Consider the following 71,362-nt stretch of genomic DNA (forward strand, 5'->3'; position numbering starts at 1 on the left):
CTTGTAAGTAACAGATTGTTGTTGTTCTGTTGTTTCAGTTGCATACAACTCTGTGAGCCCATTTGGGATTTTCTTGGAAAGGATACTGGAGTGATTTGCTATTGCCTTCTCTAGCTCATGAGGCAGAAAAGGTTAAGTGACTTGTCAAAGATCACGTAGCTAGTAAATGTCTGAGGCCAAATTTGAACTAAGGAAGATGAGTTTTCCTTACTCCAGGCCTAGTCTTCTATCCACTGTGCCACCTAATTGCAACAGATTGTAGGGTTTTTCTTTCTTATCCAATCTGTTACTCTTTTTCCTTTTATTGGATTAATTAATCCATTCACATTCAAAGTTATGAGTTAGGTTTATATTTCCTCCATATGTCTCTAATATTGATTTTCTTTCAAGTTATGATTTTTTCCATCTTTTGCTATAAACATTGGTACTATGTTCCTTTAATTACTTTACCTTAATCTTTTTTTTTAAGGTGATCCTATTCCCACTGGTTCTCTTCACCTCATCCATGGTCTTTTTCTCTCATTTGTTATCACTTTCCATTTTGGATTTTGCTTATTAGTTTCTTTTACTTTTATGAATTTACCTGGTTATATAGAGATAATATTTGCAAAGCACTTAATATAGTGCCTGGCACATCCCAAGTACTTAATAAAATGTTTATTCCCTTGTTCCATACTATGAGTATCTAATTCCATTTCAATAGTGAGCTAGAACTATCTGATAAGATTGAGTTAGTGTTGCCCTATAGCATTTTGGCATAGAAAGCCAGAGTTGAATTGATATGGAATTCTGTCTTACACTGTAATTAAAGTGGGGGAAGGGTAATTCGTATGTGGATAAAGATAATGCCAGGTTGAACATCTGTTTATGATAGTTATTTGGCACAATGAACTCCCCAACTACAAACAGATCTTGGTTTTCAAGTCAGAAGTCAACAGGTCAAGTGAACTAACATTTATTAAGTATTTACTATGTGCTAGGCACTGTGCTAAGCACTAGGGGTACAAGAAAGGGCAAAATCAATCAGTGGAGAAGATGACATGCAAACTACTGTGTATATATATATATATATATATATATATATATATGATATGTACAAGATAAATTGGAAGTAATCTCAGAGGGAAAGCACTAGAGGCATGGAGGCAGATAAAAGGGTGGAAGGCCTTGTAGAAAGTAGGATTTGGGTTGAATCTTTAAAGAAACAAGGGGAGCTAAGTGGTAGAGATGAGTGGTCAGAGCATTCTAAAACTGGGGAACAACCAATGAAAGTTAGATTTAGGAGATGGTGGAGTGTTTTGTGTGAGGAAGAGCCAGAAATCTAGATAAGCTGGATTTGTGGAGGGTAGTAAAGTTCAAGAGGATCAGAAAGTTAGAAAGGGGTCAGATTGTGAATGACAAACAAAATCTAAAGCCAAAGAGATTATATTTTATAGGTGATAGGAAATCAATGGAATTTGTAGAATAGTGGAATGACATGGTCAGATTTGTGCTTAAGGAAAATCACTTTGGCAGATGAGTGGAGGATAGACTAGAGTGGGGAGAGAACTGACCCAGGGAGACCCACCAGAGGATTGTTGAAATAGTAGAGGCATGAGGTGATGAGGTCCTCCCACTTCCAACAGGAGGTAAGCTCAGGCCTTTCTTCTTTCCCTCCTGCAATGGCATTAGCTTTCCCTACAAGCAGACAAAGCTCTTGATTGATCCTGGCTTCCCTGATTCAGCTTCCTGGCCACCTAAGTTCCATGTGGAGGCTAGGCCCCTTGGACTTTGTGGATTCCTGAAGACCATACAAGTTACCATGTTCTTCACTATGTTCTGCCTTGATGACTGACTAGATGGAGTGTTTGAGGAATAATAAAGAGGCCAGTATTAATGGATCATGGAGTATGTAGAGGGGAGTAAGGTATGAGAGAGTATGTTGTATTTTATTGAGTAGTAGAATGATATGGGTCAGACCTGCTGCTCTTTAGGAAGATCACTTTGACAGCTGAGTAGAGGATGTATTGGAAGCTACATGAGGTAAGGGACCAGTTGAGGTATTACACTATTTCAGTGTGAGAGGCACTGAAGGTCTGTACTAAGTGGCTATGTGACTGAGGGGCTGGGGATATATACAACAGACGTGAAAGAAGAAATCACAAGATTTCATAATAGATTAGATCCAAGTGAGAAGTTAAGGATGGCATAGAGGTGGTAGGCTGTAGCAGCAAGCACCCCAAGCATCCCCAGAGTGGCTGCCAACACAGGTGCTTGGATCTGCTTTGTTAAAGGAAAGCAACTCAAAATGGGTTAACAAGCTTACTTTAATCAGTCAAATATATATCATTTACCTAGTTCAGGGGAAAAAGGTCAGCACCCCAAACTTCAGAGTATACAGACAGAATTATAAAGACAGAGAAACAGATCAAGTAGACAGATTTCCACACTGTCCAACCATTACATCCATACCAAATCAACATCTGGGTTTTTCAAAGCTGGGGGGCTCTCAACAACAGCTTCCCAGAGCCTCATCTAATCAAATCACAGAACACTTCTCAAAGTGAGCCCCAAAACAAAGCCTCACATCAGGGATTTTATAGCCTGCTCCTGGCTCAGAGAATGTAATAACCTTCTGGACCCACTGGCCAATCAAAAAGTATCTACTGAAAAACAAGCCTCCCACCCCAGGCTCCAGGTGCACTTTAGCATAGGGGCAGGGAAGATCTTAAAAATTTACATTCCCATTACACAGGCCTGTGTGACTAGGATGATGACAGGTTCATTGGAAGTAATGGTGAAATTAAAAAGAGGAAAGTGTTTTTTAAAGTTTAAAATTTTATTTTTTCCCAATTTCATATAAAAACAATTTTAACCTTCATTTTTTTTTTTACAATTTTGAGTTTCAAATTCCCTTTCACCTTCCTCATCACTGAGAAGGCAAGCAATTTGATAAAGGTTATTATACATGTGCAATCATGAAAAATACATTTCCATATTAGTCACGTTGTAAAAGAAAACAAAGACCAAAAACAACCCAAGAAAAATAAAGTAAAAAACAAACTAACCCCAATATGTTTCCATATGTGTTCAGATTCCATCAGTTATTTCTCTAGAGATGGAGAGCATTTTTCATCATAAGTCCTTCAGGATTGTCTTGGATCTTTGTATGCTGGGAATAGCTAAGCTGTCTACAGATGATCATTGTACAGTATTGCTTTTACTGTGTATAATGTTCTTCTGGTACTGAGCACTTCACTTTGCATCAGTTCATATAAATCTTTCCAGGTTTTTTTGAAATCATCCTGCTCATCATTTCTTATAGTACAATATTATTCTGTCACAATCACATACCACAACCTATTCAGCCATTCCCCAATCGATGGGCAAAGAGGGGAGATCTTAATAATAATAATAATAACACTTTAAGGTTTGCAGAGAGCTTTACAAGTATTATCTTATTTTATCCTCACAACAACCCTGTGAGCAAGGTACTATTATTATCTCCATTTTACAGATGAGGAAACTGAGGCAGAAAGCACCCAGGGTCACACAGCTAGTAAGTGACTAGATGCAAACCCAGGTCTTCCTGACTCCAGGTCTGTAGCAGCAAGCACCCCGGCTTCCCCAGGGTGTCTGCCAACACAGGTTCTTGGATCTGCTTTGTTAAAGGAAAGCAACTCAAAATGGGTTAACAAGCTTACTTTAATCAGTCAGACATATATCGTTTACCTTGTTCAGGGGAAAAGGTCAGCACCCTGAACTTCAAAGTATACAGGCAGAATTATCAAGACAGAAACAGATCAAGTAGACAGATTTCCAAACTGTCCAACCATTACATCCATACCCAGTCAACATCTGGGTTTCCACATCTGGGTTTTTCAAAGCCGGGGGGGGTGGGCCTGGACAACGGCTTCCCAGAATACAGATTAAATCACAGAACACTTCTCAGAGTGAGCCCCCAAAACAAAGCCCCACATCAGGGCCTACACAGCCCTGTCCTGGCTCAGAGAATGTAACAACCTTATTGACCCACTGGCCAATCAAAAAGTATCTACTGAAAAACAAGCCTCCCACCACAGGCTTCTGGTGCACTTTAACCTAGGGGCAGGGAAGATCTTCCAAATTTGCATTCCCATTACAAGGTCTAGTACTCTATTCACTTTGCCAGCCTAGCTGAGAGGAAGATAATGAGTTTTGGGGAGTTTGAGATTCCTATAGAAGTTTCAATTTGAGATGTTGGTGATGCATTTAGTGAGTATGACTTAGATGAAAACAACAAAGGAGACCAAGAAAGAGTGGTCAGACAGGAGGAAAATCAGGAAAGAGAAATGCCTTGAAAACCTCGAGAGCTTAGAGTGTTCAGGAAGACAGGGTGACCAACAGTGTCAAGTATGTCTGGGAGGTCAAGGGGGATGAGAATTAAGAAAGGGCCCTTAGGCACTGTTAGTTGGATTTCGAACTGGTCTGGCCATTCTGAAAAACAATTTGGAACTATGCCCCTAAAGTTAGCAAACTGTGCCCTTTGAATAACAATATCCTTAATAGGTCATTACTCCAAAAAAATCAGAGAATAAGTAAAGGAACCCATATGTACAAAAATAATTATAGCCGGTATTTTTGTGGTAGTAATGAACTGGAAACTAAGAAGTTGCCCATTAATTGGGGAATGACCGAACAAATTAAAGTATATTAATGTAACAGAATGCTGTTATAATGTAACAAATGATATAGGGAATGGTTTTCAGAGAAACCTGAGATGACATGTATGAACTAATTCAGAGTGAAGTGAGTACAACCAAAGAAACAATTTATATAGTAACAACATGGTAAAGACAAATTACTTTGAAAGAATTAAGTATTCAGAACTTAAGTATTCCAGGGGACTCATAATGAAGTATGCTACTCCCTGAATGAAAGGGGATAGACTCAGAATGTAAATATAGACATATATTTTTGGAAAGAGCCAAGACAGGAATTTGTTTTACTTGATTATGCATATTTATTACAAGGATTTTATTTTTCTTTCCTTTCCTATGGGTGGTGGAAGGAGGAAAGGTAGATTTTTGTTAATTGTAAAATAATTAATTAAAAAAAGAAGAAAAACAGCAAAATGGCCATTAGATTTATCAATTAAAGAATCACTGGTAACTTTGAAGAGGGCAGTTTCGGTTGAATAACAAAGTGAGGAACAAGATTGTAGAGGGTTTAGAAGCGAGTGAGAGGAGAGGAAGTGGAGGCACCTAATGTAAATGACTTTTTCTAGGAATTCAACCACACAAAGGAGGAAGGATATAGGAGGGATAGGTGTCAGAGACAGATAAAGTGAGGGTTTTTTTGGTTGTTATTTATTTGTTTTTAAAGATGGGAGAGATAAGGATGTGCTTGTAGAGAAGAAGAAAAGAATCAGTGAATAGGGTGAGATGGAAGATAACAAGGAGAATGGAGGTGGGTGGGTGTGATGGTGGGGAAATGTGCTAGAGAAGACTGGAGGGATCAAGGATGCTTGTAGAGGGGTTTGCTTTGGCAAGGAGAAGGGCTCTCTCTTCAGGTAAAATAGGAATGAAGGATGAAATAATGGGGAAAGATGTCAGTGCTTTGAGATTTGATTCTAATTGAGATTCTAATTGAATGATCTCAATTTTGGGGTGTGTGTGAAATATTACCTAAGAGGGTGGAAGGAGGTGATGTGTGGGAGACTTAATGAGGGATGAAGAGGTTTGGAACAGCTGCTCTGGTGAGTGGGATAGTGAATTGATTAGGGAGGTATCGCCTTGGCACAGTGAAGTATATCTGATGAATTTGGCAAAAGCAAGGAAAGAAGCTGTGCTATTGGGGATAGGAATCAACCAGCCACAGCAGGGAAATAAAGTTGTGCTAGAAAATATAGGCCCCACTGAGATCATGGCTCTAACACAAAAGAATGGAAGGGGGAGTCAGAATGAGAGCAGGGAATATATTCCAGTAGTGAGAGAGGTTCAGATGTACCCTACTACAAGCTACGAGGGAGGAGGGTGAGTGGGCTTTCATCACTAAGGGACAGGCAAGTTTGCAGAAGTTTAAATGACAGTAGCTTAATGGACCATTAGAACTATAGTTATTGAAGCTTCATTGATCTAATGTAGCCAATTTAGAGGGCCTCTCTGCAGCAGAGTTCCATGACTTAGTGTAATGGGAATGCAAATTTAAAGATCTTCCCTGCCCCTAGGCTAAAGTGCACCTGGAGCCTGGGGTGGGAGGCTTGTTTTTCAGTAGATACTTCTTGATTGGCCAGTGAGTCAATAAGGTTGTTACATTCTCTGAGCCAGAAGAAGGCTATATAAGCCCTGATGTGTAGCTTTGTTTTGGGGCTCACTTTGAGAAGTGTTCTGTGATTTGATATGGATTCTGGGAAGCCGTTGTCCTGAGCCCCCCGGCTTTGAAAAAACCCAAATGTTGAAACCCAGATGTTGACTGGGTATGGATGTAATGGTTGGACAGTTTGAAATCTGTCTACTTGATCTGTTTCTGTCTTGATAATTCTGCCTGTATACTTTGAAGTTCAGGGTGCTGACCTTTTTCCCCTGAATGAGGTAAACGATATATGTCTGACTGATTAAAGTAAGCTTGTTAACCCATTTTGAGTTGCTTTCCTTTAACAAAGCAGATCTAAGAACTTGTGTGAGCAGCAACCCTGAGGACGCTTGGGGTGCTTGCTGCTACACTTAGGCACATTATAGAGGACTTACTTTCACAAAGTCAATTAAATAAATTTAATAGGGATCATTCTTTTTTAAGTGGTTAAGGTGGGGAGCTTGACACACTTGGCCCCATAAAGATGAAGATGAATTCCCATCATAATTGGTTCCCCAGGGTGAAGGTAAGGAGTAATCTGTAAAGGAGGAGTTAAAATTTGTCAAAGAAGTGGATTTTGAAGAATGAATTTGTGCCATAATCTATGACTAGCCTGACTTGGGAGCAATTAGCTCTTACCTTCTGGGCAAAGCATCAGTCAAATGACATCAGGATTTAGGGATTAGTTTCCCTTTACATATTACCATACAGGCATAAGTAGGTTACCCGGCTAAATTTACATAAGATATCAGTTTGGCAGTAGCCATTGGGGTAAATTCAGCTATTGGTACAAATAAGCACTCTAGGGTTGGGGGGAAAGAGACACTGATCTCTCCTCCCAAATGTAGCAAGGTGGACAGTGATGAATTCTCCTTTCAGGGAGAATTGGATGTGGCTCCTGAAATGAGGGATTAAAAAAAGATAATAGATTGCCATTTTATGGGAGTACCGATAAAACTGTGACATGGCATTCAGCACCAGGGCAGTAAGGGCTTCCCAGGGGGCCTAGGCTTGAGCCTAAGGCATCTGTTAAAGTTTCCACCCATCTTAGATATGAGTATGCTGGAAACCAGCAGTCAGGCTACAAGTGTGCCAGGGGAACCCAATGGATTCATGAGGCAGCCCAGTTCCTATGGGGGGTTTAGAAGGCATATGACTGTAGGTAGGGGCATCATGAGCTCTTAGGTACTTCGCGAATATTTGTGTTATGGTGGAGAGGAGTCAGATAGAAATCTTGAAGTTGCCTGAACCATCTTGTGTAGTAAATGCCCAACAATATCTATACTTGCAGAAGTGAAAGAGCTTTTTTTCCTAGTGATGGAGATGAGGGAGGTCAGAATACATTGCTATCCCAACTCCCCTCACAATTAGCCACCCTTTGTAGTTGCTGAGGAAGGGAGATGACACCTGATGGCTTGCAATGTACTACTGGAAACTAAACAAAGCTGTCAGCTGCTTTTGATTCCATCAAGGTGCTGGACCAGGTAGAACTGATATTGTCTGAATACAGATGGAAGCATGCTTCCTTCCTTCCTTCCTTCCTTCCTTCCTTCCTTCCTTCCTTCCTTCCTTCCTTCCTTCCTTCCTTCCTTCCTTCCTTCCTCTCTCTCTCTTTCTTTCTTTCTTCTTTCCTTCTTTTTTCTTTCTCTTCCTTCCTTCCTTTCTTTCTTCCATTCCTTTCTTCCTTCCTTCCATTCCTTCCTTCCTTCCTTCCTTCCTTCCTTCCTTCCTTCCTTCCTTCCTTCCTTCCTTTCTCTCTTTCTTTCTTGTCTTTTTGTAAAAAATGACTAGTACGGAAATGTTTTACATGATTGCACATGTATAATCTATATCTGATTGCTTACCAACTCAAGGAGGGGGAAGGGAAGGAGGGGGAGGGGGAGATAGAATTTGGAACTCAAAACTTAAACCCCACATGTTAAAAAATTCTTTTTTACATGTAATTGGGGAAAAAATAAGATATTATATATTTTAAAAAAAGTAAACCCCAAGTGGAGTCCTGAAGAGTCAAATATGACAGAAACTACTGAACAGCCACAACAACAAGAGGGGCAAGGAGTCCATTGTCCAACAGGAAGTTGAAGCCATGATGTTGGGGACTGAAACATGTGATCCCCTTAAGGATGAGGCAGCTACTTCTGTCCAAAGGGGATCTTTATGTCAATCAGACCACCCATCTATCCTTCGTAATCTTTGATCTGCTCCCAGCTAGCAAATTAACCCATTTCCCCCTTCCTCCAGCAAGAAACTGTTGTTTAATGCAACAGTTTCCTCATCGTGCCTCTGAAATTCCAGTGGTTTATCAGATTCAGCTAGTCTCCTGAAAGACTTACCTGATAAGATATAGCCCTGGTCGATTCTTTCAGAGTTTTCTTTGTTCCTTCCCCTTTGGGGAAATCACCTGGGTGTCATGGTCTGCCCATTCAAGGGGCTCCATATACCTTGGAGAAACAGCTCAGATTTCCCTAAATCGACAAGTTTCTTTTACCCCAGGATTGTTCAAATAGCTCTTTCCCCAAAAGGACATGAAGAATCATGAGTGAAATTGTTGGGAAGTGCCTTGCTTTCTAATGATATGGGGAAGGTGTATTAACATGACAATTATAAATTTGCTTGGAAGAAAGATCTTTTGGCTGACTTAATGGTAATCTTGAGTTCCTGAATGAAGGCAAAGGAACCCCATAGAAGAGGGCAGACTCTTAACAGAGGTCTCTAAAGGGACAAAGATTTGGTATTATCCTCATGATGTGGTTTCCATGGAGGATGAAGCCCTGGTGGGTACAGATCCTGGCAATGTGACAGGTTATATTTAGGAGGTTAATGACCTTTTACCTTTCGTTGTTCGCTCATCTGACTTCATGATCCTGTGGATCTGACTTCATGATCCTGTGGATCATAATATGCCATTCGAATGTAATATCTTTTAGCATTTTAATACTGTCCGTGGATTTTTTTTAAGGCAAAGATACTGGAGTGGTTTGCCATTTCCTTCTCCCATGGATGACCTTTTGCCAGAACTCTTCACTTTGACCTGTCTGTCTTGGGTAACCCTTCATGGTATAGCTCATAGTTTCATTGAACTATGTAAGCCCCTCTGCCATGATTAAGCAGTGAACCCAGAGGAGGACCTTTTACCTACCTTTAATACAAATGACCTTGACCTTGTTGAGGTTTGATGACTGCAGAAAGTGTCATCTGAGCTGTGGCCCTGTTGTTCCTGATGCTTTTCAATGCCTGCTTTTCATCATTAGCAACCCCACTGTGAATGCAAAGATGTGGCACTGCCTACTACATGGACCAGATTGTCAAGATTCAGGTCTTTGTCTTTCCAAAATGGGGAGGGAAAGTTGAGGGTTTTCAGTCTTCCTTCTCTTCCATATTCTGTTACTCTTTCATGGAGTTGTTAAATTATCACTGTAGTTGTTTTATTTTTGCTATTTTTCTGGTTTAGTTTTTCTCTTCATCCTCCAATGCTGCTTATACTAGACTTCCATCCCTGAGATTATGCTTTTCAAATAATCACCCTAAAGTTCTGTAAGTGGTAGAAAGTTCCTTTTTTTTTTTTGCTTTTTGGAGGGCAATTGGGGTTGTTACTTGCCCAGAGGTCACATGGCTAGTAATTGTGTCAAGTGTCTGAGGTCGGATTTGAACTCAGGTCCTCCTGACTCCAGGGCCGGTGCTCTATTCACTGAGCCACCTAGCCGCCCCTAGAAAATCCCTTAAAGCAGATGTATCAAACAGCAGCCCCCAGTACTCTCAAATTTGGCAGAACCAGACTAAAAGGTAATTGGGAAACATTTAACAAAATGAATAAAAATACAAAAAACAAAAATAATATCTAATATATGGTTTTCTAAGTCAATATGCAGCACATTGGAATCCTCATGTTGAGTTTAGTTGGCAACTATCTCTATTTGAGTTTGACATGACTGCTTTAAAGGACCTTGCCACCAAGACCTGGGGTGTGATAGCAACAATATCTGCCAGAGTCCCCTGATATGAGATCTTGACCTTTCATCCTCATGACAGCATCAGCCTGGTTGTTTAGTTTGGCACAGGGGATATCATATCTTTAATCAGTGCTAACACACCCCACAAACAGCTGTATGCTGTAGGAGGCATCAGTAAAATTCCTTCAGTGGTTTTGAACCCAAAAAGGCCAGGCTAATTTTTCCCTAAAAGGCAAAAAAACTGTCACTGAGATTCGATTGGCCCAGGGGAGGAAGGGCCAAGTCTTTGACTCAGTATCCTGGTCATTAAAGGTATAAGAGAGGCCACTCCATGAGGAATTCATATCCATCAGACTTAAGCTGTCCAAGTCACCACACCCAATGGGCTGACTAGCTGATGAGGGAAATGACTACTATCTGAGCCAAGGATTATGTTGTTTGTTGAATGTCATTTCCATGCTATATATAATTAAACCTCCTTTTTGATAATGGTGTGAAGGACTATGAGTGTCTCATTTCATTCTTCTTGAACCTCCAACTATCAGACAGACCTGAGACATATCCCACCCCTCCTGCCCCTAGAAGCACCAAGTAGAAACCTCTGGTTCTTAAACCCAATCCTGATGCCTGGTCCTCTTCAAGAAGAAGGACAAAGCAAACAACAGCAACAGCAAGGGGTCACCTCACCCAAAGGGACCGGGGATTGTATGCCCAGATCTACTGGAAGCAGGGCTATGCTGGAACCAGCTCAAACTGACTGCAGAGCTGATTGTTAAATTTAAGCATGAGCATTTACACCTCCGACATCAATAAATGCTTACAAATCAGGGCTTGATTTATCGTTTGGTTGATTATTTAAACTTAAGAAAATGATGAAGAAAATATTAATATTGTAGATTAAATTTTGAAGTATATAACATCTATAACATTCTCTCCCACCCTCAGTCAGTTCTTAAACATTTACCAGCACACCTCTGAGAGGATGGGCTCTTGTTCAGCAGATGGAAGTATAATGGTCGTGGGTTATAGATACCTCTGACCTTGGAATCCCGTGCCCTGTTCTGGACTGGCTCACTGCTCCTGCAGTGGCCGCCCTAAACCCTACAGCCAGGCCAGACATGTGCTACCCCACTCTGCCTGGCTTGCTTCCACTGGTGAGAGATGGACAGGGAACAGGCTATGGTTGGGGTGGGGGTGGACGAGGGGATGGCTTTCATATAGCACTACACTTACAAGAAATCTGAAGCGAGTGAACAGAGCACCAGCCCTGGAGTCAGGAGCACCTGAGTTCAAATATGCCCTCAGACACTTAATACTTACTGGCTGTGTGACTTTGGGTGAGTCACTTAACACCAATTGCCATGCCTTTCCCCCTCCAAAAAAAAAAAAAAGAAAGAAAAAGAAATCTGAAGACGCTTTGGACTTGGGAGTCAGAAGACCAAGTTGGAGGCCAGCAACATATTTACTAGCTGTTTGACTATAAATAAGGCACTTTTTCTCTCTGAGATTCCTTTTCTTCATTTTTAGGTCTGTCTGTTGAGCATAATAATATACACACTGCCTACTCCAAAGCATTGCTGTGAAGGAAGTGCTTTGTAAACTTTAAAGCCCTGTATAATTAATTATTAACTATTACTACATCCTCATTGTAACTATTATTATTTTTATTGACAAATGAGGCAATTAGGTTGCACAGTGAATAGAGAGCTGGTTCTGGAATCAGGAAAATTTGAATTTGAATCCAGTCTCAGACACTTACTAGCTGTGTGGCCCTGGGCAAGTCACTTAACTTCTCCATGCCTGAGTTTCTTCTTGTATAATGGGAATAATAATAGTGCCTACCTCCCAGGGTTTTTGTGAGGATCAAATGAGAGAATATTTGTTAAAACAAACAAACAAACAACTCCTGGCACATAGTAGGTGCTTAATAGTCTCCTCCTCCTCCTCCACTTTCTTCTTCCTGTTATTAGATGAGGAAACTAACACTCAGGAGTGACTTGTCTAAGGTAATAAGTGCAATTAGCGTTAGAATAGGAGGAAAGCCCAGAGTCTCTTGCCCCCCCCCCCCCCCACCACGTGCTATTTCCCATCCTTCCCAAAAGGGGCGGAGCAGTGAGGATTAGCGACGCCCTGGGACTTTTGGAGGGATTAAGTGATTTGTGGGTTTGAGGTGCTGGAATTTAGATGGTTCATATCCTATGGTGGAGTGGAAGAGGGGAAGGATTTCTCTGACTTTTTGCATGGAAGTCATCGGAGATCTGGGAACCCCCCGAAGTTTCATCCAGGACTCTTGAATCCCTGGCTGGGCTAGGGTTAAATGTCTTTTAATTTTTTTTTCTCATTTTTTACCTCCCCCGCTTCACCCCGCCTCCTCCTCCGGCTCTTCCTGTCCTAGCAGCGATTGCGACACCCTACTTGCTCCCTCCCTCTTCTCCAACTTTCTCGGCTCCCGCTGCCTACTCAGGGTCGGACCCCGGTTCCAGCTGGGGCTCAGGGTCTGGGGCCAGCTGCAGCTTCAGGGTTGTCGGCATCTTGCGCTTAGGTCTTCATCCCCAAGAGTCTGGCTCAGGTCTCTGACCTCGGAATCCCGTGCCCTGTTCAGGACTGGCCCGCTGCCCCCGCGGCGGCCTCCCTGAGCCCTAATGGGGGAGTGAGAAGCTACAGCCAGGCCGGACATGGGCCACCCCACCCTGCCTGGCTTGGTGCCACTGGTGAGAGATGGACAGGGAACGGGCAGTGGTCGGGGGGTGGACGAGGGGATGGCTTTCATATAGCAACCCAGGGCACCAGAGTTCCCAGGGGGTCAGACCCCAGATCTTTCCATTTCCCCTACCCAACCTCTCCCTATCAATGAAAAGAACCCCAGGTATAGGTCCTCTGGCAGGTCTCCGTATTTGTCCCCTGGAGGCAGAGACCAGAAGGTTTGGGGATTTAGGGAGAGTGAGACTGGCTATATGGGAAGAGAAGGACAGAGTCTTCAAAGAAAGACAGGTCCGAAGACATTGAAGGAATTTATAACTACAGGTATCAGGAGGGGGCCAGGGGGCCAGGTTTTCATTAGGGGCTGAGGGAACTTGCCTACTGAGGAAGAGAAAGGTATAGTGGTAATGGGAGGGCCAGCTCTGAGGAGTCAGAGTATTTTGAACTTTGTTCTGCCTGCCAAGAACCCTGGTGAGAGTGAATGAAGAGAGATCTGTGGAGAAAGGAAAAGTTAGGGATGAAGGTATGATGAGGGGGTTGCTAAAGCATACTGAGCAAGGGGAACAGAGTCCTGGGGTAGGACCTGAAGGGTGGTGATCATTTTGGGAGGCTAACAGGGGTTGTTTTTTGAAAGAGTCAGGGAAATGTATTTCTGGGCTAAGTATTCCTGTGACTTGTCCCAGGCTCCTTTTGTCCATTCTTTTACTTGGGGGTCACCCCCAACTTTCACAGGACTCTAAACCTTTAGCATGGGAGGGTTCTTGGATTATAGTCATCTCCCTGAAATGACAAGGTGAAGTGTACCCCTCTACACTCTACCTCTTCCAACCCCCAAACTGCTACAGTTCAGTTTCTCATCCTACAGCCCGATTTGAGGAAGTTGGAAAATTGTCTTCGTCATTAGAAATGCCCCTTCCTCTCCTCTCAGTCCTACTGGCTTTAGGCCTCTCTCTACATCTCTCGACTCTTCTCTCACTACCTAGGCCTCTCTGAAGTCTTCGTCAAGGACTTGGACTCACTCTAATTCCATGGGCTCTCAGCTGTCTCTATGGCTTCCCTATCTTCCTGAATTCTTTTTCCTTTTCTGCTTTTCAGCCTCTCTCCATTTTCCCTTTCTTCTCTTTCTTGTTCTTCCTTAGCCTCTCAATCACTTCTCCATTTTTTCTCTTCTGTTTCTTCAGCCTCTCTCAGTTTGTCTTCTCTCCCTCTTTCCCTGACTCCTGCCTCTTGTCTTGGACCATATCCTTTGTTATTTTCACCATCACTTCTCTTTTCTTTCTTTTCGTATAACCCTACATTCCTTTCCCTTTCTTCTCTCTTTGTAATTTGACTTCTCCAGTCTTCTCTCCTTTCTGAGCTTGCTGGAGTCTGGGCACTGGAATCAGGAGAGACTAGCTGAGTGCGGTGACTTGATAGGTTGGGCACATAAAAGGTGGGTTAGGGTCCTGGCTCTGCTACTACAAATCACCTGTATGATTTGGGCCTAGTCACCTAACCTCTGTAGGCCTCAGTTTCTTCACCTGTAAGATGAGAGTAGTACCCGATAATCTTTAAGGGCCCTTTCAGCTCCTAAATGTTGTGGGGGCAAAAGAGAGAAATCAGTAAGAAGGAGTTAGGCATCAGAAGCTTTGAGTTGGGAGACACTGATTGGGAGAGAAGAGGAAAAAGTGAAGGTAAGGAAAATGATGTAAACCATATAGAAAGAAGTGAACAAGCTTTCATAAGGATATAGTGGAGTTAGTGACCTTGAATTTGATTAAGAAATGGAAAGTGAGAGATTGGGGAGGAAGTGAGGGCCTGAAATACAAATCTAGGCAAAGGAGATCAGAATTGATCTGACAATAGGGAACCATTAAGTTCTTGGGAGGGAATGACCAGATTATATGATTAAAGTATTTGAGGAAGAGATATGAGTTTAAACCACAAACTGTAGATATCTGGGAGATTTTTATTCATTTTCATTCATTTAGTCAACAAGTGATTGACTTCCTGACTGAAGACCTGAGAGTGAAGGAATGTGGGATAAAGGGAGTCCAGAAGGAAGACCAGACAGAGGTGGTTGTTAAAGTTTAGGTGTGAGTCAATGAGGACTTGGGCTACAGTGGTGACTGGGAGAATGAAGAGGAAGGGGATGAATCTGTGAGTGGAGAGGAAGAATTGCCAGGATTGATTGATTGATTGAATGCATAGAGGACAGAAGAGTAAAAATTGAACCACAGGAATCATGAAAATGATGGTTAGTGATTATGTCTAGGTGGGCCAAAAAAATTATGAGTTTGGTTTTTGATAAGGTTAAGTGGCAGATATTTAGGAAACATCCAAGTGTAGGCATCCTCAAAGCATGGAGAGGTATGAAACTAGGAAGGTGACAAGAAATTGGGGCTGAAGATATATAATCCCCCCCTTTTTATTTTGCTTTTTGGAGGGGAGAAGGTAGGGCAATTAGGGTTAAGTGACTTGCCTAAGGTTGCATGGCTAGTAAGTGTTAAGTGTCAAGTATCTGACACCGTATTTGAACTCAGGTCCTCCTGACTCCAGAGCCAGTGCTCTATTCACTATGCCACCTAGCCGCACATCTTTATTTTTTTGAAGGTAGTTGGGGTTAAGTGACCTGCCCAGGGTCACACAGCTATTAGGTGTCTGAGGTCAGACTTGAACTCAGGTCCTCCTAACTTCAGGGCTGGTGCTCTAATCCATTTTGCCACCTACCTCCCTTTTATTTATTAACAAACATTTATTGAATTCTACTTTGTACAAGGCATTGTGCTAGGCACTGTGGTTGATATAGTTCTCAATATCAAGGAACCTACCATTTAAGATCAAGCGTTGTGAAAAGTGCCAAATGAGCACTGTGTGACCCTGGGCTTGTCACTTGACCCTGTTTGCCTTGGTTTCCTCATCTGTAAAATGAGCTGGAGAAGAAAATGGCAAATCAGTATCTTTGCCAAGATAACCCAAAAATGGGGTAACAGAGAGGGTGACATGACTCAAATGATACAACAAGACTGCAGTCTTAGAAGCAGTCCAAATGGCTTATGCTTTGTCGTCTTTAAGGCTACTTAAAGGTGTATTACACAGGCTGAAGGAGCTTTGTGGCCCAGAAAGGCTATGGAAGCTTAGGGGAGAGAAAGACAGATCATAGCAGATGAGGGTGGTCAGGGAAGGCTTCATAAGAGGAAGTGGCAATTAAGCTGGATTTGGGATATTGAAGTCTGAGACTAGAGGAGATCCACTGAATCCCCCAAGGGTCCTGATAATAAGTGAAAGCTATACTTATAGGAGGTATTGATTGAATTAAAATCTTGAGTACTTTTGGCAATTTATTTGGCGGATGAATGGGAGAAGGGGTTGAAGGAAATAAGTACAATGAGTCAAGAGAGAACTTCTTATGGGATGCCCAGGGTCAAGCCTGAAACTGAAGAACTGAGCTACAGCTTTTCTTCTTCACTCTGATTTTTGATCCCCACTCACCTTAGCACAGGAAATCACACTGAAAAGCCCTCTAGAGCCGGAAGCTGTGGAGGAGGCAGGGGTGGAGGTGGTTGCTGGGCCACCCCCTCATTGGCCTCCCACTCTCACTAGAGTTCCAGCTTCCTATGCTTCCTCTGTTCCTTGGGTTGGAAGTCTTGCTTTTTATTCTGAAGGTCACATTTGGGCAACTAACCACGGGCAACAAGCATTTATTATCCAGAAATAATATCCAGAAGCTTACTATCCAGAAAGCTATCGGGGGAAAAAGAAATATAAGCAAAAAAGAAAGACTGTTGTAGCCCTTGAGGAACTTACATAATAACAGGGGAACCCAACACATAAAAGGAAACTGAGGGGGTGGGGACGGGGTGGGCAGAGAAGGCCTACTTGAGATGATGGGAAAGTGGGGACCGTCAGAAGCACAGCCAGCAGGAAAAAGAGCTTGAGGTTGTAGAATGGTCGATCTGGAATCAGGAGACAGTGTTGTTTAAGATGCCAGGGCTTTGTCACTGGTTTACCTGTGTGAGCATTTTGTCACCTGTAAGGGACCGGATTTAGATGATCTCTTCCAGTTCCCAGTCTGGCAGCTGTATTTCTCTAAGGAGCAGGATTAATTGGGATTTAGCTGAAAGGGGATGGCTCATCTGGGAAACAGATGTAGAGGGGGTCTCAGTGGGGAGAGGTTAAGGACTGTTGTGGGAAATAATGAACTGAAAGGCAGGGGGATGGGATGTGACCTGATAGACAGGAAGTGGGGGTCAGGGGATATTTCCCTTTGGGATGGATTGGGAAAGGAGAGTTGCTGTTTCCAGGAATCTGTGGGGTAGGCAGGATTGGGACCTTTTTTTAGTGGATGGGGGAAGGGAGGAGGGGGACCTTGCATGTGAATGGAAGGAGTAGGCATGCAATCTAAGGCTGCAGAGGAAGGCCATGATGGTGCTCCCTTGCTGCTCTCTGTCCCTTTCTCTTTCTTTCTGTTGAGTCATGAGCCTTTCATGGCTAGGGAGGCTGCCTGTTCTTCCCTCTCTCTGGCCTGAGTCACTGGGGTGTAAATGCTGGGAAAAGATTTCCCTTTCCCGGAGTTGGATTAACTCCTCAGGTGCTGGAGTGGAAAGGAATATGAACCACAAGTTCCTGTTTCTCATTCCAGGGAGTTTAGTACTCAATAGCCCAAGGCAGACTACTTCAGGAAAGGAAAAAAAACCAAACTTTCTCCTTAGGATAGAGTGTGAGTACCAGCTTCTGGGTTCTGGCTCTGTTGTATAATCTTGGCACTCTCATTTCCTTTCTCTGGGTTCCACTCTTCAGGGAAAGAACTCATGTTCAATAACTCACAATCCTTAGGGTTGGGAAAACTCTTTCCCATATCCCACCCAAACCTTTCTCATGTTGATTTAAATCTTAAATCCTGCTCTCAAAGGAGGTAGTGAACAGCTTGATTCTGGGAAATGCTTTATTTGCAGGTGAGCTAGAGATGTGATTGCTCTGTGTTGTGCTTGTATTTGGGAATGGACTTCCATAATAGCCCTGTATTTGAGACTTCTGGCTATGTGTACGAGTGAACTCAAGTTATCCACCAGCTTTAGGGTCAAGGTACCAACTAGAAACAGTGTGTACATAGTGGGTATGGTAGTTACACTGGTGCCACTGCAGTATTATATGGGGCAACTAGGTGGTACAGTGGATAGAGAGAGTGCTGGGCCTGGAGTCAGGAAGAATCATTCTCCTAAGTTTAAATCTGGCTTCAGAGACTTCCTAGAGGGGTGACCCTGAACTTGTCACTTAACCCTGTTTGCCTTTGTTTCCTCATCCGTAAAATGAGCTGGAGAAAAAAATGGCAAATCAGTATCTTTGCCAAGAAAACCCCAAAGTGGGTAACGGAGAGTGGGACATGCCTGAAATGATTCAACAACGACACTGTAGTCTTAGAAGCAGTCCAAATGGCTTATGCTTTGTCTTCTTTAAGGCTACAACAGGGCAATGAATCGTGATACTTGATCTATCCACGAGGTGGTGCCCTACTCAAACCACCAGCCAAGTGGTCTTGTGAGAGTCTGTGGTGCTTGTGCATGATGGGGCTCTCATGCATGAGTCACACACTGCTTACACACCACTGAGTGACACACTTTTATTCAGCCGGGTAAATGAAAACTCATACTGGCTGGGTTGTGAAATTAGTGAACGGGAATAATATCAAATATTTCTCAGGATCATTTAAAAAAATTTAGGAAGTCTTACTCCAAACCCACTTCCCATTGCGGCTTTCTTCTCCCTGCTAAACAGCCCCCTTTCATTCTCAGAGAACAGGCATACAACATATTGGGGCCACCTAGTTTACTAGGGATAGTAAAAATGAAAGAAAAACTCAAGTGTTCTTACAGAGAGCCCTCAGTGCAGCTGTTTCCTGCAGCTCCAGACTGTCTTCCCTGCTCTTGGGTGAAGTGTAGGGTTACTGAACCTCACTCATCTACAGATCATGGAAAATAAGGGAAGGGTGGAGGAGGTATGTGTCCATTGACCTCAGAATATAAGCATGGAAGGCAGGGATGGTCAGGAAGAGAAATAGGACTTCCACTCACCACTACATGGGGCTTTACAATAGCTGACATTTTCCTGTGCATGGGGTCCTCCTCTAATTCTGGTCTCTGCTTCTATATCTGGTCTCCTAACAACACTGGTACATGGCCACTAGCCATAGTCAAGTCTCAGATTTTCTGCTGTGGGTCCAAGTGTGGGCCATGACAAACAGTAACGCAGATAGCTGACTCTTAAAGTTCACTGGTCTTAGATGTATCACATGTGGGGACCCTTAGTCTGACTGTAGTCTTAATATTTAGAAAGTATTTAACAGAGTTCCTGGAACATAGGTATTTTAACAAATTGCTCATTCCTTTCCCACCTCCCTTGATTTGCAGAAGTCTCTTTTGAGAGTCAAGCAAAGGAAAGGGAGAAAATCCAATTCTGAACAGGTGTTTGTTTATATCTTCCTTTCCTCCCATCCCCGATTTCTTTCTGAGGCAGAATCTCCTCCACACCCTGCCCCAAGGACTTCTTACCTACTTGAAATACCCCCTCCCTTGAAACTCAGGGGGGCTTGCGTAGTGATCATCAGCATTGTCCCATTAGTCCTCAACACATTATCCCCTGGGGGTCTCAGTAAATGGTAGTTTGGAACAGTTGAAGACCCAACATAGGTCCAGGTTACATTTATCTGAAAGAGTTGATTTTTTGACTTAGTTGTTACTCTGCTGAGGCTAAAGGGTTAGATCAATAGCCGGGAAGTTCTTTCTTCCTCTTGGCTGTGTTTTCTCTGATATGATTATAATAGGGGTACATCACGTTCCTGTAATGGCGTTTTCCAGGATGGCTTCCAGTAATGGTCCAGGGGAGGGAGTTGCTGTTTATTAGGAGAAGCTCCAGCATAAATTATGAGAATTCAAGTTAGAGAGATGGTGAAGGACTGGACCCCAGGAGAACCACTCCATGAAGAGGGAAGTGGCAACCCCCCTCTCCCTCCAGGAGCTGTATTTGCCATGGCTCTGGCTCTGGTCTACCAGTGCCTTTGCAGTTGATAGACAGAGTTGATCTCATAGGTTTCTCTGGAACTTGAATCCACCAAGTGAGGGTCTCTGGCATCTTCTGCTTTGTAGACTGTTCCAATTGGGCTGCCTGCCCATGGCAGCCCAGAACTATACCAAGACTTTTCTTTCCATAGGACTCTTTTCTCTTCTTCTGATATAATCACTGAGTCCAAGAAATGTCCTAAGTGATTCCAACTCCTGGAGCTCTCTCCAATGGGCTCCCTTGCCTCGGAGATCATGGGTATTTAGAGCTACACTTGCAGAGCTCCTTTATGGGCACTTGACACACTCCTATGGTGATGAGTACTACCAGCTCACAGTCCTGACCTCCCTAGGAGTTAAATTACTTTGAGGATATATCTTTCTACTTAAAGAGGGATGAGAGATTGTACTCCCTGGTTTGCAAAAGGAAAAATGGAGGCCTAGAGGGAGCAGGGGGCTTACCTGTGATCATCCAGTCAAGTTGGTGATGGGGCTAAGACCTGGGCATTCAGAGGACCCCTTTTAGCATTATGGTGGTGAAACAGGGGTGAATGCCCTGGGTACACAGCCCAGAAAGGGGTTATGAAGTCTTTCTTCCAACCTGGCAAGTGCAGCCCACTGTGGCAAAGTATAAAATCGTGGTTTTGAAACTTGATTGTCTCTTTGAGGTCATTCAGTCAGATTTCAGTCATCCTCTGACCCGAGATCAGTCCTGTTCATGATCTCTTCATCCCTGACAGCTACTTCTGACCCACATGCCTTTTCTCATTCTTTCATTTACCAAATCTGTGTTTACTACCACCCAGCATCTGACCCATGTACTTGTGCCCCACCTTTATACTTTTCACCCTGGTCCTGCGGGTGGAGGTTGGAGAGAGATGTATATTAGTTCTTGGCATTTGCTGTGGAACATTAAAAAACAAAACAAAACAAACTACTAAACTCCTGCCACAAAAAAACAAACAAACAAACCCTGATTGTCTTCCTGCCCCAAATCACTCTTCTTCTCAATGTTGTTCATTGGAAGGGAAATAATTAGGAAGGGAAAGAAATTAGGACAACTGACCTCAATTTGAAGAGGAGAGAAATGGAATGTAGGCAGAGCATAAAATGTAGTTGTCTTTGAGCCACTTGCTATTGATAGTGGAGAGACAAGATAGCCACTGGTGAAGTAGAGACATAAGGCTTCATGGAGAAGGTGAATCAAGTTAGACCTTATAAGAGGGGTGAGATTTGAATAGGATCACGATCTCAGGTTTCTGTGCCTTCACCATCCTTCCCCTGATGGGTTGTATTTTTTTTCTGTCTAATTTTTCTCCAGGTGGCCCTGGCCCTGATGGTGGTGGAACTGTACCTTCCTATTGCTGCTGGGATGTCTACCCACAAGAGGCATCAAGAAAAGAGAGACATTGAGTGTCCCCAGGGGAAATATAAGCATCCCACAAATGAATCTATCTGTTGTCTTAAATGTCACAAAGGTAAAAAGTGGGTTCATAGAAATGACCCACACTTTTTTTTGTAAAAATAAATTTTTGTTAGTATATTTTGCTTATGTCACTTACATTTCCTTAAAATTTTTTATCACCTACATATTATTTCCTTTTCCAGTCATTCTTTTTATAATAGAATTTTTAAAAGTTCAGCAAAATTAACCAATATATTAAAAAATATCTGATGTTATGCACAGCATTCCTCACCCTATAGCCCCCCACTTTTGCAAAGAAGTGAGGAGAAGTGTCTTCTTCCTTTTCCCTTTCTTGGGGACAATATTTGGTTGTTAACTGGGTACTTTTTCTTTTTTTACTTTTTGAAGGGCAACTGGGGTTAAGTGACTTGCCCAAGGTCACATGGCTAGTTTTTGTGTTAAGTGTCTGAGGCCAAATTTGAACTCATGTCCTCCTGACTCCAGGGCCGGTGCTCTATTCACTGTGCCACCTAGCCGCCCCGGGTGCTTTTTCTAAAGCCTTCATGCACTTCCATTCCCAGGATCTCCCTAATGTACTGATTTCTCTGGGCTTCAATTCTCTGGCTTCTCTCCAGAACAGATCCCCACATCCCCTGGCCTTGTCCCTGTTGGGATAGAGATCCTCTCTGGTCCTCAGTTTACTCTGTCACTCTATCTCTTATGCCCTATTGACCCGCCTCGTCTAACTCTCTACTTTACTGTAGGGACTTACTTGGAGGCTGACTGTGGCGGCCCAGACCTTGCGCCTAACTGTAGGACCTGTGAGCAGGGCACATACACAGAGATAGAGAACTACCTCTCAAGGTGCCACAGCTGTTCTACCTGCAGAAGAGGTGAGTCTTTGAGAGGCAGATGGCACCCATTAGCAGGGAAGTTCCATAAATGGTGTTCTCAGGTTAGGCTGGCTACAGGGTGGATAGCAACGGGCTGAGTACATGCGTGTTTTTGTAACTGTAGGCCTTATCTAAATATACACGACTTGGAGGATGTGCAACGGTAAGAAAAGAAATAACAGAGGATAGAGTTAATCTCTTCAAAGGTCTTTCATCCCTTTCTAACAGAGATGGGCCAGGTAGTGAAGAAAAACTGCACAGTCTCAAGAAACACAGTGTGTGGATGTGGGGACAACCAGTATCAACAAAGGCAAGGGACAGAATCTAATGGAGTCTTTCAATGTGTCAACTGCAACCCATGCCTCAATGGCACGATACAGCGTCCATGTGAGCACACCATTCCCCAGATCCTCTGACCATAAGTACCTCACCTTCCTTTTAGGAATAAATATTTTCATTTCCCCACTAACATTTCCCTTTCCCCTTCCAGTTGAATGAACAGTCCCTTTCCCTCTGCTTCCTAAAGCATTCTCTACAGATCATTTCCCCAAGGCCTTCTCCACTATGCAGATAACACATCTCCTCCCCTCCTTAGTGCCAGATCCATCTTCCTGTTTTCAGAGTTCATCTTAACGCATTATGTTTACCTACAGGTCAGGAGAAGGAGGATGCAGTTTGTAGCTGTAATCCAGATTTCTTTTGGGATGGTCAAAGATGCATTTCATGTAATGAGTGAGTATTTCTTGTCAGTTAGGGTGTTGAGAGTGGTCAAGGAAGCTATTGGGAGGACTGAGGGAAATGCTGGTGAGGGATGGGAGGGTACCATATGCCCCACTGGCTCTTCAGTTAATTTTATTTTTAAAAAATTTTTTATCATATGCTTTATTAACTTCTAGTTTATATCACTCATTTCCTCAAGATTTTGAGTTACAAATTTTCTCCCCATTTTTCCCCTAACCACCACCCCAAAATAGCGATCTCACTGGATATCCCCTCCTCCAGTTTACTCTCTCCCATACCCCCTTAGACTTTCCAGTAGGGCACGGTGGATCTCTATGCCCCAGTGCCTGTATATCTTATTTCCCATTTACATGTGAAATAATATTGATAATAGTATATATATGTATATATGTACATATATTTTAAACATTTGATTTTAAAACTTTGAATTCCAGATTCATTCCCTTCCTCCCTTGTCACCCATCCTTACTGGGAAGATAAGCAGTTCAATATAGGTTGTACATGTGTAGCTATGCAAAACATTTCCATAGTGGATATATTGTAAAAGACTGACTATATTTCCCTCCCTCTTATCCCACCTCCCACTTGTTCTATTCTCTACTTTGATCCTGTCCTTTTTCAAAAGTGGGTGCTTCCAAATTCCCTCCCCCCTAGGCTGCCCTCCCTTCCATCATCCCCCCTCTCATCCCCTTCCCCCTTACTCTCCTGTAGGGTGAGATACTATATTTAGGGTGTATGTTATTCCCTCCCTAAGCCAAATTCAATGGGAATAAGGTTGACCCATTCCTTTTGACTTCCTGTTCTTCCCCTCCTTTGTAACCATTTTGCCTTACCTCTTCTATATGAGATAGTTTACCCCAATGTTTCTCCCTATCTCCTCTCATTATATTCCTCTTTCATCTCTTAATTTCACTTTTTAAGTATCATCCCTTCTCATTAAACTGGTCCTGTGCCATCTATCTATTTATACCTGTACACATATATACACACATTCACATATGTATTCATATGCCCATATACCTTCCCATATAGACATATATATGTATGTGTGTTACATTTCCATTACCTTCAATTATTTTCATACTGAGAAAAGTTTCATAAGTTACAATTATCATTTTTCCATGTAGGAATGTAAATAGTTCAACTTTGATAAGTTCCTTATGATTTCTTTTACCTGTTTACCTTCTCATGCTTCTCTTGCTTCTTGTATCTGAATATCAAATTTTCTATTCAACTGTTTTTTTCATCAAGAATGCTTGAAAGTCCTCTATTCCACTGAATGACCATATTTTCCCCTGAAACACAATACTCAGTTTTGCTGGGTAGGGGATTCTTGGTTTTAATTCCAGCTCCTTTGCCTTCTGGAATATCATATTCCAAGTCCTTTGGTCCCTCAGTGTAGAAGCTGCCAGATCCTGTATTATCCTGATTGTGTTTTCATGGTATACAGATTGTTTCTTCCTGGCTGCTTGTAATATTCTCTCCTTGATCTGGGAATTCTGGAACATGGTTATAATATTCCTAGGAGTTTTCTTTTTGGGATCTTTTTCAAGAGGTGATCAGTGGATTCTTTCAACCTCTATTTTAGAACTCTGGTTCTAAGACATCAGGGCAATTGTCCTTGAGAATTTCTTGAAGGATGATTTCTAGGTTCTTTTTTTGATCATGGCTTTCAAGTAGTCCAATAATTTTTAAATTATCTCTTCTGGATCTATTTTCCAGGTCAGCGGTTTTCCCAATGAGATATTTCACATTGCCTTCTATTTTTTCATTTGTTTTGATCTGTTTAATAGTATCTTGATTTCTCATAAAGTCATTAGCTTCCATTTGCTCCAGTCTAATTCTGAAGCAATGATTCTCCTCAGTGAACTTTTGAGATTCTTTTTCCATCTGGCAAATTTGGCTTTTTAAGGCATTCTTCCCCTCATTGCCTTTTTGAGTCTCTTTTGCCATTTGAGTTAGTCTATTTTTTAGGGTGTTATTTTCTTCAGTCAGGTTGTTGATTCTCATTTCATAATTTTCTTGCATCATTCTCATTTCTCTTCCCAATTTTTCCTCCACTTCTCTTATTTGGTTTTCAAAATTCTTTTTAAGCTCTTCTATGGCCTGTAACCAGCTCATATTTTTCTTGGAATCTTTTGGTGCAGGAGTTCTGACTTCACTGTCTTCCTCGTGTTCCATGCTTTGATCCTTTTTGTCCACAGAATAGGAGTCTAATATTGGATTCCTCTGCTTTGCTTCCCTCATTTACTCATGTTGTCACTCAGCTACTTGACTTTTGGGCTTTTTGCCACAGTAGGTCTCTGCTACCATACAGGGGAGCTTAGTACCAAATGTTGGGGTTTTCTCAGCTGCCGAAGGTATTAGTTGGGTGCCTTGTCTGAAGCTTCCACATGCTCTGGCAAGCTGGTCACACACCCCAGGACCTCTATGCTAGACCACAATCCAGATCCACATAGGTTAAAGCAAGAGCGATTACCCCTCAGACTGGTTGCTTGGTCCCCCTACAGTCTGCAGGCCAGGAGCTGAAGCTGCCACGTGGCGGGGGCTGCATGGCCACAGTGCCTCAGCGGCTTCTCCCTACAGGGGATAAAGGACGATGCACTACCAAACTACCAGATCCCAAAGTCCACACTGCACTGACTTCTCACTTTGTCCTTAGCATCTATGGGTTGATAATTCTGGAAACCGCCACAGCTGCTGGTCATATGAAGTCCCTCCAACTGGCAGCTGGTCAGGCCCACCCTGGGGCTAAAACCTCCAGCTCATGAGGGGCTGGGCTCAGCTCCCAGAGTGCTGCACTGGCCACTTCCTGCCAGCCTGCTGGGCTGTCCTCAGCAGGAGGTTAGCTTCTTTGTGTCATTTTGTGGATTCTGTAGCTCCAAAGTTTGTTTAGAGTCACCTTTTACATGAATTGGAGGTGGTGGGAGACGGAGCCCAGCAGACGTCCTGTTTCTACCTCTTCAATTCATTTTAGAGACCAGATAGCTCCCTTCCCCACTTTTTTCCCTCATAGTGAGGTCCCATGTGTTAAGAAGTCTTTGAGAAGTGACAATTTAGCACCACTTGTCAAATAAGAGAAGCAGAAATATATTGTCCAAGTTCTAAAGCTATGTTTTTATTTATTTATTTATTCATTCATCTATCTGTCTGTCTTTTTATCTATCTATTTACTTATATCAATAAGGCCCTTTATTCAAGCTATCTTTTTCACTTTTGCCTATCCCATACTCTGAACCCTATACCAGGTTTCATCTTCTACTAGGATTAAGTTTTTTGTTCAGTCGTTTTCAGTTGTGTCTGATTCTTTGTGACCTCATTTAGGATTTTCTTGGCAAAGATATTAGACTTGTTTGCCGTTTCCTTCTCCAGCTAATTTTACAGATGAAGAAACTGAGACAAACAGGGTTAAGTGACTTGCCCTGCGTCACACAACTAGTAAGTGTCTGTGGCTGAATTTGAACTCAGGAAGATGAGTTTTACTAGTGTTAGGCCTGACACTATCCACTGTGCCACCCAGCTTCCCAGGATTATGTTTAGGAATGATCAAGTATGTGACAGGACTATATATCTTACTGAATACCACCTCCCAACCCCCCCCAGTCTCACCAGCTTTCACTCAATCCTTGAACTTGGAATACAATTTGGAAATAAGGCATTTAATAATGATAATTTAAGGTAGTGAGTCAGGTCTGGCCTACCTGTGCTAGTGCCCAATTTATTGTGGCTGTGATGGTTTCATCAGTTTTGTAGTTTGGGGGCCTGTCTAGGAAGTGAGCTTGATTTTTTTTTCTAGACAATGTGCTTCTAGCTGCTGCTACCAGGTGAGCATCCTTGCCTCTCCCTCCCAATATTTTTTTTCAGCATAACTTTAGGACTAGAAGACAAAGAACCCAACCTATCTATCTATATTTAGATAAAAATAAAAATGTTTCTTTATGATCAAAAAAAGGTCAATTCAATACCAAAGATAAAGTAGAATTAAAAGAAAAAAAAACTAAGCGCAAAAAAGTAATCTTTTAATCGGATTGTGATTAAAACTCTGTCTCCCCTGAATGGAATGCATTAATGAATTCCCTCTTCACTTCTGCCTTTCTTGGGTTCATTTGGGGCCTCTGATTTGGTGCCACCTCCTCATGAAGCCTTTCCTGATTCCCCTTGAGATACTGTTCTCTCCCTTAAACTAAAATTTTTTTTGCTTTTTGGAGGTCAGTTGGGGTTAAGTGACTTGCCCAAGGTCACCCGGCTAGGTTTTTTTGGTGTGTGTGTGTGTGTGTGTGTGTGTGTGTGTGTGTGTATGTTAAGTGTCTGAGGCTGGATCGGAACCCAGTTCCTCCTGACTCCAGGGCTGGTGCTCTATTCACTGCGCCACCTAGCTGCTGCTCCCTTAAACTATTTTTAAAACTCTTGCCCCCTTCCTTTCTTTGCTCCCTTCCCTCTTTACTCTGTATTATACTTATCCGTGCTCATATTACTTCTCCACTAAAGAAGGTAAACTCATTGGAAGCAGGGTCTTTGTGCCATGTGTATAAGTGGGTGCTTAATGAAATATTTGTTGAATTTAAGCAAATGTCCTCATAGGAGTATCTGAGCAGTCTCTTATACAGAAAGCAATCTTTACTGCCCGTTTGTTAATTATATTAATTATATAATTAGCCACCTTTGGCTGGTGTTTGCTGAAGGTAAATATTTATGTCATATAAATTTAATTACTCAGAATGATTCATTTAAATTTCCTTCTTTATATGATCTGTCTCAGATACTACTTTGGGGCATCTTCTCTTGGTGTTCTGAAAAATCCTTCCTGGGGGACACTCCTACACAGCAGTTTTGGTACCCTGGGCCCCTGTACATGTTTCTCCTATTTCTGTCCAACTGGTCTTGTGTCTTCTGGTCTCTAAGCCTCTGTAGGAGAATTTTAGACTGTGGCATCCCTAGGGGAAAAAGCAGTGGACCGGAATTCAGAAGGCCTGTCTTTTAGGCTCCAGTACTCACTAGCTATGTGACCTGGGGCTAGTTACAAAACCTCTCTGAATTTGGGTAAAATGAAGATAACAATACATCATTATATATATTATACAGTAATACATGCACGTCCACCAAAGGACTGTTGTGAAGAAAACACTTGGTGAATCATAAAGTACCATGTCAATGTAAGGAGCATCTCCATAGCCTCATCAGCAAACTGTTCCGCTCTTCCTTTGTGATCCTCTTCAGTTCTCACCTCCTCTAGGAAGTTTTTCTAAACTAGCTGGACTCAGTTCTGGCCACTCTAAAACATTCCAAAAGCACTCACAATTTGTGCATATAAAAAGAGCTTTATGTACAGGGGTGTGATGGGAAATGTTTAACGACAGCTTACCAAGACACTTTTAAGTTTAATTGGCATTATTAATTATTTCTCCATTAGTCTCTTGAATCTAAACAGTTAACAAAACCATAAAACCACCTCTGATTTATAGTGTTTTCAGATTTCTGAGGAATAAATACTCACACTGAAATATAACTCTATAGTAATTGCCTGGACATTCCTTAATTACGTTCATGTTTCAGTTGTATTTTTCATTAATGTACATTCTTTCTGTTAGCCCCTATGTCAAAGAAAGTCTAGGATATAGAAGGGAGCTTGTCACCTAGTCCAGTGGTTTCAAACTCATATAGGAACCAGAACCACTGAAATGTACATCCCTGTGAGCTGCATATTGACTTAGAAAACCATGTACGAATATTATCTATGTTTTATTATATGTATATGTAATATACATACATGTGTGTGTGTACAGCTAAATGGCAAAGTGAATAAAGAAGCAGGTCAGAAGACCTGCTTCAGGTACTTACTAGCTATATGACCCTGGGCAAGTCACTTAACCCTGTTTGCCTCAGTTTCCTCATCTGTAAAATGAACTAGAGGAGGAAATGACAAACAAGTCCAGTATCTTTGCCAAGAAAATCCCAAATAGGGTCATGAAGAGTTGGACACGACTGAAAAATGACTGAACATTTCTATTTTTAAATTTATTTTGTTAAATATTTTCCAGTTACATTTTAATCAGGTTTGGGCTGCACTTGGGAATGTTGTGAACTGCTGACAATGTGTTTGATACCTCCATTCTAGTCCAGTTCCCTGATTTTACAGAGAAGGAAACAGGTCCCTGGGAGATTTAAAGTCTTACCCATTCCTTTCATATCTAAAATTCTTTTATATTATTTCTCTATATTTTCCAGTATTGTGTAATGCAGGCTAAGTGCCATTATTCCGAATAAAGTTACAATGAAAATTTCCATATAACAAGATTTCCAAGACCCCATCAAAGGCCTGTTTAAAACACACACACATATGTATGTATGATATGACATAAGATATATGACGTGATATAATATAACAATATAACATAATATATTGAAATGCATTTGAAGCAAAATAAGCAGCATTGCTTCAAAAGCCTGTTTAAAAGTCATTTATTGAAACAACATTCAATTCAACTGAATTCTAACATAAGTTATATGAACAACATTTTGGAATTTGTTCTAAAGAGATGACCTTATATATGATTCTAATAGCAGTTTATGTTTTTATATTGCTTTGACGGTTTTTACTTTTACATTTTTTATTATATAACATTACATTATTTTATTACATAACTCACAGCCAGTATCCTCTAAATCATTTCTACCTTCTCACCTCTCCCCATGACTCCCCTTCTTTATCAAAGCCCTGGGCTAGCTAAGTCCCTCTGCCCCACCCACTGGCTCTGTGCTAGGGATGCCCAGAGCTAGGGATATCCCGGTCTAGGAATGCCTGGTGGGGATATAGACCTGGGCTGGGAGCTCTCTCCCTCTCTCCAAGCCTCAGGGAGAGGGGCGTGGCTCCAGCATGACTCCTCCCCTTCATTCTTCCAGGAAGAAAATGGGTTCTAAGTTTTGAAAAGTGATTTACATAATTATCTCATTTGGTCTACACACAATCCTGTTAGGTATTCATTACATTGGAGGAAACAGAAGTCAAAGGACTGAAGTGATTTCTATTAAGGAGGCAGAATTTAAATCCAGGCCTTGGTGCCTCCATGTCAACTACTCTTTCTATCATACTGCACCGTCAGTGATGATCACTGACTTGTATTTGGTCCATTTCTTTCTTCTCTTTCAGGTGTGTGCTAGAGAAAACGTGCGGACCTTTGTGCCCCTCACAGATTATTCAAGAGAAATCAGGTGAGACTTAATTAACTAGGGTATAGGATGCTCATTGCCCCATTTCCTCCAGCCTTGCTCCCCTGTATCCATAATTTCCCCTTTCCCTCCTCTCCTTCCCTACTTCCTTTTTTTTTTCCTGCTCGCATATTAAGACTTTGTTTGTCCCTAGATACAGTGCTGATGCCCATGGTGATCTTTTTGGGGTTTTGTTGCCTCTCCCTCATCTTCATTGTCTTCTTCTGTCATTACCCACGATGGAGGTCCAAACTGTATGTAATTGGTGAGTAGAGTCTTCGGGTGGCATTTGGTGAGGATAAGAAATAAGAAATATTATGGGATGGGCTGCTGTGTAATAGGTAATAACTTCACATGTTTTGTGAAAACTTTTTCACATGTTTTTGTGAAAACTTTGAGGTTTACATAAACTTTCACCCAACATCTGTGAAGTAGTTAGTGGGAAAAGTGTCATTTCCATTTTACAGCAGAAGAAACTCAGGCTGAGGGGGGAAGTTGAGCAGCTTGCTGAGGGTTACATAGCTGGGGTCACAGGGTCATAGATTTAAAGCTGGGGGAAGATTAGAGGTGATCTCGTCTAACCCCCCCATTTTAAAGAGGAGGAAACGGAGGGCCCAGACAAGTGCGGTGTTAAAAAGCGTGCATCCTTTTGCTGAGTCAGGAGTTCCCTCAGTCTGTGAGAAAGCACAGAGCCCCTGGTGCGTGTCACCACAGGTCCCCACTGTAATGAGGTTTGTTTCTTTTGTGGGGGGAGTGGAAGGGGATGGGTAAGAAGGGAAAGGGAAGGCACGGATGGGGAAGTGAAAATTGTGATGTCTTTGTTTCTCCTTTTTCAGTCTGTGGGAGACAGTCTCCTCCTGTAAGGGAGGTAAGGACGAGACTAGACATGGGACCCCCTTTAGCACCTCTCCCCTTCCCCTTAGTGGTGGTCTCTGCTCCCCTTATCCCCCCAACACCTCACTCCCTGAAGTTCTAACCCACAGCCCGTATCCTCTAAATCATTTTTACCTTCTCCCATCTCCCCATGACTCCCTTCCTTTATCAAAGCGCTGGGCTAGCTAAGCCCCTCTGCCCCACCCACAGTCTTCAAGGATGCCCAGAGCTAGGGATATCCCGGGCTAGGGATGCCTCGCGGGAATATAGACCTGGGCTGGGAGCTCTCTCCCTCTCCCCCGTCCTCAGGGGGAGGGGCGTGGCTCCGGCATGACTCCTCCCCTTCATTCTTCCAGGAAGAAAATGGGCGGCCTCTATTCGTAGCCGAAAACTTGAACTCCACTCCAGTCCCCTCCCCAAACTTTCCCTCCCCTCCCTTCCCTGGCTCCACTCCGGCCCCTCCCTTCGCCTCCGCCCTCTCCTCAAGCAATTGGTCGACTGTGTACAATGTACAGCCTATCGTGACGCCGGCACCGCCCCCCCAGCGGGCCGAACCCATCATTCCCTGCGTCCAGATGCCGTCAGACTGCGTCATGTCAGACATCACAGCCCTACGTCTTGACAGTGAGTGCTCCACCCACCCAGCTTGACTTCTGAAGCACCTCGCCCCTACCCCCAGGATAGGAAAGGAGTGTGCTTGCGCAAATCTTGTTTGGAAAAGGGATGGGTTGTGGGACTCTCTGGAAGGTAAATGGGGTGAGAGCTGTAGGATAATAAGACTTATAAATGCAAAGCAGTTTGGAATTGGTATGTTACTGCGCCCAGCGCCAAGTGCCATAGTGGCTAAAGGGTGTCCCAGGCACTGAATAAACGCCTGCTGCTCTGCCCGTTTCCTCGTCTGCAAAATAGGGATGGCTAGTTCCCCCATTTATAATTATTGTTCATATTGCTATCATCTAATAGCCAATTTTATAGGTATATTTGCTATATTGGTAGCACTATATTGTAGCACCCACCTTATTGTTTCAAGGATAAAATGAAAGATCCCTAACCTTTGTAAACCTTAAAAAGTGCTATATAAATGTTGACTATTATTCTCATAGATGGAAAAAAAACAAGTTTAGGGGTGCCCAGGTGGCTCAGTGAGTAAGAGCACTGGCCCCAGTGTCGGGATGACCTGGGGATCAAATCCGGGCTCAGATGCTTAGCACCACACCCAGAAATAACTGGCCGTGTAACCTTAAGCAAGTTACTTAACCCCAATTGCTTAAAAAAAAAAAAGAAAAAGAAAAAACAAGTTCAGAGGGGTTGTGACATGTCCAAAGTCACAAAAGGTGGGGGGTTTGGTTACAGAGGTGAGGTCCCAAGTCCAATCCAATCCGAAAAATATTTATTAAGCGTCTACTACGCCAAGCATTGTGCTAAGTGCTGGGGATGCAGTTAGTGAAAAGGAAAGCCTTTGCCCTCAAGAAGGTTACAATGTAACTGGCTTTCAGGTTGGGGGAGAGGGGAGACGGCACAGGCAATAATCAAGCATTGATGAACCACTTAATCTGTGCAAAGCATTGGATTAAGCTCTGGAGATATAAAAAAGCAAAGTAAGGTGCCCTGGGGAGGTCACATTAGAATGGGGAAGAATGCTTAAGGGAAGGTTTCAGCTGCAAGCTGCCCTGTGCTGCCGAAGCTGGTTGGTGACCCTTCATATGCTTTCCCTGCCTCCCTCCCACAGAGCCAGCCAAACTGTATGCCGTGGTGGACCAAGTGCCCCCCTCCCGCTGGAAGGAGTTCATGCGTCGTTTAGGACTGGGCGAGCATCATATCGAGTTCCTTGAGATGCAGAACCCCCGCTGCCTGCGAGAAGCCCACTACAGCATGCTGGCAGCGTGGCAGAAGGGAGTACCTGGGCACCAGGCCACTCTGGAAGTGCTGGCCCAGGTGCTCACTGACATGGACTTAGAGGGTTGCCTGCAGGTCATCACAGAGACCTTGAAACTGGGCAGCTCCTTCGGACCTCCGCCCTCTCTCCCTAGGTGAGGCTGTACCAAGCACAGCTTTCCTTTTTTTGGCCTCACCTCTCCCAGACCCTTCATGCATTTGGGACCTAGTTCCAGAGGCTTAATTCCCTTCCTGGGAAGGGCTTAGAGGAGTCCCAGAGCATGCTGGATGGATGCTTTTGAAAACACCCTGTGCCTATCCGAGTCAGCAGCCTTTGGGGGCCGCATTTCTGGAGTGCTCCTACCTAGTTCATCGTTTATTTGGTGCTATATGATGTCAGTTGTGTACCAGCCTTATGTACCCTGACTTTCTCAGCTATTTACGCACTATGTGAATGTGGAAGAGTAAAAGGAACACTGCTAAGTGGTGGTGTAGTTTTACCAAACTGCATTATTTGAGTGGGATTGTGGATCTCTGGGATGTATCTGAGGATGCAGCTAAGACATGGTGGTCTTGTGCCTGGAGCACTAATGGATGGAATATAAGCATCTCAAGGCTACAGATAAGTAGACTTGGGCCCTCTGGCTTGGTCACTGCTCCTCCATACATGGTAAACAAGCAATCTTTGTGACTTTTTTTTTTACACTAATGTAAACCCAGCATCATTCATACCACCTTACATGGTTTCCTTTTTTATCTCAATTTAGAGGAGTGGGAGTCAAATGTGAGGTGTCATATGGGTTAGAAGGCTGAAGGCAGAGGCCAGAACTCTATTTTTGTAAATATTGTACACTAAAATTTTCAAAATTAAAACCCTGGATCACTTAGCAAATGGATTACGTTTCTTGTGTTGGCTTTGGCAGTGAGAGGTCAGTAGCTCTATGAAGGGAGAGATCAGAGGGGACAAGAGCTGGGTCATAGACCCAGATGACTATAATTTGGACCAGCAGATATGAGGATAGAGGTAGGACTGGAAGCCTGGAGAAGGAGGAAGATTGGGAGCAATGCCAAGGTCTTTTCTAGTTTCTGTTGTGAGAGAATAAATATGTTGTCCAGGCTGGTGCTGCCCTCTTCTGGTTTTACCCCAACTACCACTTCTCATCTCACACCAGGTCACTCCAGTTGCTATTATCAATACAGAATTTTATTTGAGTTTAAGGAGTGTTTATGATACAAAAATTTACAGTCTTGATCCCAAACTTTATGTCATGGAGCAGGTGGATGCTTGGGTCTGGCTCTTGGGCCAAGGTGGGTTGATGACCAATACACCTTGGATCATATATCCTCTAGGAGAAATCTTAGGTGTCCTGAGTGAGGCTATACCTCCCTGGAAAGAGACAGAGAAAAGGGGTGAAGGGAACATCAGTAGCAATCTAACATTTCAAATGCATGGGAAAGGGTCAAAGAGTGAACAGGGATTAGTTAGTGCAGATTCTGGCCAGGGTGCCCCTTCTCTCCCTTTGGCCAACCTTTTTATTGATCATTTCACCCTCCATATTATCCCTCCTCCCTACTATTATTTATACACCTCCTCCCAAGCCTTTAGTCATACTCTCTTCCAGGCAGTACTTACGATGTGGTTAATGGGGTATCTAGCTGTATGATTTGAGACCCACGCATCCTTTGTAGTTCGACTACTGTCAGCTTCCGAGGTCGTCTATCCCTAGGTTCTCTCACTGTCTCTGAGTCTCCATCAATCCGCTGACTGGCCAGGTCCTCCCGGATCTCCTGCAGCATTTCTTCTGCCCGTAAGGAGTAGGATGAGGAATAGCGTTTGGGTACCACAAACAGGGGACTTTCTTCCTCATCTTCCCCTGAGGACTCCCAAGGGCTCTCTCCTGCAGAATCTACTTGAGATGGTGAGAGAAGTAGCTGTCCCCGAAGCATAGCTCGGTGCAGAGTCTCCATTACTACATCTCCTCCTGCCGAGGACCCTTCTTCCTCCTCTTCTTTCTCAGACCAGGATGGGGGCTCCCTCCTTGGAAGGCTGTGCCCTCTCTGGATAATATCCTCCTCAGGGAGGTCAGGGGCACTCTGTCTTTGAGGGGCATGGGGATTGGAAGGCTGGAGTCTTCGAGGGATGTCTCGGAGGTCCAGGGTAGAAAGGGTCAGTCTCGGATCCTGGCGGAGGGCAGGCCAGCGCCTACGATTCAGTGGGGATTGGGACCCTTGTAGGGAGCTGGGTATTGTGCCATAGCCACTGTCAGAACCATCATCCAGGCCTAGAGAAGAGTCTTCTCTGTCTTCTGTGACCACTAGGTGAGGAACATGGACTGAGAATTCTGAAGTTCTGCTGAGGAGGAGAATAAGATCCAGGTCAAATTTTGTCTTGAAAGTTTTTGCTCCAGCTAGAAGTGATCTCCCACTTCTCTGCAAAAAGAATCTCACTGAAGAGAGACTCTTTCTCTCTCTGGTCTCAGCAATGTGGTGAGAAAGAAATAATACTAGTTTGGGAATGAGTAGACCCTGTGTGACCTGGAGCACATAACTTTGAGCCTCTTTTTCTATCTATAGAATATGGAAATTTAAGGTTTCTTCTAGCAACAAAAATCTTCATCTCTACCCTGAAGGTGTGAGAACTCATAATTTGTGTCTCTGGTCATGATTACCCAATGCTATTTTTACTTTCCAGGTTTACTAACCCTTTAGGCCTATCTAATACTCTTCAATTAATATCTGATGCAGTTACTCATCACTTCGTCTAGCTAGCCTGGGCTCCAAATACTCCCGACCCACTCCATTCCCTCTGAATGATTGATCTTACCCTTGTGGTTCCCTTTCCCATAAGTCTGTTGGTTGGGCATGTGAATAATTTCATCTACCTCCTCTCCAGAGTGTGGTCTTCTACACTGCTCTGGGAGCCGTCAGGAGAGGGGGTCGGAGGCCTGGTGCTGGGAGACTCGATGTCCCTATATAAGGCCAGGAGTTCCCTCTTCTGATGCACATATTCTTCTGTCTTTAATTTCTGCAGAGTGGTCTGTTTGAGTGAAAGGATAAATAGACACATTCACAGTCAAAGAAGGGATCTTAAGAGTTGGAGGCAGGACTACAAAAAACATCTCCCTCCACCAGACCAATGATAGTTTTCCTTTGCCAGGCCCTTCTTTGAACAATGAGCTCCCTTCTACTTGATTAACCAGTTTGACAGAAGACACTCTCCTTCCAGAAATCCCTCCCATGACTGAAAGGGAAGTTAGTGTGGTATGTTCTGAATACTCAGGTTGTTTTTTGAGATAGAATGCCACCAAAAGCTCCTGGGGGATGATTTGGGATGGGGAGAGTCACCTCTAGCCTGGGAATGTCAGGGTGAGAAATAGTTTCCTGTTTTCTATCTTCTCTCTATTTTTATTCTCTTTTCCTCCTCCTCCCTCCCCATCTACTTTAGGCAAACGTAACTTCCTCATTCACCTTTAAATGAGTCAACTCCTCATCCTTAAAAAAAAAAAAAAGAAGACACTTATTTTCTCTGAAAAAAAAAAAACCAAAACAACAAACCACTAGTTATTGTCCTATGTTTCTCCTAACATTCATTATTAAACTATTAGAGTAATTTGTCTTTACTTCCCCACCACCTGCTCTTCAACCCCTTGCAATTTGACTTCTAAATCTCACCACTATACTCAATAGCTGGTTGTCGTCCTTGAAGAGGACCAAAATGACTTCCCTATGCTAGAGTCAAGTTTCAATGTGTCAGACTGTGGCTGATCAGACCAATACAAGCTTGGAATGCTCCACCACAGGTCGGGCATACATAGTCTGTGTGAACGTTTGGGGTGGATGCTCTAAGTTTGCACATCTGTATTTCCTTTGAGCTGTTTCAATTCTCCCTTCTCATAGAGCACAGCACTTTCTCTGATGGGAGCACACCATGCTGAGCAGTCCTGTGCCATGTCTCCCATGTCACACAATCAATTCCAAAGTTCTCAAGAGAGACCTTGAGAGTGTCTTTGTATCGCTTCTTCTGACCACTATGTGAATGCTTGCCCTGTGTAAGTTCTCCATAAAATAGTCTTTTTGGCAAGTGTATATTTGGCACTTGAACAATGGCCAGCCTATCCGAGTTGTGCTCTCTGAAGCAGAGTTTGAATGCTTGGCAGTTTCATTTGAGTAAGGACCTCAGTGCCTGGTACCTTAGTATATAGGGTGTCCCTAAAGTCTGGACACATAGGAAATCTCATTAACTAGGCATATTTTGAAGAAATGAAATGAATGAAATTTTCAACATTTTATTTAATTAGCATCAATGAGATTTCATAGGAAGGCGTAGGAAGACATGGGAGACACAGGAAATCTCATTAATTAATTAAGTTAATTAAATTAATCTCATTAATATGGAATATAGTCCCCAATAGCTAATGAAAGCTTTTATTCCATATAAAATTGTCATGGCTAAAATTTATGCTAATTAAATAAAATGTTGAAAATTTTATTCATTTCATTTCTTCAAAATATGCCTAGTTAATGAGATTTCCTATGTGTCCAGACTTTAGGGACACCCTTTAGTTTTCAACTATACTCAATACACTCTTCATGGCAGCTAGATGGCCTAGAGCACTGGACCTGGAATTAGGCAGACATTCAAATTCAGCTTCAGATACTTCTTACTAACTTGTCTATGGGCAAGTCACTTAACTGCTATCCCCCTCAGTGTCCTTATATATAAAATGAGGATGATAATAATAACTCCTACCTCTCAGGATTATTGTAGGGACAAAATGAGATAATATTTGTAAAGTACTATGAAAATCTTAAAGTACTATGTAAATGCTAGCCATCCCCATGATCACCAATGACTCCCTAATTGCAATGGTCTTTCTTAGTTATCTTCCTTGGCCTTTTTTCAGCATTTGATACTCTTGTCTTCTAGCACTATTCTTTCTTGGTTCTGCTTCTACCAAGTTAACCATTCCTGAGTTTTATTTACTGTGTCACCTTTTTTCTCCCATCCCCTAAGTGTGAGCATCTCCCATATGTCCTTATCTGTCTTCTCTCCTCTCTAGTCTCTCACTTGTCAAATGTCCATTGCTATTTCTTTAAAAAATTTTTTTTTCATTCCTATTTATTCAGTTGTTTTCTCTTATGCAGATAATCCCCAACTCTTTATGTCCAGTCCCATTCATTTCCTTAACTTCTTCTAAAACTGAGTTGGACTAAATGACCCTTGAATTCCCTTCCAACTTAACATTCTGTGCTCTGCACAGATGTGCATCTGCAACAGATCCTTGGGATATCTCTTCATGTAGATATTCCATGAGTATCTCAAACTTAACGTTTCCAAAACAATTCACTTTCTAATAAATTCCAAAATTCCTCGTTCTGGTCACTTGGGCACAAAAATCTTTGAATTAGCTTTAACTCTTTCCCCTTCTTTACATTCGAATAGTCAGCTTCCAAGTCCTGTTCATTGCATTTCTGAAATATTTCTCCCTGCCAGTCCCCTCCTCTCCACTTACATGGCTACCACCCTTGGTAAAGTACAGAAATAGGGCTTTGTAGACATGGTTTGACTGGGACTCAGGGGGGGTGGGTGAAAGAGAAACTAATAATATTATTACAGAGTGACAGGCAGTGGGGCTGAAACTATGGGTCAGGGGATACTGTCTCTGTGCCTCCTTGAATATCTGAAATGGTCACCACCCTAGTTAATGCCCACCTAGTTAAGGCCCATAAATAATCATATCGTACCATGATTCTTTGCTACAATGTCTATATGATACATTAGCATTTGATACAATCCTTAAATATAACAATAGACTTGTTTATTTGTATGCATGTTGTATCCCACTTCTTGATTAACTATTTTAAGATCTTTGAGAGAAGAGATTGTCATTTTTCATCATTCTATCTCCAGTACCTAACCAGAATGTCTTGTATGTTTAGTAGCTACACTTAGCTGATTAATTAATTCCGGGTAAACTGAAATGTTGAACAATTTCCTCATCTACGTCTTTGTTCCTTATTGGTATATCTAAATATCTCTGGTTGACTCTCTTCTTCCACTTGCCAGTACTATATATATATATATATATATAGTATATATCATATTTCTGGACCCAAAATTCTATCTTCTCCCCAAAAATAGGTATCTGTGACATGTAAAAAGTTTGAGAGACATCGTTTCTGGGCAATCAATCATTTTATTAATACTGTTAGCATATTACTAATAAAAGTATGGTCATTTGGCTGTCTCTCTTAGACCAAAGGCCCCTCATGGAACCCACACACTGCTTATATGTCCTTGGATGAGTAGAAATTCCTGAGGGTGGAAATCGACTCTAACTGGTTAGCAGTTAATGAGAAAATCAATATTATAATGAGAGGTGGACCTATTCTAATGAGGGTCTGCTGTACATGACTGATAATCAATTTTGGTCAAAGAGAATTATCTGTATCCATATCCACATTTTCCCAGACCAGTCTGAATAAAACATAATGGACCAGAATCCATCAGTTCAACTAACTTTACCTCTTTAACAGATCTGAGTTCTCTCCCTCAGTATTAGTCCTGCACTTTAAAGGCTGCCTGAGTAACATATAGGGCTGATTTCTGAATGAGGAAGTAGAAAATGGGAAAAATGGTCCTAATTCAATAATTACTTATTCAATACAAGAGAGAAACAATCCTTTCTCTCATATCCCTGTTCAATATCTGTCAGTACCTAGCCTAGATAAGAAACCTTGGGGCCATCTTATCTGTTCTTTCTCTTTCATGTTCTTCCTTTGAAATCTCTGTTAGGTTTGTAGTTTCCTCTGTTCCCCCTGTTACTGTTGAGGTCCAGGTCACCATCACTTCATGGATGGATTAGTCCTTTAATAGCTGACCTCTTGGTCACAGGTCCCTCTCCCACTCTAGCTCACTTAACATATGCAGTAGGCTGGCAAATCTCTCAAACCCTGATTTAATTGTGTCCCTCCCCTTCTCAAGAGTCTGCAGTGTCTCTTTATTTTCTACTGCTGCTTACAAGTCTAAATTCTTTCCAAGTCTTCCATTACCTGTCCCCAAGCTACCTATCCAACAGTTCCTTCCCACTGTTCCCTGGTACTTGACCTCCTCCCCTCCCCTCCCTAGCCTTACTCTCTTTCCTATACTGCTCATTCTGCCTTTGCTTGTGCTGTTCCTGCTGCCTGGGATGCTATCCTCTAATCTAAATCATCAACCTCCAAGACCCAATTAAAATCTCAACCTCTTCCAAGAAGCTAGGAGAGAATAGGACAAGATGATTTCTAAGGCCCTTTCCAGCCCTAATATGGGCAGCTAGATGGCGCAGTGGATAAAGCGCTGAGCCGGGAGTCGTCTTTCTGAGTTCAAATCTGGCCTCTGATACTTCCTAGTTGTGTGACCCTGGGAAATCACTTCACCCTGTTTGCCTCAGTTTCCTCATCTGTAAAATGAGCCAGAGAAGGAAATAACAAACCATTCCAGTATCTTTGTCAGAGTTGGACACAACTGAAAAATGACTGAACAATAACTGAAATTCTAGCTCTAAATCCTGTGATTCTTATAGCCAGAGTAGAATGATGGGAAGAAACTTGGACTTGGAGGTAGACAATATGGCTATCAGAGAAGGTGGTCAGGAAGATCTAAATTCAAATCTTGCCTCAGACAAGATCTTGGGATCACCTAACCTTTTTCTTCCTCAGTGTCCTCATCTGTAAAATGGGAATAATATTAGCACCTACCTTCTAGGGTTGTGAGGATAAAATGAGATAACATCTATAAAGTACTTTGCAAATGTTAAAGTGCTATATAAATGATAGTGATATTATTATATCACCTCTCTGAGCCTCAGTTTCCTCATCTGTAAAATTACAGAGTTGGACTGGATCATTAAGATCTCTACTTTCACCACAAATTGGTTGTTCTATAAGGTTCTTTGACTACCCTGGTTCACACTTATCTTTTCTTTCTCTGAAATGTCTAGTGTATTCATACCATGCAGTTCAGCACTTTATTGTTTGAAGTATATAAATTCTGTCTCAGACCCGCTAGATTATAAACTCTTTGAGGACAAAGATTACAGCCTGCATTTTATTTAATTGGTGACTCTTCCCATCCTACTTCATGCATCAATGAGCAAACCTCATCTCCTCATCCAGAAGAGCCAGCACCCTAGGAGTCTAGAAACTAGTTATAGCCACTAACCTATCTAGCCCTTCTCTGTGAGGTAGTACGTGTCCTCCCCCCCCCACTCTTTTTCTCTCTCTCACTTTCTCTCCCTCTTCCTCTCCCCCTCTACCTCTCCTTTCCCCACTTCCTGCTCTGTTTCTCAGCCCCAGCATATGCCTTACAACCACTCTTCTCCAGGCTGTACCCACTGAGTACCTGGGCCTCCTGTATCTTCTCTAGCCAACGAACACATTCATGTGGATTGGGACAATGGAAAACAAGGGCGCTGGAGACACATTGGAACTCGGTAAGGTAGATCATCAGGAAGCTGTCTGGGGTAGAGGAAAAACAGGGAATGTAGGAAGGCAAAGGGGAGGCTGCTTCCCTGTCCTGCTCTCCACTCTCCCTTCATTGAGCCAAAGGGACATTGGGAAGAGGAAGGACTGAGGTAAAAGGAGGAGGGGCTCAGGGGAGGGGCAAGGATAGCAATGACGTACTGGGGTCTCGAAGGGCTTGACACACAAGCTTCTCCAGCATGAGGGGTGGGCGGATGACCTTAGCCTTGTCCGCCTTGCGCTGGGGTTTGGTCACCAGAACCACATCAGAGAATAGGAACAGGTACGCATCCAACTAGGAGCAGGTAGGGAGAGAAACAGTGATAAGCTTGATATAAAATGGTGGGAAAGATGATGGGTTGAGGGAACTCTGGGTGAGGGTATTCACAGACACAAAAGGTGCACAAAGAGACAGCAAGCACAGCTCAGAGGGCCATAGAGGACCTTTAGAGCTGCAAGGGACCTTGGTCCAATCCAATCCATACATTTTACAGATGAGGAAACAGGGCAAGTGAAATCCAGAAACTATAAGCCCAAAGTTCACAGCTCATTAATAACAGAGTTAGGGTGGAAATAAAACCCAAGTCTCATGACTGAGGTCCAAAGCACATGGGCACATAGTCCAATGTCTATGTCACATAGTGATAGACTCAGGAACATAGATATGGATGCACATAGAAAAAGTCCTTTGTGCCTCCCTAGGTCCTCTCTGTCCTGCTTTGCCACTCTTCTGCCCTCCATTCCCATCTCATCTTCTACCCCTTCTTTCCATGCCCCAAGCCTCTCCATCCTTCTTGCCCTCTCCCTCACCTTCCCCTCTCGTCCCTCCTTCATTCGAACAGAACCCTCTAGTAGAAGCTTCCGGGTATGTTGGTGGTCGACCCCCAGCATGGGGGAAGTCAGATCTAGATTGGAGAAGGGACGCAGGTTCTAGGAGGGACAAGGAGATAGTATTAGTGGATAAGTTACATGACCCTGGACCTCCAGTGAGACAAATATCTATCTTCTTTCTTTGTCTTCTCTCCCCATCCTCTATGTCCAATCTGGAACAATTTCATGCTTCTCATTTCCTAATGCTGCCTCCCCCTCTCTCTTTCCCTTAGCCTCTTCCTTTTGCCCACTCCCTACCCCAATCTCCTTCCCTCCCTCCCAGCTCTCTGTCCGTCTGTCTTTCTATTTGGCATTCTTACCTTCTCCACCTCCTCAGTGGGTGGTTCCAACACTTCATAGGGCCCAATTCGTTGGGCAGCAGCTGCCAAACTGTCGTGATCCTCCCCTTGACGCACTTGGCTATTGATATGGTGTAAGAAAGCCTCCACAGAAGAAATCTAGACCCAGTAAGGACACTGTCATGGTGCAGCCTAGCCTCTCTCTGCCAACCCTCCTCCAAAGAGTGACTAGAGACCCAGAATCATAGAGAGTATAGAGAACCAAGATACGTTATACAATCACAGTCTGTTAGAGCTAGACTAACCACTTCATTTTAGATCTGGAGAAACAGAGCTTTCTCAGGAGTTCCCAGAGACCCCTTAAACTCTCTGGAAAGGCTAGCTCCTGTTGATCCCTACCATGGCATTGAGAACATCCTGGACTTGGGGCTCAGGGGTCTTCTTGAGCACAGCCTGGAGCAACAGAGGGTATTTTGTGATTCGTTGATGGGGTTTGATGAGCAGGTCACTGAGTTGCTGGCGTCCAGACCTTTTGTGTTTCTCACACCACTGGGGTTCAGAGAGAAAGAGAGAGAGAAAGATCAGGGGTCCAGAAGTGCCAAGGATGGAGGCAATAATAATTACAAACCAAGTGCCTGAGGCTCCAAAGCACTTTCATCTTTTCCTCCTTAAGATGAATAGAGCCTGGGGCAGCTAGGTGGTACAGTGAAAAGAGCACTGGCCCTGGAGTCAGGAGGACCTGAGTTCAAATCAGGCATCAGACACTTGACACACTAACTGTGTGACCTTGGGCAAGTCACTTAACCCCAACTGCCTTGCCTTCCCCCTCAAAAAAAAAATAGATGAACAGAATCTGGGGCAGCTACAGTGGGTAGAGCACCAGCTCTGGAGTTAGGAGGACTGAATTCAAATGTGACCTCAGTCACTTGACACTTACTAGCTGTGTGACCTCAGGCCAGTCACTTAACCCCAATTGCCTTGCCTTCCGCCCTCCAAAAAAAAAGTATGAACAGAACCTTAGGCCCCTCTCTTGGAGAGGAGGGATGGCTATTCAGGACCCACCTGGAGCAGCCAATAAAGTCCTTTCCAATAGGCAGACACTCTCCTGCCCCCCTGTCCCTGGCTTCCTGCATGGACTAACACACCTGTACATAAGTCTGGAAGAGAGGGTTGTTTTCCTGTTGTTCCCGAGCATAAGCCATGGTTTGCTTCACACGAAGACAGTACTGTATATATGGGTGGAACCGTTGGCTAAACTTGGGGTGTCGGTGGGTGGGAGCACAGAGGAACGCAGTGGAGAAAATAAAAATGATTAAATAGTGACTTCAGACATTGTCCATGGAAATGGGTGGGTGAGGGATGGTGGTGGTGGTGATAGCATGACTTGCTCCTCAGACAGACCCTTAGTCATGGCTTAGGCCAAGCCCATCTTCTAGCATCCCTTTCTTGTCAGAGCTTTTGAGCAGGCTTGGTGCATGGAATCATGGGAATACTTTTTGGGTTATGCCCCCTCACTGCCACTACAGATGAAGCTAACTCATCACCCCTCTCTTCTTTCCACCTATGGTCCCTACTGTCCATTCCACATCGATAATGAAATGGAAATTCTTATCAAGTGGGGAGAGAGGGGGAGGTTCCCATTTCCCTATTGGAGGCAAGTGGGACCTCAGGGGAAGCCCAGGAGGTATCTCTTCTTGTAGGTAGAAGTCTTGGGGTTTCTGGAAAGTACTGTTATGAGACTGTGATTTTCCCCATAGCTGTTAAACCATCCCTCCCTGGACGTGCAGAGCCTGTTGTGGCAAAAACTCTGTCCCAGCATATTTGTCTCTGGGACTTTTGCCCCCTCCCAGTGGCTTCTCCTCTCCTTTCATCAAAGCAAAGATATGAGGTGCTTGCATCCTTCAGTAATCTATTCTTGTTCTCAGCAGACTGTTAATGAAGCCTCCTAAGGTATTACATCAATTATTAAGAGGTTTTCTTGATAAGGACTTAAGTTATGATCCCTTCTAGCAGTATTGTCATTTTACTATGAGGTACCCAAAGACCCCCAAACTTTAAAGACCTAGAATGATAGAACAATAGTGGGGTTGATAGTTTGAGAGGGAATCCTACCCCTTGTGCCTCTTCAAATCATAGTGTAGTTTAAATCATATAGTCTCTACCCACCTGATGATCTGACTTGGGGTTCAAGATGGAAAACTAACATGCCAGCTACCATCTGAAGTCCTCGAGCACCTGCCTGATCCAGAAGTGCCCCCTCCCCTCATCCCCAGCCAGTGCTCACTGTCAGGAAGCCATCCTGCAGGCTGAGAGGGTCCAGAGGCTGGCCTGACACGCGGGTCTTCTCCAGGGTGGGCCCTAGCACCTCCTCCCAGAAACTCTGATGGGCGCGGATCAGGTTTGGTACATTTCCAAACAAGGACTCAACTGAAACCTTGAAAAAAAGGTATAGAGATGTATCAGGGCCTCTGTTTTCAGCATTCCCCATCCCAAGCATATAGTAACTGAATAACATTGATGATCTGTGGGCCTGAGGCCCTAATGAAAACAGGCATCAAGTAGAATGAGAACCAGACAGGAGGCCTGAAATATGAATAGCTCTGCTTTTTTGCCCCACTCATGTTCTCATCACCTAGGGTTGGCATGGTTAAGAAAAAAGCTAAAAGGAGTTTTGGCTGCAGGTAGAGACTGAGGGTTCTCTGCACCTGGGGAGGCGGAGGACAGAAGGGACTAAGAAAGGCAAGGAAGGAAGAACTCTTGGAAAAGGGGGACTAGGTGAGGGGCTGAATGTGTCCCTTCTATGGTTGATGGTTGCAGGGGAAACCATTTTCACCATTGGAATTCAGTGTTTAGGGTTGTGCCAGGCCATGATCAGACCTTGTACATACCCAAACCACCCAACTCTGCATCCAATTGTCATACTCACTTCCGTCAGAAGCCCCACTCTTTGTAGATTAAGTAGACCAGCAGCCAGGAGCTAGGCAAAGAAATAAAAAGTCTAGGAGACACAGACTTCTGAAGCATGAATCTTCACACATTTCCCATTACCTTGCATCAAATAACTTTGAGCCCCTCACCCCTTGCCTTATTAATTTGAGGTCAGGGGATATAAACCCAGTATAGATATTCTCCACAATTCTCATCTTTACTCGCCTTCCTCCTTTCTGGGACCTTGCAACTGGGGGTGGGAGGGAAGGAGCTGAGGAAAAGTGGAAGATACTAGTCCAAGTTGGTGAGTTGGAGAAAACCCATGGGTGAGGAAGGGCCCTGGGAAGGCTTACGTCAGTCATGATCTTCAACTTTCGGACATAGCTCAGCTCAGTGGTCACTAGCTCCCAAAGTGCCTCCTGTTGGTGACAGAGCTCCCGGCTCATCTCCTGGGAATGGATGGGGCAAGAGGCTGGCTCAGTAGGAGGGTGGAAGAGATGGAAGTGGGGGTGGGGTGGGGTGGGGTGGGGAAGGAGGGAAGGACAGACAGGCTCTCCCAACCAGGATTCTGCTTCTTTGGGTCACCTTGTCTTAGAAGAGGGTGTGTGTGTGTGTGTGTTTATGTGTGGGGGCATGAGCCAGTAAGTGTGCAGATCTGTGTTCAGTAATGAATATGCATGTCTGTGATTGTGTATACATGTACATTTGTGCATATGTCTTTATGACTATAAGTACACAGGTATTTTGTGTTCCCAAACTCATCCTTACCTCATGTTCAGGTACCAGTTCTTTCCAGGACTTCTCGATTGTCAAGCCACTGTCCCCACCCTCCCCAATCTCCCAGTATCTTCGGTCCTCAGGGGGCAGGCGGGGCATCCCAAACATGCTGAATGTATGCAGCCTCATCTCCAGCTGTCGGGCCTTGGCTACTTCCTGGGTGATATAGAGGTGAAGGTGAGGGTGAGAGCCCATGGGCAGAGTACCTAAACTGAGCAGTGGAAGGCCTTAGGGTAGAGTCATTGGCATTGGAGAGAGTAGGGGAAATTCTAATACTTAAAGTGGGGTGGTGGGAATATGGTCAGAGGGGTTCCCTTTCCTTCGGACCCCCTCAGAGACGTTCAGACTGCGTAGAGGGAGCTCTCTGGATGTACTTCTTTTAGGGATTTAGACAGAGAGATCCCAAAGCATCTGGGGACCTTGCCTTTTCTACTTTATAGAATCAAGGTGGCAGAACTGGAAGGGTCATTAGACCTCATTTTGTCCAATAGGTCCTTTTGGCAGAAGAGGAACCTGAGACCTATTGAGGTAAAATGATTTGCTCAGATTCACTAAGATTCAAAGCCATAGCCATAATTAGGACTCACATCTTCTGATTCCCTATCTAGGAGTTTTTTCATTTTTCTACCATGTCATTCTTTCTTTTATTTTCTTCTACTACTTTCTAGTTTTTTCCCTTAAAGTCACTTTTATTCCCTCCCTCACAGGGATGTTTTGAGGATGAAATGTGACAACATATGTAAAACTTACAGATGATATAGTTCAATTATGAGAGAATGTATATTAAAAAGTGGTAGATAAACACCAGTTATTATTATTGTTGTTACTACTCTCAAAATTGGGGTTAACAAATAATCATGTACAGTATATGGTTCCCTTCCTTTCCCCAATACCCTAGAAAGTCTGCACTAGGAAATTTGTAGAGATTCCTGATGCAAATTTCAATCTGGCTATGAATGGTGGATTTGGAGGCAGAGTCAAGCCCAGACTCTTCCATGTATTACTGACTAATCTTGAAAACTATTTGACCTCACTGTGACTTTGGCCCCCTCATCTGTGAAATGAGGAGGTTATGTCAGATGACCTCTCTGGTCCTTCCTAACACTAAATCTATGATCCTTTATTTAGCAGATAAATTATAAGGAGTTGTTTAAGATACATAGAGGTTAAATGACATACCCAATATCACATAGCAAGCTAGTGTCAAAGATTAGATTTGCCAATGAAAGTCTATGTAGACTGGGATATGTATTCATAATAAAATGACTTGGCCTGTATTTCTTTTCTTTTTTCTTCCTTCCTTCCTTCTTCCTACTTCCTTCCCTTTCTTTTCTTTTCTCTCTCTATCCTTTCCTTCCTTTTTCTTTCTTCCTTTCTCCCTTCCTTCCTTCTTCCTACTTCCCTCCCTTTCTTTTTTCTTTCTCTTTCTCCTTTCCTTCCTTTTTCTTTCTCCCTTCCTTCCTTCCTTCCTCCCTTCCTTCCTCCCTTCCTTCCTTCCTTCCTTCCTTCCTTCCTTCCTTCCTCCCTCCTTCCCTCCCTCTCTTCCTTCCTTTCTTCCTTTTTTTCTCGTCTCTGTCTCTCTGTCTCTGTCTTTTTTTTCCTTCTGTTGTAGGAGTTTGCTAAGGCACCAAAGAGGCAGAATTCAGGAAAGAGTCCTTTACCTTGGTTTTCGGGGAGTTTAAAGGGCCAGACCCAAAATATCCTCCATGTTTTTTCTCAGGCTCTGGGTCTTTCAGCCTCAGTGGCGACAAGCCTCTGGACTGGGCAGAATTCTTGGTGAAGGGGACAAGGTCCTGCAGTCGGTGGTGGGAGGAATCCTAAGACAGAGAAGAAGAGGGAGTAAGAAAGGGGTATTTCTGGACATGTTCATCAGGGGCAACAAGGATTCTTAGTGCCAAACTTTTGCTCCTGGGCACACCCTCTCCTGCCCCTCTACCGAGGCTCTGTTTCCCTAAACCACTTCCCCCCTCAAACAAGTTTGGTGTGGTGGCCCCTCCCAGCCTTGAGTCACAGAAGGTGCTGCCAGAGAGGCTTGGCCGAGCAGGGGCATGTTGGCCTGGCATTCAGAGCAGGCCCTGGGGCAGAAATCGCTGCCTCTTCTAGAAGCACAAGCACATGCATGTACACATGCAGGTGCTGGTATAATACCTACAGCCTTCACACAGGTGGGCTCATGCCTCCATGTGATATCATTTCACATGGACAGCTTCACCATTGTGTTCCATACAACCTTGCGCTGGTATGACTATAATGCACTCATACAGCTTCATGTTCTCATTCCATACCTTACCTTGCTCTACATGTCCATACCTTACCTTCCTGATCATGTATGTTCACACCTCCTGCACATCACCCTCTATATGTGTTCTCACACATGCATGTTCATGTGCAGAGACTATTTATGGTCTATGTCCTACCTTGAGTGGGAAAGGGCTGCCCTTCCCTGGGCAGGTCCAGCCACATTCCTCTGGCCTATATGTGGCCTGAATCATATCTCCTCTCCTCCACCCCTTCCCTAGGCCATATGCACACCCCTTCTCTTTCCTTCAGTTTGAGCTCTCAAGAGGTGCCCTGGAGCCCTCACTCTCTAGGAAGCTGGAATTCGGGGAGACATCATGGCAGAGTGGAGAAGAGTGAGAGGTGGCATCAGGAGAGACCCGGATTAAAAGCTGACCTCTGACACTGTTCTTGTGGACAAATCACTTGAACCCTTCAAACCTTAGTTTCCACATCTGTAAAATGGGGCTAATAATAGCACCTACCCCACAGGGTGGTAGTGAGTCTCAAAGATGGTGACAAATGTAAATATCTTCTTGACAACAAAAGAAAAATGGAAGTGAGAAGATGGTGAAAGAAGGGGAGGTGGGTGGGGAGGAAGAAGAATGGGGAAATGAGAGTGAAAGAAAGGTCAGGGAGGGGAAAGAGAACAAAGGAGATGAAGAAGGGAGAAGAGGATGGAGAAAGAAGAGGAGGACAGAGGGAAGGCAATAGGAATGATAAGGAGCTGGGACTGAGGAAGAATAAGGAACCTCAACAATCCCCTGTCCCACATCCCCACCACCACTCTAGTCCACTCAGGGAAGTGCGAAAAGGTTTACCTTGATTTAGGAAAATGGGGGAAAAATAATAACCAAGATTTATAAAACTTTTTAAAGTTTGTGAAAGTTTACATTTTTATCTTATTTGATCCTCACAACAACCCTGTGAGGTAGGTGTTATTATGCATATAATTTATATGTTACTATGTATTTCCATTTTACAGATGAGGAAACTGAGGCTACATATAAAAGGTGGAAAATAAAGATGATAAGGACACGCTGGAGCAGTTTACACCTGTCCAGAAGAAAAGTAACTAAGAAGCTTCCTTTGATGAGATTACTCTGCCTCCTCACCTGGCAATTCCCCAGGAAGGTGGAAAGGGGGCAAGAGGGGAGGGCAGGGGAGGGAGGAACCACATTGGGAAACCAGACTCTCACCTGTTGGGTAGTCCTTTGAAGGTACAGGTTCTTGGGGTTTCTGTTGTTTGAGGTCTTGTGGAGTCTTCCCCCGTAGGTTTCAATTCGAGAGGCCACCAATCCATGGACCAGGTGGCCCTCATCTGGGGTACTGAACCCCTTCATTCCCTGTGCTTTTGGTCATCTCTGAGGTAGCATGGCTGAGAAGGGAGGGGTCACCTGAGGCTGCAACAGAAGGGAGAGAAAGAGGTCAGTCTCACAGAAGATTTTGGTGTGGGAGATGTATATGTGAAAGCTATGAGATACATGTAGGGAGACAGACCAAGACAGAGACAGAGAGAGCAAGAGAGAGACGGGAGAGAGACAGAGAGAGAGACAGACAGACAGAGGAGGGGGGAACAGGGACAGAGAGACAGAGACAGAGATACAGAGAGACAGCCAAGAGAGAGAGATAGAGAGAGCACCAAGATTAGGAGTCCCTGAGGCCTGAGAGGGGAGTAACAAGGAACACCATCCTGGGGAGTAGGGTAGGGAGCTGAGGCCCAAAGCAAAGTTTTTTCTTGGGTACAACTGGTATGTGTTTGACAGGTCATGGAAGGGATGGGCATGGTCATAGTGGTCTGTGGCTGACCAGCTGGTATATATGCAAGGGGATGTTTGTTGACACCGGTGAATAGAGGACACTTAGGTATGATATGTGTGGGCAGGTCATATATATATAGAAAAGCCCTTCTTTGGGGGGTGGAGGAGAAGGAAAGGAACACAGGCATGCGTATATAATACACACATAGATACATGTGTATACGCATACATACACATATAACAAAACAAAATAAATGCATAGGGCAAAGTCCTTCAGTCCTATTCTAATTTAGGAGGAAGACCTCGCCTCACCGGGGAGCAGGGGGTTCAGTGACTGGTCTAGCTTTCTACACGTATGGCCCCCTCCTCTGTAGGATACTCCTCCCTTGATCCTAGATCCTTGCCCCTTGGTGTCATCTTATACCTACTGTCCCATATCCTTGGGTAAAAGCCACCGGGAGACCAATCCTATGGGGTGACTGAAAGTTCGGGCTCTGCCCTTGGGTTTAGAAAGCCAGGTAGAAGTACTCAGGTGAAAGGCCCCAGACTGGGGGGATGGGGGTGAGGAGTGGAGACACATGCAAAGGAAACTGGAAGGTGAGGGTACCAGGAGGGAAGTAATGTGGGAGTGTGTCCTATTCCACACCAGACCCCTACCCCTGAAGAAAGAGCTGATCTCCCAGATTCACTGGCTCAGAACCCTAGTGATTCTCTGTCTCTATCTCCTGCTCCCCTCCTCTGTCCCCCTCCACTGACAGAGCAGAGCTTTGTAACCTTTTTGTGGGTGTATCCTGGGGTCCCTTTGACAGCTGATAAAGACTATGGACTCCTCAGAATAACGTTTCTTAAATGCATAAAATAAAATCTATAGAATTACAAAGGAAACTGACTTTGCATTGAAATGATGCTGTGATATTTTTTCTCATCTGTTAATGGAGCCCCTGAAAGCCACTCATGGACCAGGGTGTCTGTGGACTCTAAGATTAAACATCTCTGTGCTCGAGGATTCATATGTGTGGGAGTGGGCAGGACAGGCTAGGAGACTGGGAGCAGAGAATCAAATCATGACTGTTTCTATCTGCACCCTCTTCCCCTCTTCCTCAAGTCCGTAAACCCTTTCCTTCTGCTTCTTGGCCTCCTGGGAGCTTTCCATAGTGCCTATCTCCTGGCCCCCAAATTGTCTCCTTTCTCTTCTCCTCACTCCCCAAACCCATCTTGTGTTTTTTATTCGAATCTCTTGACTCCCCTCCTTTCTCCTGAGCCTGAACCTTTCTGTTCCTTGTTCCCTGGACTCTGTGCTCTCGTGCCTTCTCCTCCCAGCACCCTCCTGGTCTCCCCATGCTCTCTCTTCCCGGTGCCTTCCTACCTCCCTCAGAGCTGTCACTTGCTGCCTCTGTCCTGGACACCCCTTCCCCCTGCTTCCTTGTGCCCCCAGGGCCTGGGCCTCTGGGTCCTCTCTTTCACCACCACTACCCCTGCTGGTGCCCACACCTGCCCCTGCCCCCACCCTCACTGCCACTCCCCCTCTCCCAATCCCTCCTCCTCTAACCTGTTCCCCCAGGTGTCCCGGCTCCTGTTGCCCCTCCAGGCGTTTCCTCCAATCCACAGGTCCCTGGATAAGGCAGCAGGGCCAGCCCCCGTACCTGGTCTGGCAGGCACTGGGACAGAGCAGACCTGCTGGCCCTGAGAGCAGAACTGGTGTCAGGCTGGGGAGGCCAGGAAGGAAGAAAGGGCGGGGCTAGGCTACTGTACCGCCCAGCGTCCTCAGGACTGGGACGGTGTATGTACTCTGTGGGAGGCTTCCCTCAGTTTCCACCCAACAGTTTACTCACTCTTCTCTCTACTTTCTCTCCCATCGAGATATTGTAATGCACAGCCGGACACTCCCCGTCTGTCGATTCCTACTGTACACTTTTAAAAGGGATCCTCTTCCAGGCACAGCTAAATTAATTACTCAAGTACCATAGGTGGCCCTGTGCCTCCTTCATGATCCATAATGTACATCCATATACACCCCCAAGGATCCTCAGATGGGAACCACATGAAAGATGATTATTATTATTAACTACCACAGTGTTAATTGCATCATTATCATTATGACTACTACTCCTATTACTTCTACTAATTTTTTTTTTAATCAAAGAAGCCCCTAAAAGTCATGGGACACATACAGAGGTACATAACTCGAGGGGATCATGGGAAATGGGGAGGTGGCTAGAGGAAAAAGGCACTCAGAATAGAAGTTAGACTTTCTCTTTAATCAAGCATATATAAAACCTCATCTGAGAGGGGTTCCTAATCTCTGTTAATTTTCATTGCACACTCATATGGTTTTCTTTTCAAAAAGATTTCACTTTAGGGGTGGGATCTATATTCAAGGGTGGCTTATGTTTGGATCAATAAAATAATTTCCATTTGGACTTTGAGTGGACAATGGATGATACTCCTCAGATATTTCAGCGTGGTCATTGGTGGTAATCCCAGATCCTGTGAAAAGTGCCATAATAAATAGCATGATAAATGCGTAGCAGGGTCCTCTAAGGAAGGAGATCTGGCAGTTCGGGCAAGGAGGATAAAGCCATGACCATAGGTCACCACTCTGGTTGAACTCAGGGTCATGAGGAAGGGCAAGGCACTTCTCTTATCTGGTCCTGCCAATTCCCCCCAATCCCCCTTGCCATGACACTGAGGCTCATCTACTAAATAGGAAAGGGATATGTACAAACAAGGGGGATGGGAGGATGGGACCTGGGTCTCTCCTGTCCTCAGCCTCTGAAGAGTTAACCGTTGGGCTTGCTTGGCTATAGAGTCCAAAGTGTGATTCTTATCTCTGAGGGTGTCCCGAGCTTGCCTCCTCCACCCTGGTGCTAGGGAGAGGGCAATTTGATCAGACATTGTTCCTGGACTCTGCCCCTGGGGATGGAACTTTATAGGGCCTTTTGCCAGCCGCAGGTTTCCTCCCCCATCCCCAAGAGGCCAGGCCCAGGCTGGAGCCTAGACCGGCAGTATCCTCAGATCTTAGATATTTGGGAGGGAGATCCTACTCCACATACAAAGATCATCCCCGACTCTCATGAAGGACCATTTGCTGCTTGGGATGCCCCTCCTCTTTCCTGTTTGCTTCCTCCAGGAAGTCTTCTCTGATTAACCTCCCTAGATTTGGATGGGTCTTTCCATTCAGTATTCACAGACTTAGTAACCTCTGACCTACTAATCTTTTCTGGGTGCATTCATCTGGGACTCACAGGACTCCTTGCAGCAGCCATGGTGAGAGGGGAAGGAGGATAACATCCTGCTAGGCTGAATAGTGGATCTCAAGCGATGGCTAGATTTCAGTTACTTTATGAAAGGCAGAAAAGAGTAGTGGATAGAGTATAGGCCTGAAGTCAGGATGATCTGGGGTTGATACCTTCCTACTCACTGTGTGACCCTGGGCAAGTCACTTAACCTAAGCCTCAATTTATCCATAAAAATAGGGGTAAAAATTCCTGTATTGTCTACCTTGCAGGGTCTTGGGAGGCTTAAATAAGTGGCATATGTAAAGCACTTTGCCACCTCTAAAGTCATATTTAAATGTTAGCTTTCACAATGGACATTGCAGGGGTTGGACGTTTATAAAATGAGTGAAGAGGGCTATCTGGATTAAACAAATGGTCACCATGGCTTTGGAAAAGTTAGACCTTCAGGCAGGATTTTTGGCATTGATTGGGACTGACTTCAGTCTGTTCAAAATGCTGGTAGAATACTGCCCAATGCAGTATGAAGATCCATGTCTGCCGTGGAGAAAATCAAGGATGCGTTGGTGGGGAGTATTTAGGAAGCACTGATTTCTCCATCTTAAGAATGAATGGAGAGTTTTGATTTTTTTTTTAGTTCTTTCAGGGCCTGAGAATTGGATAGATTATCTCAGTTAAAAACTAGGGGGTACAGTATCTCTCTGCTGGGCCTGGGCCTGGAGTCTGGAAGACCTGTGTTCAAATCCACCCTCAGACACTTACTAGCTATGTGACCCTGGATAAGTCATCTAATCTCCATTTGCCTCTACTTGTTCAACTTTAAAGTGGGGATAATAACACCTACCCCAAAGGGTTGTTACGAGGACTCAATGAAATGTTCAACACACTGCCTAGCACAGGTACATAATAGGCACTTCATAATGTCTTCCTTCTTATAGTTGTCTTATTGTGTATGGATATGGGATATAATATGATGAGGTATGCACACAGCCCACCTCAATAGCTATCAACCTTTTTCAGAGCACTCTCAGAAATTTTCTCTCAGAGAGGTACTTTAGGAGCCATTTGAATGTGGCATCTTTGTTATTTTTTTAAAATTAATTCTTTTTTAATCAATGAAAACCTATCTTCTCTCTCTTACACCTCCCCTACCCCTTACTCAACCACTAAGAAAGAAAAACAGAACTCCTCTTCGAACATATACAGTTAAGCAAAACAAAATTCCAAATTGGAATATATGCACACTCATGTATGTATGTGTATGTTTCTCTTTATATATGTATGTGTATGTGTATATGCATGTATGTGACACATGTATGTCTCAGTCTGCACTTTGAATTCAGGAAGTGGATAATAGTTTTCATCATGAGTTTTCTGGAATCATTCATGGTTGGCCATTCCATTGATCAGAGTTCCTAAATCTTTCAAAATTATCTTTATAGCATTCTTTTTATTTATGCATTATTTTCTTGGTTCTGCTCAACTCACTCTGTACCAGTTCATACAAGTCTCCCCAATGTTCTCTGAAACCATCTCCAAAGGGTCATCTTTGGCACTGTTATAGAACCCTATAATCCATATGTCTTACACATTGTGATGGTATGTAAGACTTTGAAGATTAGGGTGTGTCTGGACTATTGGACTTTTGAAAAAGCAGGTGAAGATAGATCAATATATCATGTCATCAGAAAAGATGCTCCTGGTTTATAACTTGGATTGACCCTGGCTTCTTTCCTTTCTTACTTCCTCCCTCCCTCCCCCTCTTCCCTAATCCCTCCCTCCCTTCTTTCCTTCCATAACTTTTATACATTTCAGGGACTAAAAATTTTTCACTGACGGGGCTGATGTCATATAGCAATAGTCCTACAGTGTGTTGTGCTGCAGACACAAATCTATCTGACCACTTTCACCACTTAGGAAATTGATACCTGGGTATAGGGAAATTTTGAGAAGAGAAGGAAGAAGAAAGAATCCAAGGGGGAGGATGAGATGTGGTGTTTGGAAAGTCCTGAGTTTCCAAGGGTGGAGTGTTGAACTAGAACAGAGCCATATATCGACTATGGGCAGAGTGTCAACTATAAGAAGGTGAGGTTCTAATGCTGTGGAGATTGCCAGAGCTGCAGGCCAGGTGGAATAGTGGACATTAGTTATTTGTGTCAGAGCTCAGGGTTCCCAACATGTCCCAGTGTTTCCCCCAGCTTTCAGGCTAGAGCCTGGATATAGGAGAATTTTCTCTCTAGACTATGAAAGGCCTTTGGAGTCTCTGAGATTGGTCCAGGAAGAAGGCAATGGGAATGTACATTTAGGTATGGTTGTTAAGGACATTTCCAATGTTTGTTTTATTTCTTTTGTTTCAAGTAAATGCTTCTCCTGAGTCTATGCTATGGCTTTCCCATTTTTTTTTCTTAGCTTTGTAATAAGTGAGTACCTAGACCCAAGTTGATTTTAGAGGTTTGAAGTTCCACATTGTAGTGGGGGCTCAAGCTGTGACTGAGATAGGCTTATTTCCAAAATACTCCATTGGTACTGGAGAGTAGAGTAGAAACTGGGCCACCTGTTTATAATTCCTAATTCTTCTAATTCACTGTGAATTTCCTCATCTATAAAATGAAAAATTTGGATTAGATCATCTCGAAGACCCTTTCTGGATTAAATCTTTTGTTTCTATCATTGCAGGGAGGTGATAAATATTTATAGAGGCAGTTAGGTAGCACAGTGAATGGAGCACTGCACCTGGGGTCAGAAAGACCTGAGTTCAAATGTGACTTTAGATGCTTAGTAGCTGTGTGACCCTGGGCAAGTCAGTTAATCTCTGTTTATTTCAGTTTCTTCATCTGTAAAATGGTGGATAATAATAGCACTTACCTCCCAGGGTTGTTGTGAGGATCAAATGAACTAACAATTACAATGCATTTAGCACAGTGCTTGGCACATAGTAAGTGTTATAAAAATATTGGTTATTACTATTATATCTCCTTTAACTCATAGCACTCAGAATTGATTCTCAAATAATAATGTTGCTCTCTCTTGTCCCCTCACTCTCCCTCATAGGTCTTATGACAAGGAATGGAAATGGAGCTGGTGGAAGGAGGAAATCCATGTCCTCCCCTATCCTTCTGCCCAATTCCCTCCAATCAGTTCTGAAAGGATTCATAGGGGAAAGGATTTCTTTTAATATGAACACCCTCTATTTTCTCCAATATCCTCCTTTTCAGCTTTCACTGTTATATAATTCTTTGGTTTTTATTAACTGTCTCCAAACCCTTATCATCTTGTTTCCTAGCCGATTGCTGATCAATTGGATTAATTATTGGGAGGGAAGAGAGCCAATGGTGGGCCTACAGAACTTAGAAATCTTTTTATTATTTTCCCCTCCTGGACCCTTCACCTGACATAAATCTACCCTTTTTCAATTTGGTGTGGTAGAAAGAAATCTTTTGACTTAGAGCCAGAAGACCTAATTTCAAATCCTGAATATGCTGTTTACTACCTGATAAGCTACTTACCCTCTTTGAGTATCAGTTTCCTCATCTATAAGATGGGTTTATTAATATCAGTAGGGAGTAAATAAGATAAAGTGAAAATTCTTTGTAAAGCTATACATACATGTCAGCTGTTCTCCCTTCATGCTGCCCTCTTAAGAAAGAGACAGAACTGGTAAGCGCTGGGGCTGATATGGGGGCTAAAGATAATATAGTGTTGGAGGAGGTGGTGATTTCTTCTAGTTAGTAACGCCTCAGAGTTGTCTAGTGCTAAGAAGCTCAAAGCACTTTGTAGAACTCAGCTCTATTTTCCTCTCAATATTTCCTAAGGAAAGTATAGAAGTTTATGCACATGCAGAAAGAAACTAAGGTCCCGAGTACCTCAAGGATATGCTCATAGATAGATAGATCTAGGACTGGAAGGACTTCAGAGGAAATCTAGTCCAACAGTTTCATTTTACATGTGAGGAGACTGAGGCTCTACATGGCTATGTGACTTGCCCAGGGTCATAAAGGTAGTGATTGTCAGTTTCAGGATTTGAACCCAGATCCCCTGAATTGGAAGCCCTTTCTGCTCTACCACAATGTTTCCCAAGTTTACGCTCTTTTGAGTCCATTTGGTTGGGGCTCAGTGATGGGGGAGAGATTTAACCTTTCTTAACCTTTCCCCTCTATTCCTCATGGTCATTGTCCAAGCTTATCCTCTGCCTCTGTCCTGATGACTCTTTCTAGGTATTCTGAGCGGAGAGGTTCCTAGAGAAGACTCCAGAAAATGGGAATTATGACTTAGCAAAAGGGCCTGAATTGGCGGTCAAGATTCCTTGGTTTTATTTATGAATTGTTACATGAATCTCCCCTTTTGGGACCTCAGCTTTCCCTGTCCTCTGTTAAAGTACAGAGAAAAACCCTCTATTTTAATTCACTTCAAATATATAAATATTTATTATCAACTAGGTACAAGGTATTAGGTCTTATGAATGCAAAGACAAAAAGATAAAAATTATATAACTCCTGTGCCATGAAGGTAGCATAATGCCAAGTAGGATGTACTAGGGATCAAGGAGAGATCCAGAGAAAGTACTCTAGGAAAATCTGAGGAGGGAGAAAAAAACCAAAGCAATATCTTGGCAGGATTAAGGAAAGCTTTATGGATGAGGTGGCCTCAAAACCCTGAAAGTATGGGATTCAGCGGACAGAGAGGAGGAATGAATTCATTCCAGGGATGGGGGTAGGTGGGAGGTGGTGGGAGTGGGGGGGGGTGGCAGTGGTGGGGTGCTTCTGTGAAGCCAAGAAGAGAACCCAGAACTTTCTTTTCCAAGCTCGGAGAGCTGGAGGGGAAGAGGCCAAATCTGGGGTGGCTAAATTTTGTTGGCCTGGGGATAGATACTCTAACCCGACATCTTGATAAGTATACAAAGACCTCTCTACACAAGTCTGAATACGAATTGTTTTTCTCTTTATGCCTCTGTTTCCCTTTCATTGAGAACAATCCTCATTCCCTAATGGCTGATTATAGTAATGCTACTGTTGGTGGGAGGATCACGGTCCACGGTAATGATTTCCTGGGATTAACTGCTTTAGCCAGATGGCAATTAATGGGATAATAATTTATGGACTGAGAGCCATCTCAGATTTTTGGAAGAATCTGGCTACCTCAAAGCCTGTCTCTCTCCACCTTCTCTTGGCAGAAGGATCAGGGAGGCTCCCTAGAGCTGCTGAAACCATTAAGGGGTGAATCAAGGGGGTGCCTGACATCTCCACCCAGCCCTCATCTCTCAAAGTAGGAGCTAATAATCATCGTGGATAATGAAGTATTAACAGGCACCAGCAGCTGGTCACCACCCTTCCATCCTGGGAGGAAGAGTTTAATACTTGTCCCTTTTTTGGGGCAAGGACTTATATTTGTAAGTGATGGAGCACAGTTGAGGTTGGATAACCTCAGGGCTCAGGTGGACCAAGCCCCTTGGTAGAGCTTTCAGGGCCTACGGGCCATTGTTGCTCCCTCTATTAGAAGAGTCAGCTTGGTGTTTGTTAGTAGGAAGAGCACTATTCTCAAGACCTGAGTTCAAATGTCAGCTCTGTCATTATTTAGCTCGAGTAAGTTAGTAATCATTTCTCTGAGCCTCAATATCCTCAGCTATAAAATGAGTGAATTGGACTGAATGGTATCCTTTTTGGCTCCAAATTTTTGTTTTGTTTTTTTTTCTTTTTGGAGGGCAATTGGGGTTAAGTGACTTGCTCAAGGTCACGAGGATAGTTTTTGTGTTAAGTATCTGAGGCTGGATTTGAACTCAGGACCTCCTGATCTCAGGGTCTGGCTCTAAAGTTTTGATTCTATGCTTTCTACTCTCTCCCCACAGAGATGTGCAAAAGGACAGATTCTCCCAAAGATCTATAGGAAAATACCTCAATTCAATTTGGTTGTAACCTGTGGCTCAGAACTCCTGCTCTGAGATCACAGAGATGGTTTTGTTGTTAAAGGTTCCTCATAACAAATAATCTCTGTGATGTCTTGTTTTCCCACCAGCGTCTATCTAGGAAAAATCAGAATACTGTTGATTTCCCCCCCAGTTAGAATTTTCCCCTTGGAACATTGAAATTTGGTTTTATAACTGTTAGTGTCCCTAGGTACCACATAAGTACTCAGGCTAACAAGACATTGGATGAAGGACAGGTTTTATTTATCTCTTCCCTTTTTCTTCCCTTTAATCCTCAGCTCATAAATCAAGTAGAGAGGTTCTCTTCTTTTACTGAGTTTCTACCTTTTCCCAAAAGACTCATAGAGATACGGAGTCTGTAACTTTTTCAAATGGCTATTGATTAAAAAAAAATTACATCACCTTAGTTTCCAAATATACACTTCCTCTCTTATGTCTTATAACAAAGAGCAAAAAAAGAAAAAAAATGTGGTTCAGCAAAGCCATCGAACACATCAATTAAATATAACAGTGTATATAATATTTCACATCCATAGTCTCCCACCTCAAAAGAAGAGGAGGGGTGAATTTTCTCCTCTCATCTTTGGGGACAGTCTTGTTTATTATTATTACACAGCATATCTTTCATAGTTAGGTTAGGAAATAGGTGAAAGTAAACACTCTGTGGCCAAAAAGTATTTGGAATTGCTGAGTAGTTTGACTGGAGCAAAGAGGACTTAGTAGAAAATAGTGTGAAGATAGAATGGGGGTAGAATAGAAAGAGTATTGGATTTGTTATCAGAAGACCTGAGTTCAAATTCTGACTTTGCAACTTAACCTTGGGTAAGTTGCTTTCTTTACTTAGAAGTAGGTGAGTGGCTCACCGGATAGAATTTGAGATTTGTAGTCAGAAAAACTGACATGCTAGCTGTATGACTCTGAGTAAGTCATTTTACCTCATGTGCCTTTTTTTTTTTTTTTCAACTATAAAATGAAGAAATTAAAAGCATCTACTTTCCGGGATTGTGGGGATCAAATAAGATAACGTTTGTCAAGCACTTAGTCCAGTGCTTGGCACACAGTAGGTACTTAATGCTTGTTTCCTTCCTCTCAGTACCTTGAGAGAGGGGATATGTAATGAGAGAAGGGATACAAGAAGTTGTAAAATTGCAAAGTACTCTATAAACATAAGCCAGTTTTCTAGTTCATTATATTTCCCAGGACTATCCCTGCCCTTGGTTTGGACCTGTTCCCACCCAAGGGTGGGAACTAGGAAAGAGCCTGCTTTGACAGATCCCTAAGGCTAGGAAGGGCCATGGAGAGAAGGTATTGGCTAGAAGGGTGAGCTATCTAGGTCATTTAAGGCACCTCCCTGAACTCCTTCCCAACTCTGGCTGCTCTGAAGTCAGGTTCCTTGGAATGATAAAAATAAACCCCAAGTGATTTAGTTCCCCATTTGTTCCCTGACCATGCTGTTTCTTTTATTTCTCTTTTTGCTTTTTGGAGGGGAGAAGGCAGGGCGATTGGGGTTAAGTGACTTGCCCAAGGTTGCATGGCTAATAAGTGTTAAGTGTCTGAGGCCACATTTGAACTCAGGTCCTCCTGACTCCAGGGCCTATGCTCTATTCACTGCTTCACTTAGCCACCCCAGTGCTGTTTCTTTCAATCACTGGCCACAGTTCCACCATCTACATTGGACGATCCATAGCCACACCTTGCTGATAGTCCCTGGCAATACAATCTAATTAGATATGACTTCTGTAACAAGATAGGTACTCCTGAGTCCCCAGGCCTCTCTTACTGAGTTCCCTGCCTCCCCTTTTACCATGTTCTCTCCTCACTTGGTTTTCTGGTTGCTGCACTGGGGAATAGTTTTCCCAAGATTGATGTTACACTGAAATGGATGTGACCAAAGAGAGAGGCTTCTTAGAATGCTAGACTCTAACGTCCCTTGGTGAATGGGATGACATGAAGCTCTCCAGCTGTGTTAGGAAGACAAGTCAACTAGAGGACCTAGTAGCTAGATGTCCTTATGGACAGAAAGCTGAACCTGGAGTCAAGACCCAAGTTCAAATAGTAATTCTGTTATCTCGTCACTTAATCTCTGTCTTCCTAAGTTTGCTCATCTGTACAATGGGAATATATAATACTTCCCAGGGTTGTTGTGACTTTAGAGGAGGCACTTTGTAAAGTCAAAGCAATAGAAATGCTATTATTATTACTTTCTGGGGAGACTTTTGGTTGGGGGGGGGAATAGGGTGGGTACCAGGCACATTTAATACATGATCTAATGCCTTATTGTTTATTTTTATCATTTTTTGACCATCACTTCTGGGGGTTCCAAATGAGGACTGAACTTTCTCTATAACTCCAAGTCTTAGAGTGTTGCCTGGGGCCCTTATAAATTAAGTGAATTTCCTAGGGCTATATCCCAAAGAAACCATGCAAATGGGAATAGGACCCACATATACAAAAATATTTATAGCAGCTCTTTTTGTGGTGGCAAAGAATTGGAAATCCAGGGGATGCCCATCCATTGGGGAATGGCTGAACAAGTTGTGGTATATGAATGTAATTGTGCTAAGAGAAATGAGGAGTAGACAGACTTCATAATAACCCGGAAAGACTTATGTGAACTGAAGTTGAGTGAAGGGAGCAGAACCAGGAGAACATTGGACACATTTACAGATACATTGTATATGTGACGACTAACTTTGATAGACTGGGCTCCTCTTAGCAATTCAAGGTTCTAAGACAACACCAAAAGACTCATGATGGAAAAGGCTATCCACATTCACAGAAAGAATTATGGAGTCTGAATGCAGATGGAAGCAAACTCTTTGCTCTCTTTGTTTTGTTTTGTTTCTTCTTTCTTGTGGTTCATACCATTGCTTATAATTCTTCTTTACAACTTGACTATTGTGAAAATGTTTAATGTGAAGGTATGTGTAGAACCTATATCGGATTACATGCTGTCTGGGCAGGGGTGAGGAGAGGGAGGTGGAAAATCCAAAACTCAAAAACTTGTGGAACTAAATGTTGTAAACTAAAAATAAATAAATTAAAAAGGAAAAAAATCAAGTGACTTTTTCAGGGTTGTACAGATAGCATATGAATCCAATTCTACCTAACTCCTGGGTCATCCTTCTATCCAATATGCCACACCACTTCTTACTTTTTCCACACTATTTTATTCAATGTTTATTATTCTGGTTTCATGAGTCCTCTGGTCTGGGTGGCCCAAAGTCACTTAGGGATTTATAGCTATAGGTTTGAAAAGAGGACCCAAAGAAAACCTCCAACTTGGGTATGACTGATTGGGGTGCCAGACCATTAGGATTAGTGCTGAAGGAGACTTAGACATCATTCAGATAGGCCTCTTCCTTCTGCAGATTTGTTACTAATAAAACTAGAAGACAGAGGCCACATGGGATAGTAGAAAGAACAGTGTGTCTGGAGTCAGAAGCCCTGGGCTTGAGTCTTGGACTCTGAACTTTGCTATTTACCACTTGTCTGACCATGGACAAGTAAAAGTGAAGGGACTGCATCCTGTGATTTTTAGAATTCTTTCTAGGTCTCAATTTATGATTCTGTGTATAGCTAGGAATTAGACAGCCCTTTAAGATTTGCCAAGAGCTTTATAAATATCATCTCATTTCATTTTCACAACAGCCCTGGGAGGAAGATTTTTATTATTATAACCCCCATTTTTTTTTTAAGTAATCGGTGTTAAGTAACTTGCTCAAGGTTACATGGCCAGGTGTTTCTGGGTGGGTGCTAAGTGTTGGAGCCCGGATTCGATCCCCAGGTCTTCCCGATGCTGGAGCTGGTGCTCTTACTAGCTGTGCTACCTGGCCGTCCCATATAACCCCCATTTTACAGATGAAGAAACAAAAGCTAAGGGAGATTAAATGACTTGTCTAGGGACACTACTACTAAGTTGTGGGAGCTTGACTTGAATGCAGATCTTTGTGACTCTACTGAGCCACCTAGGGACCTCTGTGGAAATGGAGATGGGTTCACCATTTGTTGAGAATGTAAGATAATAGCTAACATTTATATAGCACTTACTATGTCCCAGGCAATATGCTAAGCACTTTACAATCATCATCTCATTTGATGCTTCCAACAACCCTTAGAGGTAGGAACTATTATTATCCCAATTTTACAAATAGGACAATGGAGGCAAACAGAGGTTATTAAGGGTCACGCAGCAGTGTTTGAGGTTACATTTGAACTCAGGTCTTCCTGATTCCAGGCCTATGGCACTACTTACTATGGTGCCACCTAGCTGTCTCTGTGGAAATGGAGATCGGTTCACCATTTGTTGAGAAGGAAGGGTTAACAGATGGTTAAAAGCTCATGTGGGACATTGGAACCATAAAAGTCTTCCAGAACATAGGGAGGATTTGGATGAGAATTACACAGAATGAGAAGTCACGGAGGGATTGATTTGCTACCATACAAATGAAATCATAGCCCTTCCAAAGCACAAAAAAAGTTAAACTCTCCTGGATCTTCCGTAAAAATTACCATTTATGTCAGTGATTTTCCTACTCTCTTTGCTCATGGAATTGTACCCTTTGTCATTAGGAATCACAGCAAACTAAACATTTAAATTGGCAATGGAGTTGCATGTGCACTTTCCTTCAATATGTAAAATCTTTGTCATTGAACTCTTTGTGAGTGTGAGGACCGATATATTTTGAGGTTACTGTGTACACTTTCTGTAAACTCACTCTCTTGATTTGCACTCACATTCTAGGTCAGATCCTCAGAGCTTAGCTACTTCTCCCAGAATTCTAGGAGTAACCTTTTTGTTCAAGAGCCCTTACCACTGTACTTCCCATTTCAATCAGCCAGTAGGTATCAATTAGCTTTTTAGCAAAAGACATTTATTAAGGTAGTATAATAAGAAGAGTTGGTATAAATAATCCACTTCCTTCTCAGGGGTGCTTTCTCCCAATGCATATACAAGGTCCATGAGGAGGGTGAGCTCACATTTAAAGTACAGAGGCAGCAAGGCACATGTATAGGGAATACATATCAATAAAGAGGGATCTTGAAAGTCCTGGTTACCAGAAATACCTTTTCTCTCTTTATAGAATCCTTATGAAATTTTCCCTAGTTGTAGCTCTTTGCTGGGCCCTGAGGATCAATGCCTTTCTGGAGTTCATAGCCAGGACTGCTTCCCATCATGAGGACTTATGATCTCTAAAGCTGTTGCTGTTCTCAGGTAATTGTCTTTCCACCATCAGTCTGCAGGGATTACTCTTGTCATTTGCTATTTATGTTTCAGTTGAACCGCACTAGTGACTCTGGTCATTGGTAGGGTTCTGCTGGATCTCTCAAACTCACACAATTGCCTGAGAATAATTATTCACCCAGGAACAAGAAAGAATAAACATGAAAAATACAGGGGTTCCATGTGCTTATGGACATGTAGGATCCAGGTGGGAGATACAGCAACATAAGCTACATTCTCTGACCCCAAGGAGCTGACATTCTATGGGGCAGATTGTGGTAAGTATTGGAAAAGGTAAGGGGAGAGATGAATTAATAAATGTCTTCTGTCCACCTCAGAGTTTGTTCTAAGAAAGACAAACATGATTAGGCTGTGTCCATGTTTTTATTACTCTCAAGTTGGTGACAAGCATGCATGGCGTGGGAACTGCAGTCCAGGACTGGGCACCCCTGAAGGAGCCAGCCTAGAACTGGGCTTGATTTGGGAGTTGGGATACAGAGTTATGTGTTCTTTGAAGGTGTTCCCAAGGGGTGCCAATCAACTCTGACTGGTTAACACACTGGGCTTGGGGTATGTGACTAAGGTCACCTAAATCTTGGTCAAACAGACATCAATTTTCATATCACCTGTCTTGACAATAGGGAGACTCAACATTTCCCCAGACCTGAATAGGCAACAAAATGAACAGGAATACATCCATTAGATTAGATCTTAATGTCATTCTGAAGAAACAGAACTATTTTTTGCTTTTTGGAGGGCAATTGGGGTTAAGTGACTTGCCTAAGGTCACATGACTAGTTTGTGTGTTAAGTATTTGCACCACCTAGCTGCCCCAGAAACAGAACTTTGGAAGAAAGGGTGATGGGGAAAGTTCTGAGTCTCCAAGGTAATGATTACTAAGAAAAATCATTTTTTTCACACTTCTAAACCAATCACTGAATAAACATGGGTTTATAGAATGTATTTTATATGGAGTATAGAACATACATACACATTCATTCACTTATTTATAGAAAACACACACGATTTACTAAATGAATAGACACTCCTTGCTCACAGGTGGAATAGATGGATATCTCTGGAACTTGAGCAACCCTTCTCCAAGGGAGACTGATTTCTGCCTAGAGGGGAAGCAGGGAAAAGACTATAATTGCTGGGTGCTTGTTATGTCCTTGATTATGTCCAGGGGGCTAGATTTATATCTACCTACCCCACTCAGATACTGCTGGTCTTGGGGTACTGTTTTCTGGTCGGGTTCAAAGCAAAAGCTATGTTCCTGGTCATTCTAAGCGGGAAGGGTAGCCCAGAGCTTGCTCTTTCCAGCTTAGCTCATTCCCACTAAATGCTGATTTGGGGGCAGGTAGGGGGAGCAGTGGATAGCACACTGGGCATGGAGTCAGGAAGACTTGAGTTTGGCTCTGACCTTGTGACCCTCACCAAGTTACCTAAACTCAGTTTCTTCATCTGTAAAATGGGGATAATAACAGCACCTACCTCTTCTTCCCAAGATTGTTATGAGATAATATTTATCAAGTGTTTATCATAGTGTCTGGCATGTAGTAGATACTATACAAATGTTAGCAGTTATTATTTTTATACAACAGACGATCACAATTGGCAAATAACAAGTAAAGCATTTAAGCAAAATAGCAAATAGAAAGTGGTGAATTAGTCCAGGAAATACACAAGAGGGGAAGATTTCTGCAAGAACTGAGATAAGATCTCAGCTCAAACCAAGAGAAGGCCTTGATCTTACCCAAGGGGAAATTCTCTCTCTGAAGTTTCTAAGTAAGCAAGCGGGTAATCAAGGACACATTGAGAAGCCAGCTTCCCCTACATGAGTATAGCTTCCAAAGTCTTCCTCTCTATTGGTGGCTGCTGATGGGTCGCTGGCACCATATACCTCTCCCTAAGAAACTCTGGTATCAACTCCACCCGTCATGTAGGTGTCACCTCAGCATTCTCTCTGCCACTGGGAATCACATCTCCCTCTATATGTACAGGCCTCCTCCACCACGTGGGTGGGAGCCAGGGTTATCATAATGAAAACAACCTTAGAAACACAGAAACTAAATAGAGGCAGAAATGCTGGTGGTTATAGAAGCAGCAGCCAAAAAAACAGATGAGCTAAAACCACAGGGGAGTCTCAACCCAGACACCAAAATGTCCTTATCGATGGGGTGATCTTTCTATAAACATTTGTAATGGGAGCTAGAATGGCCCTCAGACCATCTAAGAAAGTTATTTGCATCCCAGTAGTCAAGGTAGTCATAGTAGCTCTTAACTCTAAAATTTTGAAGACCTGGATGGCTCTGGAGGAGAGAATGAGGTGAGGCTGACGACTTTGTGCAGCTCTGCCTCATTTAAATCCAATTCACTTGAAAGTCAAGACGTCACCCTCTGTGATGTCATTGCTCTTCTCTGAGAATGAAGGATGAACAACAACACGAAGACCTCCAGGTATGAGGGAAATCACCTGCAGGTGCTGATCCGACGTGGCGGCTACTCTGAAAGAACATTCGGTACAGAGCTCCTGAGGTGAATCAGCAGGCGCCCCATTCAGCCCGCCATTCCTAGTTGAGGTCATTTAATTTGGCTCAGGCCAGCTCATTTTGCCTGTTGAGAGGCCTGGCTCCAGGCCAACTCAATTTGGCTTTCAACGCAGACCAAAGCATTTCATTCTATTTGACCAACCAGAACTGCAGGAACAATGACATTTTTTTAAACTGATGGGGATGAGGAGTAGACCCGGTGATACTGGTGAGAACCAGGTGACCCTGAGTGAATGTAAATGTGAACCTTGCTCTTGCAAGTTTCCAACATATCGAACCTACTTTTAGATTCTGCCCATTATTGCTTTACTTTGATACTTCCCCTTCAAGTGCTCTGTCTCCCTCAACCCGGCTACATGGTCAAATCAGATTTGCCCACATAGACCACAAAACAGGCAGAGCAACAAGGCATGCTCCACTGAACCAATCACCAAACATGAACTGAGCAGCTACAACGTAGGGGGCCCCTTGGGGACACAAAGAGGTATAAACCATGGCCTCTGCCCTTATGAAGCTGGTAGTCTCTTTAGGGGGGTAAAAAGGCAAAGCAAAAACACACGAAACAGAAAATGGCAGTACATAATTAATTGCCAAATGAGTGGTAGGCAGTAAGTGCCATGCACTCAGAGGAGGCAGAGATCTTTCTTGGGTGGAGGTAGGAAAGGGTGGGCAAAGAGGCTAGAGCTAATCCAGGTCTTGATGAAGGAACAGAATTAGGATAGGCCTATAGAGTGAGAGTGGGACTGTAGGAACACAAATCTCAAAGATTAATTAATTAACCCCAAAGCTCTAATAGAGCTATCAAATATGTCCAGGATTAAAGGACCAGCATCTGATAAAATTTAATAAAATACAGGGTGTCCCTAAAGTCTGAACACATAGGAAATCTCATTAACTATGCATATTTTCAAGAAATGAAATGAATGGAATTTTCAACATTTTATTTAATTAGCATAAATTTTAGCCATGACAATTTTATATGGAAAAAAAGCTTTCATTAGCTAATGGGGACTATTTTCCATATTAATGAGATTAATTTAATTAATGAATGAGATTTCCTATGTGTCTCCTATGTCTTCCTATGAAATCTCATTTATGCTTAGTAAATAAAATGTTGAAAATTTCATTCATTTCATTTCTTGAAAACATGCATAGTTAATGAGATTTCCTGTGTGTCCAGACTTTAAGGACATCCTGTACTGAGGCAGGGGAAGAACAGTCCCCTTCTGAGTTGGGAGTGGTGGTGTACAAGTAAGAGTACAATTATAAAAAAAAAGACTACCCCGAGTGCTATTAGCCAAAGGGTGAAATGATAGGAGAACTGATTGTGGGAGGATAGATTCAGGCCCTAGGGGCAGATTGGGAGGCATAATAAAGAGAGCATGTAGAAAAAACTCATTATATTTTATTCAGCTAATCTCCAGTATGGCCTATGGATGGGTTCAGCATGATCCCTATTGACCCAGGTGTAGCAATTAAACCTTGGGCTCAGATACTCCCTCTGTATCCCCCTCAATGGGATGGATTCATAGAAAGTTTGTACCAATTCTGGGTTGAGTACACCATATGCTGGAATCTATCTTGTCTCCTCAAGTCTATACCTCTGCCAGTCCCCTAGACATTAGAAGCAGTGCCCTGACCCCTGAATGTGCCCACCCAAAATAGAAAAGGACTTGAATAGTGCTGTTCAGAATCAAAGTAAACCATCATTACAGAGAACGTGGGATGACTGCCGAGTGAGGAAGGCGCCCTCAGCTGGTAGATTGAAAGACTTTACACTGCAGTGATAATAGAGTTTCCAGAGAGATCTGCAGTTTTGCAGGCCACAGAAAAATAGAGGGATGTGGTCCTGTACACTCAAAATCTCCCAGAGGGCAGTTGTGTCCAGCCCCTATTTAGACTCCCTTTTGGGTATTCATAGGATATATGGGGAAAACCTGGACAGCTTCCACCTTTCCCAGTCATTTAACGAAGGGGAAAAATATGTAGTTAAGAAAAAAGACAAAAACAATTAACGACAGAACTGAGAGTAGAAAGCAGAGTTTGTATAGAAGGGTGTGTTCTGTGGGAGATGAATGGATTAAATTATTACAATAAAGTACCGTGGAAGGCAGTGAAATGGCCTAGGCGTTCTGATGATAGGAGATAGAACCCCTGGAGACATTGTTACAGGGTTTGGCTTGAGAGCCCTGGATGGCTATGAGACTGGGAAAGAGTTACTGTGACTCTTGACCTGGAGAGCTGGAAAAAGCATAGTTCAGAAATGGGAGACAAGCTAGAAACCCAAATGGAAGTGAAAGGACGGCCATGGAATCCAAAAATTACTTTTAGAAACATGTGGAGAGTCTTGGTTATTCTGTGAGGTCCAGGAGAAGAGAGGAAAAAAACCAGTCTTGGTAATGGTTATGCACCATTAACAATTATTATTAACTTTTAAAATTATTTAATTAACTTATCTTATTAACTTTAATTTTATTATTAAAAATTATTATTATCCTACCGTTGGGTTGTGTTTAGGTCCATAATATTATAGATGATCCAAGGAAGGAAATCACAGAAAATCTGTGCTGGACATTTCAATGGGTTCTGTTTCCTGTGACTGAACATACAGGCAGATAGTTAAACTGAATATCATGCTCCATAGATATGACCTAAGGAAGATCTGGGTTTAAATCTGACCTTGGACACTTACCAACTGTGTGATCCTGGGTCTGTCTGTTTTCCTCAGTTTCCTCAATAGTAAAATGGGGATAATGATAGGATCTACCTTCCAAAGATAATATTTGTAAAGCCCTTCACACAGTGGTGCTCAATAAATGCTTATTCCCTCCCCTTCCCCTTCTATGGACTTGGTTGAGGCCTCCTTTGCACCGTTAGCCCAGGCCTAGCCTTAAATCTCTCGTCTCTCCAATCAATTCTCTACACAACTGACAAAGTGATATTCTTAAAGTACAGGTTTGCCATATTACTCCTCTGCTCAATAAACTTCAATGGTTCCCCATTGCTTCTAGGCTCAAATACAAATACATTTGTTTAATGTTTTACAACCTGGCTCCAATTACCTTTCCAGGATTATTACACGTATATACTACAATCCAGTCAAATTCACCTTCTTTTTGTTATTCACATTTGACAGGACATTTTTCATCTCTGCCTTTTTACAGATTTTCTCAATGCCTAGAATTCACTCTCTCCTTACCTCTTCCTCTCAGAGGCTCCAACTATCCTAAAAGCTCAGCTCAAGCACCAAATCCTACATGAGACCTCCCCTGGTCAACCCAGATGCTAGTGCTTCACATCAAATTAACTTGCATTTATTTTGTCTATATTTTGCATATCCTTTTGTTTTGGGGTGTGCTGGTAAACCTTTAACAAGCAGCTTTGAAGGGAGAAAGATTGTATATGAAACCATGAACTGTTAGCTATAGTTTGTTTTTGTTCTACTATGCATATCATTTAAAAAATGAAAATAATTTAAATTTAACATAGTAGTCCCAATACTATTCTGCTAGTCCAATTTCATTTCTAAACTTCTATTCTTTTTTGTTAATTTTCAAACTATTCTTTTTTTAAATTCCTTTCCTTTTTCATTTATGGAATTAAGCATTTCCATAGCATAGAACAATAAGAAGATGATTGCACATGAAACTGTAAATCTACCATGCACAACTCACTATTCCTTTCAAATATACAGCAAAATGATCATGTAAATTTATTTTTTTCTCTTTTTTTCTTCCATACTTCACCCCATCCCACCCTGGAGGTGGCTACCATTAGACACAAGTAGGTATACATATATATGTAAAATTATTCTATTCATACTTCTATTTATCAATTCTTTTTCTGGATGCAGATAATATCTTTCATATGTCCTTTGTAGTTAATATGAGTATTAATAATAGTTAAAGGGTGGCTAGGTAGTACAGTGAATAGAGCACTGGCCCTGGAATCAGGAGGACCTGAGTTCAAATCCAGCCTCAGACACTTAACACTTACTAGCCATGTGACCTTGGGCAAGTCACTTAACC

At 43.0% G+C, this 71,362-nt stretch overlaps 2 protein-coding genes across 3 annotated transcripts; one reads left to right on the forward strand and one right to left on the reverse strand.

Annotated features, from left to right (window-relative positions):
• Window positions 1–12,388: 12,388 nt before the first annotated feature.
• On the forward strand, window positions 12,389–33,881 carry TNFRSF1A (TNF receptor superfamily member 1A). The gene is made up of 10 exons (XM_069106076.1): window positions 12,389–12,973; window positions 21,318–21,474; window positions 22,166–22,294; window positions 22,523–22,681; window positions 22,948–23,026; window positions 30,183–30,244; window positions 30,396–30,506; window positions 31,078–31,109; window positions 31,471–31,738; window positions 32,844–33,881. The coding sequence occupies exons 1-10, from the start codon at window positions 12,938–12,940 to the stop codon at window positions 33,146–33,148; spliced, it is 1,338 nt and encodes a 445-aa protein (XP_068962177.1). The 5' UTR covers window positions 12,389–12,937; the 3' UTR covers window positions 33,149–33,881.
• A 294-nt stretch (window positions 33,882–34,175) lies between these two features.
• Window positions 34,176–52,143, reverse strand: PLEKHG6 (pleckstrin homology and RhoGEF domain containing G6). Of its 2 annotated transcripts, none has more exons than XM_069106075.1 (16): window positions 51,952–52,143; window positions 49,842–50,045; window positions 48,027–48,182; window positions 46,357–46,521; window positions 45,942–46,037; window positions 45,587–45,637; window positions 44,945–45,094; window positions 43,806–43,916; window positions 43,060–43,209; window positions 42,682–42,819; window positions 42,302–42,421; window positions 41,654–41,786; window positions 41,373–41,488; window positions 35,872–36,026; window positions 34,623–35,339; window positions 34,176–34,376 (listed from the first exon to the last, which is right to left on the reverse strand). In XM_069106075.1, the coding sequence occupies exons 2-16, from the start codon at window positions 49,983–49,985 to the stop codon at window positions 34,367–34,369; spliced, it is 2,412 nt and encodes an 803-aa protein (XP_068962176.1). In that variant the 5' UTR covers window positions 49,986–50,045; window positions 51,952–52,143; the 3' UTR covers window positions 34,176–34,366. The 2 variants fall into 2 exon arrangements, with proteins under 2 accessions (XP_068962176.1, XP_068962175.1); XM_069106074.1 differs by having other exon boundaries at window positions 34,623–35,342.
• Between the last annotated feature and the right edge of the window lie 19,219 nt (window positions 52,144–71,362).

Source organism: Petaurus breviceps, unplaced genomic scaffold (genome assembly GCF_028583685.1).
Source record: "Petaurus breviceps papuanus isolate PSGF00001 unplaced genomic scaffold, PetGlider_PUasm1.0 78, whole genome shotgun sequence".
In the NCBI taxonomy this organism is placed as follows: Eukaryota; Metazoa; Chordata; class Mammalia; order Diprotodontia; family Petauridae; genus Petaurus; species Petaurus breviceps.

Coding starts and splice junctions, on each gene's coding strand:
- TNFRSF1A (XM_069106076.1), top strand. CDS start 12,938: ATGGGCCACCCCACCCTGCCTGGCTTGGTGCCACTG. Junction 30,245..30,395: donor GATTATTCAAGAGAAATCAG/GTGAGACTTAAT, acceptor GTTTGTCCCTAG/ATACAGTGCTGATGCCCATG. Junction 31,110..31,470: donor AGTCTCCTCCTGTAAGGGAG/GTAAGGACGAGA, acceptor TCATTCTTCCAG/GAAGAAAATGGGCGGCCTCT.
- PLEKHG6 (XM_069106074.1), bottom strand. CDS start 49,985: ATGAAGGGGTTCAGTACCCCAGATGAGGGCCACCTGGTCCATGGATTG. Junction 41,489..41,653: donor TCAAGCCCTTCGAGACCCCA/GTACGTCATTGC, acceptor CCTCTACCCCAG/ACAGCTTCCTGATGATCTAC. Junction 36,027..41,372: donor AGAAGATACAGGAGGCCCAG/GTACTCAGTGGG, acceptor TCACTCAAACAG/ACCACTCTGCAGAAATTAAA.